The 72,089-nt window shown below is 43.2% G+C and overlaps 2 protein-coding genes across 5 annotated transcripts; one reads left to right on the top strand and one right to left on the bottom strand.

Moving 5' to 3' along the window:
* Positions 1-36,680: 36,680 nt before the first annotated feature.
* Positions 36,681-52,333, bottom strand: LOC108034048 (homeotic protein spalt-major). 3 transcript variants are annotated; one of them, XM_017108798.3, is made up of 7 exons: positions 51,490-52,333; positions 41,387-44,054; positions 40,457-40,617; positions 38,056-38,308; positions 37,753-37,985; positions 37,476-37,673; positions 36,681-37,229 (listed from the first exon to the last, which is right to left on the bottom strand). In XM_017108798.3, exons 2-7 carry the CDS (start codon positions 43,983-43,985, stop codon positions 36,870-36,872), a joined length of 3,804 nt encoding a protein of 1,267 aa, XP_016964287.1. In that variant the 5' UTR covers positions 43,986-44,054; positions 51,490-52,333; the 3' UTR covers positions 36,681-36,869. The 3 variants fall into 3 exon arrangements, with proteins under 3 accessions (XP_016964287.1, XP_016964286.1, XP_016964288.1); XM_017108797.3 differs by lacking the exon at positions 51,490-52,333 and adding an exon at positions 44,909-45,180; XM_017108799.3 differs by lacking the exon at positions 51,490-52,333 and adding an exon at positions 45,103-45,175.
* Positions 52,334-68,929: 16,596 nt separating this feature from the next.
* Positions 68,930-69,875, top strand: LOC108033499 (uncharacterized). 2 transcript variants are annotated; one of them, XM_017107839.3, is made up of 4 exons: positions 68,933-69,109; positions 69,165-69,379; positions 69,438-69,628; positions 69,688-69,875. In XM_017107839.3, exons 1-4 carry the CDS (start codon positions 69,041-69,043, stop codon positions 69,735-69,737), a joined length of 525 nt encoding a protein of 174 aa, XP_016963328.1. In that variant the 5' UTR covers positions 68,933-69,040; the 3' UTR covers positions 69,738-69,875. The 2 variants fall into 2 exon arrangements, with proteins under 2 accessions (XP_016963329.1, XP_016963328.1); XM_017107840.3 differs by lacking the exon at positions 69,688-69,875 and having other exon boundaries at positions 68,930-69,109; positions 69,165-69,374; positions 69,438-69,586.
* Positions 69,876-72,089: the final 2,214 nt, after the last annotated feature.

The raw sequence follows: 72,089 nt of genomic DNA, 5'->3' as shown, positions 1-72,089 counted from the left end.
CTTGAGAATTGTAACAAATCATTGCTCCATGGCTGCTGCCGTTGTCATTGCCGTTGTCATTCGCCATAAATGCGAGCGTTTATGAAACATAATTTGATCGGAGCAAATGCCTCGGTGTCGTCATTGACGTTGACACCGCGCCGACAAGATGTCCGGATAACAGAGCGGGTTCCGAGGACGGGATGGGGATCAAGTGCGTGCGAGGGCTTTGAAAGACCGCCCCGAAAAAGTGCGGAATCAAAACTCCAGGCCGGCTTTCTTCTGGCCGCCCCAAAAAGTCGTGCTGCTCTTGGAGTCTTCAAGCTCGTTTAGCGCTCATTTGCGGCGAATTTGGGGTACAGTAAAGATTCCTTATTTCTTAAGAAAAAGAAATTGTGGTCTACAAAAATTTTGAAATTTTTTATTTTACTTAAGCATAAATATACAATCTTAAAATCCTATCAACTTTATGCTTCGTTATTTGCCTAGTTAGTTGTTTAAAGGCTCAAAAATATAAATTGAGAATTTATATTTGGCTCCCTATTACTTACAAATATTGTAAAGAATAATGAAAATAAACAAATACTTAAAAAATCATTCCGAACAACAGATTTCTCTTCATTTTTTTTATTAATCGAATTAACGTTATTTGTATAGCATTCCCTTCCAATAAATTCCAAAATCTTTGGTAGAATATACTAAAGACATTTTTAAATGGGAAACCCAAGCGAAAAACTGGGCCGAAGTTTATGTTGAGGAAGTGGGACTGTAGTAGCTTCAGCCGATTCTTGTCAAGATGCTGGTGTTGCTGCTGTGACAACAACAGTTGCTGCTGCTGCCGTCGTGTCGGCTCGTGTTGACGACGTCGACGACACATAAATTGCGATTAAAATGATTAATGCTCAACGCACGGCGCAATGTTAATTGCCACCGCTCCAAACTACGCTCAAAGTCCCGATCTCTGGCTATATCTATATGGTCACTCTCCCCGAGTTGCCGTTGTTGTTGCTGCTGTTGCCACTGCCACGCCGCTGCTGCTATTTGCATAAATTTGTTTTGACGCTTGTAATGAGCTGGTTGTGGCATTTTCACTGCCACTATCGAAAAACTTTTATCGGCCTCAGCTCGAAAGCCCGACAATAATTTCCATGTTCGTTTTTTAATGTTTTCTCGCTTCTTTTATTTTAATTTTTCAGTCCCAGCCCCAGCATATTTGGAATTATTATAAAGCATCTTTAGGCCGCGGGTCCGCTAATCGCCGGTCGGCCATCGCTTTCGAACGGAAGTTGCCGCTTTTGGGCAAAACAATTTTGGGATCGGATCCACAGCGGCCACGGATGAATGAAATTCATAAGCGCCAAGTGCTACTTATAAGAAATTTGCTGGTCTTTAGCGATCGGACGATCAGATAGACAAGCCATGTTCTGCAGAAGTTGTTTGCGAATGGGGTTGCGAAAAGTTAAAAGCATGAGTGTACCAAGAAAATAGAAACAAATTTAATTCAAATAAATAGTTAAACTATATTTGATACCAGAATATTTGGCGTGAGACTCTTTGAAAGAAAAATGTCAGTGTTGAGGACAAGTAAGCATTAAACACTTTGACGATAAAATAAATATTTTTTTCAAAAGATTTCACGAACAACAAATATATATTTAAATAAAACCTTTTGTCCTTTTACTAGTAACAATAAAAGTAATTAGGAACTTTTCTGTTGAAATCAATCAACGATTATCATCAAGTGGGACGTTGCTTTTTAGTATTATGATGGGCCTACAAGATCCAATGAATTTACAATTTGTCACTCGACATCAAACATTTAGCCATTCAGTTGGAACACGATAGAGGCCTGGTCCCAAAGCGATCGCTTCATTGATATGTAAATCGCATGTGCCCATATTGTTTATGGCCCTAGATGCCATGGCAAAAGTTGTTCAATTTCTCGCTGTATGTGCCCGCCCCTACAACATCTATCTGTTTGGAATCTATCTGGGATTTGGGTGTGTTCCGGTCGAGGGTCGAGTCGAAATCCATTCTCATTGCTCACTCAATTGATTGCCGAGGGAGCCCAAACAATTGCAACAATGTAAATCAATCAACTCGCTGGCTATTGGTAATTTTTATATTTAATTTAGTATTTCCGTTATTAAAATCAAAATAGGACCATTTAAAACTCACCTGTACAATACTTTACTGGCTGCACCCCAAATTGCCGATGCCATTGTCGTGGCTGTTGTTGCTGTTGCTGCTGCCGTTGTTTACACAAGCAGCACATACGAAATTTATAATCACAATAACAGCAAAATGAACAATAATATTTGTTAACGCTCGAGTAGAGACGCGCCCAATAATTTTATTGAATCCCCAATGCACACACAGACATCCACAAGTTTCATTTGAAAAACAAAACACAGTCGAAAACACCAGTGGAAGCTCACGGATACAAAGATACTTCCAGTTGCGGCACACAGTAGCGGCAGGCCAAGTGTTTTGGACTCGATTCGTTTCGATTCGCGTGAATTTCGATTTTCATAAAATTAATGAATATTTAAATTGTGTTCCATGCAAAACGCCGCCGGAAACGCGCTTTGCTGGAGCCACCTGTAGTCTCTGTATCTGTAAACGTACCTCCATCTGTATCTGTATCTGCGTTTGTTTATCATCGGCTGGCTTGGCCGGATGCCCACCCACACAAGCATATCTCCAGACATATCGATTGGGAGACAACTGCGAGTCGCATTCTGATTTGCGCACAAAAAGCTCTTTTTGTGCTGGCTCCATTCAAAATCTTCGGGATCTCTGTCTCTTTCTTGGTTTTTGGGTGGGTCGGACGTTGATTTGTACAAATCCGTTGGCCGCCGCCACTTGGATCAGCACATGAATGTGCTTCGATCACAATAAACCAACGTTTTCACAGTTAATAATTTGAAATTGTACAGAAACGCACTCGCTAATAGGTCTCCTGGCTGATATTCCCCTTGTCCTCCCATGCCTTGTCTGGTCTGTAAACAGAATTTTTCATTCATTGCTGTGCGACCGGACGGACCTATAGCCGCCCACGTCCGTTCGAGATCTGAGATCCGGAGTCCCGATCGCAGGCCCGCGTCCCCAGATTTGTGACGCCAGTTTCCAGCTCTCCCACCTTGACACCTATACTTTTGGTTAAAGGTCGTCTAAAAATGCACTCCCAAATTTGTATAATAATAAATCCTTATGCTTCTTATTCAGCATACCACCCCTTATGAATGTTAGAGAACTGCGATGAGTGAGAATTTTCGGTTTATTGTTGGATCCATCCAATACTGTATATTTTTATTTAAATAGTATTGTATCCAACAGAACATTTGTATTTCTTTTAGCTTTAATGATTCACACCCAAATAAGTTTGGGACCACTGTGCTCGGATAGAAATGAAACATCACGAATGGGCGGTGCCGGCGATTCTTTTGAGGGTGGGACTTGGGGCATGGGCTTGAGGTGGTATAGATCAATTATTTGTCAGTCGACTGGTCGATTTGTTTGTTTATTTATGGCCGATCTCTTTATGAATGAATGAATAATTGCCGTCGAGGCAGTTGCTTTCCACCTATTTGATGGATTAATGCCCCGGGCTCTCCACCCATAGCTTTTCCCGGTACTAAATGTTGGGCCCCCATTCAGGGATGAGTTAGGCAAACTTAGGATTCCCCGCCAGATGGGCTTGCAACACGATCGCGCGATCGGAACCATTCACCTGAGATCATTACGGAAAATTTGTTATATTCTGTTTACGCCCGGACCCACTCCAAGACCCCAGATGCCTTGTCGACTATAATGAATGGGCTGGATCTTTTGTTTTGCCCTGTCCGTTGATCATTTGTTTGTTCAAACAGTTTTTAGCGATGACAGCGTAGTTATTTGCCCCTTTGATGTTGCTGAATGGAATTTTGCTCATATCGGAGCAATATTAATTGCCAATATCCGATGATGAAAATGTTCTGGGCACTGTGCGATCGCACTGCTTCTTTGAACTGATTGTTTAGTTAAACGGGCAGACTGTTTACGCTCATTCACTGTATTTTTCAATTCAACCTCTAAGGGGTAAAATTTGGTTTCGACTTTTTTGGAACTCAATGGCTTTAGGATTAGGGACTACTAAAAACCGTGCAAGGCATGGCTCTTCATCGTGATTCACCCGTTTTTCCATCATCTCACGCCAGTCCACCTGACGAAAGAGTCGGTGACATTGAAATGAAAATTGCTGCGTAAACTTGTACAAGTTGGCAACATCTTGCCGGCGGCCCGATCGCTGGATGTAGTGACAATAATTGCCGCTAAGCTGAACGATGCAGTTGGCATGATTAAAGACGGCCCCAAGGTGGCCCAATGCTCGATGACCCAGCCGACTGGAGCTGGCGACTTTTTCTGCCTTTGCGGCAATAGAACCTGGATACCTGGATGGGCCCAAATTGTGGCTATTGTTCGTAGTTGCCCGTGTCGCCAATGTCGCCGGAGTTGCCTCTGCCATCGCCTTCGCCTTCGATTGTCTTGTAGACGACGTTGTTCGAATGAAATTCACGGCTTGTATTTTGTTACGATTCGTTTGCCACTGGCGGCTTTTTGCTGCTGCCCTCGGCAACTGTGCCTCCTTCAATTGCCGTGCACATGGAGAATAGCCAGCAGATTCAAATATAAAGTGTTAATTCGTATTCCAATACATTTATACCCTTTTGAACAGATATGTTTTGATTTAACATTTAACGCTTTGAATACATTAATAGTATTTTTAATCTATAGGCATTTTATTAAAATTAAAATGAACTAAAGAAGTTCATAAATACATATATTGTACACGATTTACGATATTAAATAATTTGTTTTGAAGATCGTTTGGACTTTAAGAAACTTTTTATATATTTTCTTTTTGTAAAGATCTATTAATCTATCTATTATTTAGGTCATAACACTAATAATTTGTAAAGTAGTGTCGATTTGTGAACCCACACTTTATATATTTTTTCTGTGTGGCTATTGTTCTTTGGGCTCTCTGGGAAAAGCAGCCGCAACAGTCGCCTGCTAATGACAATCTCATAGACGTTTCCGCAGTTTGTCCAAGCTGTTTGTACTCTGTCCAAACGAACATGATTTGAAACACAATTTTTTTGGTTTATTCCACAGCCGACCAGACGATGGCGCTGTAATAGGAGCCTTCCGACTGGCGACTTTCGGTGGCGCTTGGGCCAACACGCACCACAGACAATGACAATCGATTAGGGGACGGCTGGTCATGTCCTGGAGAACACCACTCGACTCCTGCGATTCCGACTGCAGCCGGAACATGCCCGGGATGCTAGGAATTTCTGCGAGTTGTGTAGCGCTGACAACAGCAGTTGCAACTGCAACTGCAGCACAGCCATGGCAACCTGTTGACCCGCAGCAACACTAGCTGCAGAACTATACTTGGCCGACTTCAAAGTGTCCCGAATTCGGCTGGATCCCGACTACCAAGGCCCAAATCCCGATTCCCGGCCCTTGCCCACGGGGATCAAATCGATTGCCCCACAGTAGCCAAAGATGTTGCATCTGTGTTGCTGTAGTTGTAGCATGCTCAACTTTGATTTGTGCCCATTTAAAAATGTCTTTTTCTCAAATGTTCATTGCCGGCCAGCTCCAAGTTGGCCAATATCGGTGTCTGGGCCCAAGCCACCCATTGCCACTTCATCATAGGCCAGGTTTGGATGTTGCTGCTGCTCGGACGACAGCCGCTCGGCACAAATATTCCGGTGGCAACTTGTGCTTCTGCTGCTACTGCTGCTTCTGATGTTGCATTTGCTCATTGCAGGGACAGCACAACTTCCAGACAATGTTTTTTGTTGTTGTTGGAGTTGCTGATGCTGCAGCTTATGTTGCTGCTGTGTGTGGCACCTTGTTGTTGCTGCCGCGGCCTTGGTTATCGCCTCTGTAAGTGGCGATCCGCAACAAGTGTCGAGTACGCACGATACCAAAAAAATTACTTAAGTCATGAGAATTGTAAGGAGAAATATTAAGAATGCTTAAAATCAAAAAGGAAGGAGTAATGCTGAGAAATGTTTTAATTCTCTTGAATAAATTTTACTTTGGGAAAAAAATATTACAAAATTTTTCTATAACATTTATTAATGACAGAGCTTTTGATAAATAAATAAAATAACAGCACTGAAACCCAATTTGTTAACAAAACTTTTCCTTATAAACATAAAATATTTCTAAAATTTATCTGTTTTTCAAAATTGAATTTTATATTATATTTCTTGCGTTATATTCAACCAATATACATTTTTCCATTGCATTTTAGTCTTAGGAAGGCAAAATATATATGGTTAAACGTAATCAACACAAAATGGGAAGTTTAATCACAGAATTTGCCGTTGGAATAGTTCGTATTTATATGCCTGTATATCCACCATTTCTGGTCTCCACACATACCAAACTCCGACTAGATGACACAGCCGAAGGAGACATCAAGCCATGTGAGAACCGCGTGTACTTTAATCTCGGCCTCAAGTGGAACGCTCATTACCTTCGGATGCCAACCAACTGGGTTGTTCATCTGTCTCCCTCTGGCACTATACCCTCCTCAAGGAATCTCCTCCTCTGGGCCAACTCCATCTCACGTCCGTCTCGGCCAGTTTATGGCAGCCATACTTCGTCCGATGGCCGCTGCTGCCCGATGGCCGATGGCCAATGTAGAATTTCAACCATATTTAAATTATGGAAAACATAAGCGAACATTTCTGAAGCGACGAACATGAACAAAATCAAAAATTCCAACAAGTTACAAAAATAACTCGCTGCAGAGCCCACTTAAAGCCCGCTAAAGGCGAGTGCAACTACAGCCGCAGAATGCCCCGACACAACAACAAATGGGTGAGCAGGGGAGGGGGAGCGGCGAGGGCAGTGGATCTTTGGGCGAAGGGAGGGGGTGGCAGACAGGGACGCAGAAGAATTCACATTCGCGCTCATTGCAACAAAGACAGAACAGGAGACTCCAGCGGAGGCAGTACCACTCTCCTGAGTCCTTCGACCAGGTGCGTAGTCGATCGGGCCCAACAAGGGGCTGCAAAGATATATGTGTACCTATGGATTTCCTAAGAGGTTTTTAGAACTGATACATTTTTAGACATTTCTTGTAATTGAGAATCTGTCATGGTCTATCATGCCTGCAAAATAAATTCTACAAAATTTAAAATGTGAAGACCCGTTTCATATTAAAAAAAGTTTTATTCCTAAAAAACTATGAATATTTAGAATTCAAATCATAGCCTTCTTTTTTGTTCTGATCACCAATAGTAACTAAATATCTAAATTGTTGTTTTAATCTTATGTCTTTTTAAAAATAGGTATATTCTTAGACAAATTAGTTACGAGTATAATTATCAACATTTTCAAATTATTGGCATATATTTGGCAAATAGGAATATTCTTTTACCAAATAAGTTAAGAGTATTTTTATGAAAAAAATCGACTTCATGGTAACTATTACGTCTCCGAAGTTATTTCAATTCTCTTTAAGTTTAGCAAATAATTGACAGTAATAAAAAAAATATTAAATTGAGAACATTTAAAAGTTCCCCTTTTACTCCGAATCCGCTCCTGGTGGCGGTTTCAGACCAACCGAGCTTACACTCGCGGCTACAAATGAAGCTAACAACTCGCACGGCGTCTGGCAGTCGTCGATGTCGCTTGGTCGTCGTATTCTTCTTCTGGGCCGTCTCGTTCTGGAGCTCTTCGGCGGAAATGCCATTGGCTTTGGCTTTAGCTCCGGGCCTTGGCAGTGGCTTTTGGCCATAGCTCTCTGGTAACGACAATTGCGAATAGCAACCGCCGCGGAGACAACGGCTAAACAACAACAGGCACGGCTGAGGAGCTTACAACGACAATTATAAAATGATGACAATAACAACAACAGCCGATGATGCTATAGCCGGCTCAGTGAGCCTGCCTGCGCACTAAACTCTCACGATCTGGACGATTGGCATTGGGAGTTGCCGGAGTTGCTGGAGTTGCAGGAAGGCGGTTGCCATTTTCCGGGGGAAATGCCGGGAATTCGACGAAACAGCCCACGAACTGATCGTCGTCGCTGTTTCGCCAGCGACAAATGTGTTTTCGATTGGTTGGCGGCTCTTCCTTTCCCGTCCTCGGTCCTCGATCCTGGGTCTCTGATCTCGGGATTGTAACTGGGCCCGGTATTCAAGTCGGCGCCACAGGCGGCAATAATGTGCAACACACAGCACTAGACCAGACCCCCGATCCCCCATCCGATCCTCGGCAGGCACCTCCAACTCCGCCCCCGAGGGCAGAGTCAAAAATCGAAAATTAAAATTTTTATCTTCGCTACTCAGTGGAGCGTTGGGTATGTCAATTTACCAATTCCGTAAATCATGAGTATCAACTAACCACTTATATCGTTTCATAAATTATTAATTAACGCATTTTTGTTAGCAAATAAATTTAAGCACATAAGGTCAAAGGCATATAATTTTGTCAAAGTAGTTAGGTGTATAATTATATAAGAAAAATGCATTATGGTAATATGGGCTTGAAAGAATTGCAATTAATCAAACCTAATCTATTTAATATAAGTAAATTAAGTGAGATCTAATGAGTGGGTACTAAATATTTTTATTTATTTATGAAATAAATATCACTTTTCTCAAGAAATTTATAGAATGGATTACCATTTTTCCAAAGTCTAATTCTTTTTTTCGGTACTTTAAACACCCGAACACAGTAATGTTTTTATTTTAATTATATTTTTTTTTTTTATTTCTTCAAGATATATAATATTTTTGAATTTGTCTTCTTTCGTTATTCTTTCCAAAATAATCGGTATCTTCAGACCTAAGCAACTATTTTGTGCCCATTCTGTGCGACGAACTGGATCCTCTCTAAAGATCCCCCGCCTTTTGGACAGCCACTTGTTGCGATTAATCGCTAGATCGACGCTTTAGTTAATTCCTGCCAACCGCAGTCAGCAGGCGCCGAGTGTGTGGGTGGCGATTTGGAAGTGGATGCGCCGGGCTGATCTCGTTTCTGTTAATTGCCACAACTTTTATGAGTCGCAATTGGGCCCAGGTGGTGCAGGCGGTGGTTTGGCCGGTGTTGCACGGCCACAGCGGGCCACAGCGGTGGCGCTCGGCCCATTTGCATATGTCGTTGATGCGATCGGTTGGGAGTTGTCCATTTTATAATTGGATAGTTTGTCACTGCGCCGAAGTATCTGCAGGTGGGGGCAGACGTAGGTGGGCATTTGCTTAAAGCTCAGTGGCCAGTGGCTGCGTTTCGAGATGGTCAACTTAATATGCATATTAGCCATGAAAGCCAACCGGTTTTCAAGCAAACAGCGAAAAAGAAGAAACCAGGTGCCGAAGCTGAAGGATCTTAAATGAATTTTAATCGAAACCATAAATATAAGTCCTTACTTTGTCTGTAAAATGCATTTTTTTGGGGGATTTTATTATACGGTCCCGTATAAATCCCTTCCAATAAATCTGACAATATTTGTGTGCCTCAAGACATTGGCTAAATTCACTTTTTACCTTTTATGTCTCTAGTCTTTCGAAAAGCAGCAACCAAACAACCAAGAAACCATTTTTTAAATATATTCTGTTTTGCATACATTTAATTAAAAGGGACTCATTTGAATCCTTAGGTCTGCATAAATCTCTTCGTATATTTTGTATTCGGCAGAGATAAGGATCCTCGGAGTGTGTTGATAGCCGACCCTCATCGCCACGATTACTTTATCGACATCGTTTGGGAGCCAGCTGAAGTTCATTCATGTTTAGTCCGCCGGGAAGTGGACAATTAAAAAGTTACCTTGGGCATTGAACTGTCACAATCGTTAAAAGAATGCTTATAACATAATATGCCAGCGATCGTTGTCGGGGAATACAGATTCGAGCCAAGTGTATTTAGTTAATAAGCTAAATACGTGGCAGTCGAAGGAAAGGGCCCTTGAAGGTCTCTGCCCACTTTGTTTTCGTGTAATAATTTTATTTTATTTTCAATCCCGACTGCAAAAAGCGAGGAGAAGATCTGGATGGGATGGGGTTTGTATGTAAGTAGGGAGAGTCAGAGTCGCAGACTATCGCAACATACGGCGATGTCCAATGTTATGTTGTCACGATATCAAAGCATTTTAATTGGCCGATTTATAGATTTAATTACATATTCATGCGAAACATCGAATCCGTGATTCGTAAAAACACACACCGCGGCCCCCAATCCGCATCGAGCCCGGCGGAGGAGAGATAAAGATACAGATGCAGAAAGAGACAGGGCGACCGCGAGGGTTTCAGCCCAAGATCAGAGCCTGATTTCTGAGCCGCGGCAGCAACGCAGCAGATCTTTACGATTTTGAATCTTATGGCGCTGGACGAGGGGCTCGGGTTGGGAGGATTCGAGTGGGAGGGAAGGGGCACCAAGATCTTATGGCTCCAAGATCCCCTTTACTCAGATGCATAAAAAATCACTTAGTGTATCACTGAAAAAGCAAAGATGTTTTAATGAGAATAAGGATTCTAATGGTTACATTTACATTTTTTGTTGAGTAAAGTGTTTCATGAAGTCAAAAGATAACTCGACATGAGGACAAGTGTAGCACATTTTGAAACCCCCTTTTAGCCTAACATAAAGACACAAAACAGCCACTATGAAGCCTAACTTAATCGAAATCATTTACGTTAATAATTTAGTAATGGCAGAAAAAAACTATTTAAGGTTTGGAATTATTTAACTTAGATTGACTTACTTTTAATAACTCTCTCATGATAAATTTTTGTATTCAGATATCTTTAGTTACGCATCCTTTTTTACAGTGCATGCCAAGCTGCTCGAGATGCAATCTCCAGTTGAACTGAGCGCCACACGCTGCCGTCTTAAAATGCAGCAACCGAAACTGGTCGAAATGGAAAGGGCCAAATCGACTGCGATTGTGAATGTGAATGCGTATGCTCTTACATATTCATTTGTGGCGATGGCATAAAAACCATCATAACAAATTTGTATTCGTGGCATATGCGGGGAAAGCCCCAGCCCCCGGGGCCCCTCCCCCAGCCCACAGCCGCCCCTTTTCGCGGAGGCGTGCGCAGAGCCATTTATGAAACCATTTCGGGGGCACATTTCATGCGCCGTTTTAATATCTTTATTGGTCATCATCGTCGTTGTCGTTAAAAATGAGAATAATAAAATCATAAAGCCCCGACGCAGACGGCCGACCGAATCGGGTAGGGAACTCCAGTTGGGAACCTGGCCGGGTCGAAAGATCGGGCAATCGTCAATCGACAGCAATTTCTGTGTTGATGATGTTGTGCAAAAAGCGAAATTATTAAATTTTGTGCCTGCCTCGCATTTTAAATGCGTGTGCGCGCATTTTAATTTCCCCGCTCGGCCAACTCACGTATCTGGCCCCAGCTGGGCCTTGTCACTGTGCCTCTTCGGCCCTAAATACACAGAAAAAAACTACTGAAGGCTTTAGGATTTTCTATTGTCTTAAGAACTCATGGTCTGTAGCTTCAGAGGCTTTGAGGTAACAACAGAAAAAGTATAATTTTAGTCGTATGTTCGAGTTTCTCCTAGATCCTAAAGGGCGAACCAATACCTTATACGCTGATTATACACTGAAACTGGTAAAATTAATTTTGTAATTTTACTTGTTTTAGGACTGTCTTATCTTGTAATTTATGTTATCCTACTTTCGTACTTTCATTTAAATAAATTCAAATGTGTCATTTTCCAAGTGTACTTTCGGCAGGGCAGATTGGGTTTAGCTTGGAATCGGACTTGAGACGCGGTCCGAGGTCTGGGCCACTTAATTAGAATGAGTTCACTCGCGAAGAGTGGGCCATAATGTGGCCATAAATTATGCATAGCAAGTGCGGCGATCCCCCGGATTCCCGCACTTACACCGCCCTCCTCCCACCGGCGATTCGGGGCCATAAAGCCACCGAAATTATTCAATATGACAGCCGTACATGACAGTTGATTTAAGAAATTTCATCATAAACGTCAAAACCGAATTGCTCGGCTCGTAGATCTTATCCTCATTTTCTTTGGCTTTACAAAAGAGGGGGCGGAATAAGTCCACACGATTTCGCGGTTTCTGGGACATCTGTCGGTAGCTGCAAATTTCTTGGCCGTCGTGCCAAAATGATAATTTGTTCAGATTTTTATGGATATATTCGTATTTATATACAAGAAGTGTTGGCATGGCTGTAGTCATAATTTGGGAATTTTACTGTGTGAATAAGTGAGTGATTCCGAAAGCCAATCGGCTAATGCGTCAATCTCAAAATGAAAGTGGTCTCTGGCAATTATAGGAATTTATTTCGAAATGTGTAAGAAAGTATTTTGATCAATCAGTAGCCAACAATGTTAGCCTTGGTATTCAAATATTTTACCAGACAATAAAATAATATTACGATCGGGCTTTCAGAAAAGCCCAACTTTAACTTTATCTTGAATTGATAGTCTGAGACTATATAATGATCCTGCAAATTGTTTGGTCTATCCTGTCTTACTCCAACTGGGAAAGATTGAATGTCACGAGAAGCACTGCAAACAAGTTGGCAAATCGCACCACGAGTAATTGTGTTGACTTTAACCCTTTGGCTGGTGAAACCAAAACGCGATACTTCCCGTTTGGAGTCCAGCGAAATCTCTCCATCGAAGCTCTTGCGTGTCATCCGTATCGAATGTCAAGGGGGAAGCACCGGGTTCGAATCACTTTCTGCGTTTTAATAACCACAACGCTGGGAATTTGGACAAATTGTGGCTTCGTGTGTTAGCCGGCGTTTAAGCAAATTGACCGCATATCAATTATGAAATTGAAATGTGTGAAAATTCAGACCGGGCGAGTGAAGCCTCTGTCAGCAGCAACAGCTCATTACGCAATAATTGAGGGGGTTGATGTTTTTGGGGTCGGGCCAGGTGAGGGATCGATTCTCGCCACGGCGATCGATTTCAGGTGCATCCGGCCTAAAGGGGCGGGCCACGCCCTGCCCTGGTCAGCGGTCAGATATATTTACCATATGCGAATGCTATTCAGCTCTGCGCTGCGGATATGAATGCAACTGTTAACCCTTCTTGGCCTTTTGTTGTCAGTGACTTTGTTTGTGTGACGGGTATGGGCTTTTGAGTTTTTGTATCGTTGCACTCGAAAAAACTTAATAGCTCAGTACTGGAAGAAAATTCGTTAGCTTTGTAAAAAAATAATTTCTTTTTGGGTTTTAATAGCACTATAAGTTACAACCTGAGTTTAGTAAATTTAAATATTAACAACAATTTAATTTGTAAAGTTAATAAAAAAAAAGTTGAACTTATAGAAAAAGGAGTATTTCGTTTGCAAAAAAGTTTTGATGTTGTATCAATTAAACTATTATTTTGCACAGTGTGACCGGCTATTTGGCGTTGTTACTGTGAATTAACATATCATACCCACCGGGAGACCTTTTGGGTGCGGTCGATGTAAATCAGAGCGCACATTAATTTCACAACTTTGTCCGACTCTGAGTTCGAGTCGAGTCGAGCAGGAAGTCGCACGCTGAAAGCCCTGTAATTGAATATGACGAGTGCAGTGGAGGGTCAAAAGGAAGCTCCAGTCAGTGGTCACTACCAGAAATCAGAGGTCAACTGGCAATTGTGCCGGGCGAATGGGTTAAGTTGGGAGCGGGAGCGAGAATTCCCAACGGAAATCAACATCTTTGATTTCAGCATATCGGTTTCGAGGGGCGGCAGGGGATCTCGGGTGGCTCCCCGTTCTATGTGTGTCTGTTTAATCAACGTCAACTGTAAACAACGGTCGACATCTAAAGTTTCCACCACTCGGGGGGCGGGAAAGGTGGCAGACTGCTATTTGCACTTGGCCTACAACTCCGTCTCTGTGTTTCGGGGGGTGGACATCTGTATGGACGTTCCAAAGGCATCAAACATCTTGGCTTCTTGCAGTCCTGTGCTGCACAAATATTTGCCTTCAAACACAATTCACAATGCTCAAACAAAACACATACAACTTTTGAAGGTATGTTTACGGACACGACATCTTCATGCACACATAATAATATAATATTTTGTCTTGGCCGAAAGTGGGCAGGCTGACAAGTTTTGGATTTATTGGGGTTATAAAATAAAATATATAAAGCACTAGCATATTTTTTGTAACACCGTACAGTTTTGTTTTATATCTGATACGTGTCTTAATTTGGCTTGTCTGATCTATATCACAAATGATTTATACTTATTAAGTGTTTTTGATTAACCCAACGAAATTGATATTTTGTCAGTAAACTTATAGATCTGCCCAGAATTCAATTCATGCATAGAAAATGTCTCTTGTTTCTGTTATTTTTATTGCACGCAAATACAAATCGAGAGCAAACATACAATCAATATTGTATTTATTCCACCTGCACTTGCAGTTCCAGAGCAGGTGCACTTAAATAGGATCAGGATCAGGGGCGTAATCACTCATAATGGGGGGCCCGAATAAGTTTTGCACTTGTGCCGCAATTGCAACTGCAATTTCAATGGATGCAATTGCTTGGGCTGTTGCTGCTGATTACTGCATTGTGGTCCGTGTGAACAGGCAGGCAATAATAACGCACCACGCCCACAGAGGGGGAGGCCGGGGGCCGAGGATATTATTTGACGGTAATAACCTAGCTGTAAGGTGGGAAACCGAGAACTGAGAACTGGGCAAACACGCATTTAATGATAAACATCACAAAGGGCCAGCCCATCGCACAGTTATCTTATTACCCACAGAGCCACCCATCGAATTTGTCCATTTCGGGGATAATTTGGTGACGTTTGCAGTCGGCCCCGAAACACGGAGAGAGTTGCAGCTAGTTTGCGGCTGGCGATATGCAAATTTTGATATTGATGCATTGATATAACAATCAATATTTAAATTGACTCCCCGAATCCCCGCCCAACGGTGGTTCGACTCTGCTGTGTGCACTTGTGTTTCGGCACTAATGTGTGTCCATAAGGACACATTTCTGATTACGGGCTACATCTGAAAACTCGCAATTAGGCAGTAGCACGGAAGCCAAGTGTAAATGCAGGAGCAGCTATAATTATACCAAGGAATTGTCTTAGATTTAAATAGCAGTTTCATGTAAGGGGATGAATCTCTCAATCTCAATTAATGGACGTTTTGAAACGGGTTAAGTGCTTTCTTTTTATTTAGTTCTATGTATAAAACAGAATTAGAACCTAAATGCTTATTTATTTTTAAAATATACTGTTTTTACTTTTAATTGCCAAAGATTACTAGTTGTATGCTTCTCCTAAATGTAATCCGTCGAACTCCAATTTTCTGATTCCCAATTATGACTCTTCCCCTGAACTGCTTTATGCTCTCACTCAAATGAGCTCAAGTCCAGTAGCCATTTGGCCCAGTCAAACCGCTTGACAGACCTGTCGAAGCCATCGAATCCCCGATTGATATCGATACGCTTACTCTGAAAACTGGTGACAGGCGGCAGGCGAAAACGGCTTAAAGCCGGGCCAAGAGCCAATGCCGGTGGCAAAGTAACAAAGTAATTATGAGAGTTTTGTCTAATAGGCTTAAAAACAGCGGAAAGCCAAGTGGCAGGGCAGCATGAAGAGGGTCATGCTTGAGCAACAGTCGAGACCAGAGGGAAACAGATATACACGGAAACAGAAACCGAGTCGGTCGAAAAATCCCCTAGGCAAGTGGAAAACAACTCGAAGGTGAGACTAAAGAACATTAAGACAGAAGGGTTAATTAGAAGGATAATTAGTGCGTAATCCGATATGTCAACATCGGGAAGGAGGTTGAAGGACGGGTGCGTAATGAAATTTGGCTACGGAGTGGAAACTTATTAAACGAACGGGCTGAAGGAAGAAAAGTCGGGCGAAAGGGAACCCCAGTTCAGAACAAAGTAGCCAGAAAATTATGACGTTAAGTTGCCTTGACATTTTTCCCTCGAGTTCCTTCGATTTTACCTCGGCTGGAACTGAAATTCCATTCTTTGGTTGCTTTTTGGGTCTTCCCGCAGGGTATAACTCTTTTAATATCCAGTTTCTCGCATAAACCTTGATCTGTAATATCTTTAAGTTACATTTAAAGAAATTCTTTGACTCCCTTTTAAGGTAATCATATTTTTGGTTGTTGTTCAGATAGCGTTTGCCTTAAGCATGCGATACAATTACTTTGAAGGGTATACATTTTCCTTTTTCCCAATTCTTTTAGGAGTCTGACGGAATTCTGAAGGCTTTTGTGACGCTTGTTTTAGTGTCGCTTTAACTTATGCAGCAAATGCTTATGAATAACCATTCTCTGCAGGTGGAGCCCGTGAAACCAGCCCAGACCATCGCTTCGCATCCCATCGCATCTCCTACCCAACCCCAGCGATCCCGGGGCGAATCGAACCCGATCCCCTCGTGCTGCTTTATGGCATTGGGCGCCACCCAATTAAAAGGCACTCGCCGACCATTAAAAGCCGGGTCCGATCGGGGGAATCGGGACAGGCATCGTGTGCTGGGCCCAGTGCAACATTTCGCCGTATTTTTTGCAATTAGAGAATTATTAAAGTGTCGTTAAACGGCCGGGGAGCCTGGCATATGAATCATGCGCACTTTTATGACGACTGTCAGGGCTCGTGAGTATTTATGACCTCGCACAATGGCCATAACATCGCGGGCCCAGGAGGTGGAAAGCGAGTGGGAATGTTACTGGATCCCAGCTGCGGGTGGTTCGAGTGTACATGTTTCCAATATACAGAGCTATAAGGCGTTTGGGTAACCAAACTACAGGAAGTGATGGAATACGGTTTATTTTATGCTAATAACTTATCATTTCGTATCGGTTTTTAGGTCTTGCAAGTAAATTACTTTATACTGCAAATCGTATATATTTAATTTCCACCGTAAGAAATCCACAAACGTACTGCCCCAAACTTATAAAACTCTTCCAACCTATGTATCTGAAATTTATTTCCTCTTTTTTATTTGCCTCGTTGATTGTCAGCAAAAAACTCGCTGGAAATCAAGCCAGCCGTCACAAAAGTATTCGGACAAATCGTGATTTACGTTGGAGCCGAAAGAAAGTTGCACAAATATTGAAATATTATATCCATATTTATTGGAGCTGTCTCTGCGCTGGCAAAGCCAGCGAGGAAATTGAATCAATGAATTTAGTGCGACCATCAGCAGAAATTACTTTTATGATAAAAAAGATACTAAAGCCGGACCCAAAGTCCATCCATCCAACCACCCTCGAGAGCAGCCGGAAAGACAGGAAGCGAGGGCAGGACAAAGGAGCTGGCTATCTCATATCATAATAAGCGCTCATCAATTTCCATTAAGTTTAATATGTCACTTGGCCGAGGGACAATGTCCGGGAAAGGACTCCGTCCTTTTCCGCTCGTCATCATCATAAAAAGCGACCGGACCATAAAAAAGCTTTTTCATAATTTCCCTCGAAGTGTGCGAGAGCTGAAATAAAATATGATATGAGCTTGTAATAGATTTTTATCACTATTCGAGTGGGGGATATTGGGGCTATGGGGCGGGGTGCGGTCATTGAAACAAATGAGCGTGCTAAGTGAAAGTTTTGATTTATGCCGAAATAATATACGCCAGGGACTGACCAGACACTCCGCACGATGGATAAGCATTAGCCGCAATAAAGCCAAGAAACGACACCACGAGGAAAATCGCAAAAAAATTTGAGAAAGACATGCAAACCCAGAGAAGACTTTTGTACCATCCTGTGGGACAGAGCAGGACAACGGGGACTTTGACAGGTCATCGAATGGCAAATGTGTTGCAGGAATGACAACTGGCCATAACTCAACCAGATCCGTGGGGCAAGTAAAAGCGAGGTGACTATTTGGCCAGCAAGTGCAGTGCTTGGTAAGTACTCAACACTAAAAGGGGATTCGATTGTTTTCACAAACCAATGGTTTATAATGTTTTAAAGGTCTTTCAAGACAAGGTATGCTTTGGTAAACTTTTTTTTTGAGTTGTTCTTGGGGGTTTATAACTCAATGGTTATCAAGCGTTCCCACCGTGTTTTGGACACCAGTGAGTCAGACCCCAGATAGATTTAGGCCTTCTGGGTGGCTGACCACCTGGCGGATCAAAATTAATTAGCTGCACTCGAATGCAAAGCGGCGACATTTTATCAGTGTATCCAGCTGCGTTAGCCTTTTGTTAACCTTACGGATTTTGCATTTCTCATACTTCAATAGTTGGGAAATATGCAGGTGGGAATGGGACGGGATTGTGGTGCATATTCCATCGGGAGCGGCAGCCAATAAAACTTTAACGAGCATTACACACCGTATGGTTGGCACATAAAAGTTCTACCCGTTTCCAAGAATCATCGTCATCGATGGATGTTGGTTGGATGAGGACGAAAGGATTGGATGTTACGCGACTGTGTTTTCCATAATTGATTAATTAATTATTTGTCAGCACATTGCGAAACGTTGGCTATATTTCGCAGAGTTGTCCAAACAAAGTCATTCAAATTGATTTTATGGCCAATTGACAAGACATAAAAAGACTTAGCATAGACTCTCAAGTCTTCATCACGTGTTTCGCTTGATTGGCCAGATATGGATAGTAATATCTAGTTTATAGTCCACAGGCCAAGTTTTTAATATATTTAAATGAAAGTCCGTTGACATGCTATTGGATCAGATCATATTACCTCTGACAATCTGCAATGCAAGCTATTAGAAATTCCTTCTTCGAACCTGCTGAATAACTTGCATGTCTTCCACGACCGACGATTAAGATAAAACTCAGTCCGACTGATAGGGGGATTCCAATCTTACTATCGTCGTGCAATTTTAAAAGGTAACCAACTGAGATTTCTCCAGAGTCCAACCGAAATAATTGCTCAGCGAATGCATCCATCAATACGCGAGTGAAACAAATATGGATATGCAAATATCTCAGGGAGAGGCCTCCAGTCTTCGGTCTTCGAGGGGAATGGGAATCGCACATAACTAACTGGATTTCTCTGGGCTGTCGGATCAAAAAGGAAATGCTGTTCGGTTCTATTGCCGAGTGTGGGACAAAGATGAATCCGCGAGCGCAGAAATTGTGGCACTTGATATCCATAAATACGTCACAATGTGAAAGTCTCGCGGCGGCATGCAAACGAGTCGCAAGTTTGTTTCTATTTATGCAAGTTGCACTGCTGCTGTCGATGTTGCTGCTGTCGGTGTTGCTGCTGCTACTGCTTCTGGTACTGCTACTGCAGTTGCAAGTGTTCGCCAGCAGATGCGACTGTCAGCGGCACGGCATTCACTCTCTTATGAAATGGTTTTTGTCATTTATTTATCGCTTTTCGTCGCTCGAATGAAAACTGATTGAAATGTGTCGCCTGCCCGAGCGAGAACTTCGTGGAGAGCTTTGGGGAATGTTCCTGGAAGGCTCTGCCTAATTTGGGCCCCAAGGCATCAGCACCACCAGCGGCAGCATCAATTTGGCCAATTATATTGACACTTTCGCTTGACCAGCAATCGGCATCAATCGAGGCGACTCCAATCGCCGCCGCTGCATGCAACACTCGGCATTCGGCACCCAGCATTCAAGATTCAGCACTCAACACTCATAGCCAGAACAATGTCCGACAAGCTGTGAGCTGCCAGGAACCGACTGAGAAATTGGCATATCTCCGCTTGACAATCAAATCTTGGCCTTAAATAGACGCAGTCCGACCCCCAACTCAACTCCAGCAACACTTCCATGCAGATGGGGTTTTCTCCTTGGGTAAAGTCTGCACTCTTCAAAAATTGTGCAACATATCAGCTAATGATATGTAATACATACATACATACATGTACGACTGTTTTTTATTCCTGAGTGAACCTTTTTATTCTGAATTTATTTGTATTACTAAAAAATTCATCAGATTAAAGATTAAAGGAATAACTTACACATTCCTTTCCTGAAATTGCTGGCCCTAAGAGAATATATTAATGGGTTAATGTATGGTAATTAGTTCGAAGGTATAATTAAGAACCTGATAAATATATACACAATTTTATAATTTACTGACACACACATAAACGTTTCCATATTTAAGTTCAGTTACCTTATTAAAATGTACCTTTGATAAAGTGGATGTTCTAAGAAAACTTTAAATAAATCAAATTACTTAAAAAATAAAAAGCATTGTAAACTGACATTTTAATGAAAAACTTACCCATTAAAAGAAAAAAATGCTGTTAAAATTCCTAGAAATCTTTGCCCGAAATTCATCTATAATATGGCTACATTTCATTAAAAAGACAGAACCTTTTCTTAAAGTGTAGCCAGGAACCGGGACTCTGGGGCGTTCATCAATTCTCTGCCTGGGCGCGATGATGTCGCGATGACCAGCCCAAAAAGTGCCGCGCAGGCGCAATCTCTGTGAGATCAGCCGCGGCCAAGATGCAACAATGGATGTGTGGCTATGGCTGCGACTGAAAGGTGATCGTGACACAAGTGTGAGGCTTCCCGGGTGTGAAAAGGGGGTTTCGGGGACCAGAGGAGACGGCAATTTTTCAACACCCTGCCGCACGAGGCAATACACGAAAAAAACTTACTTTTATAAAATCGTTCCAAATTTCTAGGTGTCCTAGTTCTGACCGAGCAATAATATCATTCTTGCTTTGTTTAACAACGTTTCAAGCCATTTCCAAGCTTGGACAACTTTAAGAAAGGATTGACATCTACAATATTATCGAATTTAAATAAATTATATTAGACAAGCTTATCAATAGGCTTTGTTTATCATTTTTAACACAATTATTTTTATTACAGTAAATGTTTTCCTAATTTTTTTCCGGTGGATAAGCCTTGCCCACATATTGCAGATCGGTTAAAAAATTCTAACTGGAGCACTTGCATAGAAAATGCTTCGCTGCGATTCACCAGGTGGGTTACAAATTTGTTGGCAGTGACATTTACTCTGCTAGCGCTCCGCCTCGGCAGCCTCTTCATTTAGCCGCCAAATGGCGCACTCCAATTCCGAGTCCCAGATAATGATCGTGAGAGAATTCATGGGTGCAGATTGTTCCGACTGGAATTTTAATGCCGTCCCCAAGTGCTAATTTGTGTTTGCTGTTAATTATTATTGCTAGAAAGGGGCTTACTTAAGGTAAAACTTTTTTCTTAAGTAAATGCTCCACTGCTTAAGTTTATTTTTAACAATATTAGTTAAAATAAATCTATAAATGTTAATTAATGAAACAAGTAAGCAGCCGTTTACAGAAATATAAAAGAAATTCAACGTTAATCGGAATGATAATAATCCATCTTTACTATATTCAACGAATTATATCCCGTTTTCAACCTCGTCCTTTTCAGTGGGTTGCATTTTGCTAAGAAGAAGCGGGCGAACTGCTCACAAAGTGTGCATAATAAAATTTTGAAGTCGCTAAATTGGGTGATAAAGTTGATCCGGGCACGATAAGCCCATTATAAATGCATTTAATGGGTAAATATTAAATGTATATTCGTGCTGTGCGACGCGATCTTGTCGGATCCTCGCACCACGTCGTCGTGCTCCGTCGAGTTCAGCCACTCTGCACAGAGAGAAAAACGGTGTAAGTATGTCAGAAATCGCTGTGAAATTATTTGCCTTATAGCAAATAATATAGGACATTCCTTGATTTTACTCAGCAATATTGAAAAAAAATTATAAAATTGTGTGTTGATGTGTTTCCTTACTTTAGCAGGCTGTTTGATCGCGGTGCAGTGCCGGCGTCTTGGTCTTGCACTTGGTGGTGTCAGGTGACGGGCAGCGATCTCTGGGCCTGAATTTATGAAGTTGTTTGCGCTTATTAAATTTTAAGCTGCGCATGCAACGCAGCACTTGCCACCAGACACTTGCCAACTTAGCAGCCAACCACTCGCCACTTGGAAGTTGGCAGTTGGCGACAACCTGGCGTTGCCTCGAGATGCACAGATAAGATTCGGTGACTCCGAATTGCGACTTGTGACTGGTTCCCAAACACGCCCTGGGTTCCTTTCCACTGCGGCAATTAGCGCAGGCGCTTGAAATGTGTTGAAAGATATTTGATGAATGGCTACTTAGCGTGTCGAGCTGTTCAAGTAATGCCAAGGGGATGTGAAGGCTATGTCAGGTGATAAGCGGTGTTCTGGTTACTTATAAAAACAATTCAGGTAAGTTAGTAATGGCAAACATTTTAATAAATCACGATTAGGATTACTCGGCAGCAAACACCGAATTTATCCATCGAATTCATCCATGGATGAAAACTCATTACAATGTGAGTTATTTTATCAAATTACATACGATTTATTTGTTTCAAATCTTTGAACAAAGAGGAATTTGCGAAAGGACATTCGGAATATGATTGTTTTCAATGTACAAAGACAGTTTTAAGTTACATTTATAAATATGATTTTAAAATATGTTCTATTTAATTTCCTCTTCTGACACCAGTGCTGACCCTTTCCTTGGCCGCTCAAGCTGTTGCCAATTTATTTGCATAGAATGCACACACGCTCGGCAATATTTCACGCCCGCGACCGACTCTATTAGATGCCTTGTGCGACATTCAAATAAAGATGTCGCGGCGAATGAATTATGAATTATATCACGCGGCCAAGACCAAATTTGGTGGGGCCCCGGAAAAAGGCAGTACAAGATGCAAAAGACTACACGAGTCGAGACAATGCCCGAGGAATCGCCGGAGGAATAACAAATCCGCCGCCGATGGCGATGGCCAAAAGACAATGACAATGGCCGCAAGTACAAGAAATGTGCGGAGACAACACCACAATGGGCGGTGTGGGGGTGGTGGACCCTGGTGCCGGTGGTGCACCGTGGACCAAGTGGCGACGATATGCCAACGGCAACTGCCGCATTGTGTCGTTGTTTTGGATATCTTCATATGGCCATGGCGAGCTCTCCATCGGGTCCCATCGCATCCCTTTCCCAACCGATCCGACCCGAGTCGCGCTGAGCATTTAGTTGCATTTATTTGTTGCTATTAACTGGCGCGCTGACGCTTATCGGCCGACTTCAGTGCCCAGGCCTGGCCGCTCCAAGTCCAAGTCCAGCTTCAAATCCAGCCGTGGCCCAAGTCCAAGTCCAATGCTAGACACGGAAAAGGAAAAGCGCACGCGGCGAGAACAATTGCCAGAGCAAACGAGTCCGGCACTGAACCAAAGTCGCCCCCGCCATCCAGAAAGCAGGGAGTAGGAGTAAGATGGCACAGTGGTTGCAAAGTATCTGATTATTACAAATACCTGGCACCTAAAAATTAAAATATAAAGAACAGATTCAGAAGGTACACAAAGGATCTGGGCCATAGAAATCCAGTAAATTAATTATGTAAACAGCCTTATTTATTATTATTTCGTTTTAATGTTTTGAGTAACTTGAACTTTGGAAATATTTTATTTATTTATTAATAAATAAAAGTTAAACATTTTTTTTTTAATTTAATTCACATATTAAATATGAAATTCTGAATATAATAACGACAATAAATGCGGACAATCTAATCAACTACGTTACTCGTAAAGCAGTAATAATAATAATAGTATTTAGTATTTAGACTATAGTGTTCTCATATGTTTTTACTTAGCACTTTTCAAAACGTAAGGTTTCGGCTAATGTTTTACTCTTTTGGTCCCATAATATATATAATATACTGTACAACCTGGTGTTATTTAAATGTAATTACTATCCTTTTATACTATCAATTTAAAACCTCGTTTGTATAAACTCTGATTTTTTTTTATTATCCATCACTTAATTAATATTAAAAATGGTCACCACTGTCCAGTGAATTTGGCTGCTTGGTCGTGGCGCATGTATTGTTATCGCCTGCGCGAGATGCGCGCCGGCTCAACTGGAAGCCGAGACCTGGACCAAGTCCCTGGGCCCAGAACCCAGTGCCCACCGGTATCCAGTACCCACTTCCCAGTGCATTCTTATGCTATATTCCGCATCCGATTTGCGATGCTGGCCGGCTTCTGCGGCTGCCGCCGTGGGTCTTTTCATATGGCTCTCAAAAAACGCCATGTTCATATCTCAGAATTGGTCTGCGGTTCTGCCGGCTGCCGGCTGGCGGCTACCGTTGCCCATGCCCATTGTGACCTCGGGAGGGGTCGAAAGGGGTGGTGTTTGGGGAATCCGCTGTGGGACCTTTTAATGTGCCTGGTAATGCTCATCGTAATTTTTCCACATTGACGCTGGTAGCTTTTTGCTGCTACTGCCGCTGCATCTGGCTCCTTTAATCTGCATATCTTCATTTGACTCTGCCGCTTTTAAATGCTCCATGAGAGTCGCAGTTGGAGCTTAGAGAAGCGGAAAGGGACGAGGGTTGGGACTTTCGGTTGGTGGATAGGTGGGAGTCAGCGTTAGCCGTTTGGCGTTTTTAGCAAAATAATGAGAATCATGATTTCTGCTCTCTGCGGTTCGCCTTGCTTTCTGCGGTCCAACGAGATTTTCAGTTTTTACGCCATTTTATTTAGTTCTTTTTTAAGCTGGTTTGTGTGTACAAATTGATATGCAAATTTTTGAGGAGCTGAGAACGGGCCAAGTCTGGACCCCATGTCTTCTAAGGGGCTTGCACTAGTACTTATCGAGGCTAAAAAAAGGAAATGGTACGGGTAACCAAGGTTAATTAGTCGCCAAGTGTTGGCAGTGTTGGCAACTACGGCTGAAAGTTGTGATGTCATCGAAACCAGTTGCACACGTCTAAGGAAACAACTAAGAGGTGATTATATTTAGTGAGCTCTGTGCTTTTAAACGCAAAATAATAACACGTTTTAAACAAAGCTTTTCTAACAAAACATGACTTACTTAGAAAATTTGCTGTTCATTTAAAACCATTTTTGGTTTAGATTACTTAAGTTTGACAACATTTTTACGGCACATGTCAATCTGTAATTTTAATATTTAAAATAAACTTGCTAGTATTCATTACAAATAATTATTGTAAAATATTGCGTGTTTCAAGTGTCTATAGCCACGTCAATATCTATCATCTTGTCGAATCATTTCCAGGTCATTAAAAGTAAAGTATCAGTGTAAAAATGTGTATCTATAACAATTTTTATATCTTGGCATAAAACGACTTTGAAAACTCTTAGAAAGATAATTTATTCAATTTATGACGCCGTATTAGATTGAGATTGTAATAAATGAATATTGCATCGATGGAGATCTCTCAGGAAACAAGGACTTGCTTCGCCTGACATCTGGCTCCCCTTCCGCTCTTCAGCATGCACAGGCAGACAGGGATACTCACCCGTACACCCACACATAATCCCATTAGGGATTTGCCAAAATCATTCCAGACCATCCTCAACTTGCGGCATCGTCTCCATTTTGATAAGTCCACTTTACATATTCCCCGGTGCTGCCTGTTCTGCCCAGTTCAGTTCGATTCGGTTCTGCAACATGGCCACAATAATCTTGGCCTGCTCCCCAACTCCACCTTGTCCCGCCTAACCCCCGAGTGGCTGTGGCAAACAAGTTTCTGCACTCGCATAATCTGCATGAACCATAATTTTATTGAGAGCACGCCTGCCAATAAATAACTCTGCCCCGGTTCCCGGTCCCCGCTTCTGGAATGGGATGTTGCAACGGCAGCCGTGGCCATTTATTAATATGGAAATCTACAGAGGAGCCGCAGTGGCAGAGCTTCTGTTCCCGATACCCCCGGTCCCCGGTCCCCATTCCCATCCCCAGCCGCCTCAGTCGCACCGCTAAACACATTACACGATAGCAGCAAATGGGAGCCAACGTCATCTCCGTATACCTATATCCATTCCCACTCCCGTTCCCACACCCGTCCTCGTCCCCCGGCTCGTCGTCATCCTCATTGTTATCGGAATGCTGGGCCATAAGCAACGACCCGGCCACTGGCGAGTTAACAGGCCGCCATCGTCATCCGAGTTGCGTCGAGTTGAGTCGAGTCGCAGGCAATTTCAATTTCATGTTATCCGCAAAATATTCATTTTAATATCTCTTCAATCCACACACGAACGGGGGCTCTCCAGCCGGTGCAGAGAGAAAAAAACTTTAAAGTTTGAAGTAAGAGCATTTCGAGGTGTTTCCAAAACTTAACCTAAGGAACAGAGTTGATTTGCCTTAGCAAAAAATAATTAGCATGTAATGATCTTTAGATTTCAGAGCATGGCCTACAAAGGTTAATATAAACCCTTTTCTAAATTTGAGTTTTGTTACTTGTAGTAGACTAGGTTTCTTCAGTCGATAAGTCTATCTCAACTCCCTGCAGTTCATTTTCATTTATTTACTTGACGAAAAATAATAAAAATGGATTTAAAATTAAAAGTCATACTTTAGTCCCCAGGTGTATTCCAAGTTAACAATGGGGTTGCAGGGTGGACGATAAGCTTCGGCTTCGTGTTTTGATTTCGTTTTTGGGGGTCTGGGGCTCCTGCGCCAGACAGGCGCGAATATGATGTCCATAAATCTCGCTAATAACCAATCCTGGCCCGGGCTCCGAATGCAAATTGCTCATGCTCGGACGGCAGCCCCCAACATGTCCGGGCGCAGTGGTTGGCCATGTTGGTGGTTGGCTTTGGGTGGACAATTCTCTCAGACAGCCACCACCCGGCTTTGCATATGAAATGATGTTGGGTACTCTTCCTCGCCAGGCGTAATCCCCTTTCCGGAGGAGCCGTGCTTCCATTTGACCCACTCGGGCATATTCATAATGCATTCAAACCATGCAAAAAACCGCTCGCTTGCCGGCGTTGCAGTAATTTTGGGGCATGAAAAACCCTCCCTGTGTCCATTTAGCTGACAACTGGCGTGGAAAGTTACCTCTGCGGTGCTGGCGGTTTCCATTTTATTCGAACCAAGTGGGGGAGAACGATTATGGGTGCTAGTCGCAACCTCGGTGACAGCGACATAATCACCTATCCTTTTAAACGGGCTCACTTTAAGCGTACTTAGATATTATACTCTTGTTTTTTAGGTCTTTAAAAATCCAAATACCTTTTCCTAATTTACCATAAATATATTTATATTTACATATAATTTCAAAAGGAGTCTCGTTAAGTCTGTTGATCAATTTGAGAGTACACTCCTTTAAAATGACTCATTTTAAATGTGATAATTTGGCATTATACAGTACTAAAATTTGTAATAAAATGTCCTATTTTAAATATTATTTTACCAGCCTATTTTTTCGTTTTGTTGTTTATTTGTCATGATACTATCCTCTTAGGTTGCTGTTCCCTAAGATTCTTTAGTTCCAATGCAGCTGTGTCTTACAACCAAGTTCTCACCTTAGTCGGGGCAATAACTCTTGTTTCATCTCCTCGGTGCCGTGTTCAAATTCTGTATTGCAAGACCTGAAAGTAGCTGTAATGGCCCAACCTCGATGGCCTTTTCGAACCTCGGCCCTTGGATGGTTGTTCGAGATTAATGCAACTACCGCTGGCCAACTAACAATTTTAATAAATTACCGTTTGCTTTGTCAAATTAGAATATTATTTATTTAGAATGTAAATATGAACAGTTGACCACAGACACAGGTATTTTAGCCATTTTATCCTAACTTTGCCGCAGAGCCAACAATTTCCCAACCGTCTGAGTTTTCGTTTGTGCGGGAGTGAGTGTGGGTTTGGGAAATGCAAACATTTATCGACACGCACATTTGCAGTGGAAATCCCCTTCCATTTGGGAGCCACGTTTCTCTTCGTCGTCATTAATATTTATGCCATTCGGGGGGCTGGGCGCACTTTTTCGCAAACACAAATTGCAGCTACATTAGAAATGTAATTATTATTTTAATTGGACTGCGATGCTCATTTGTTTAGTGGCCGGTGCGAAAGGCGGTTCCATTCCGTGTTTGTCCGCGCGACGGCCACAAATAATAAATGGACGAAACACTCTCTGCCATTCGGTTTGTCGGTTAACCGAGACACTGTAAATATGAATAATTTCGGACGATGCCGGTTCCGTTTTTACCCTATCAAATTAGTCAACCCATTCCCACACCCACCGCTTTAAACTGCAGTCGCATCATAAAAACTCATTTATCGGAATGCGGACAATGGCAGGATACTTAACCCACGTCAGGATGACAGCTATGCTTTTGACCGTCGCAGGTTATAACAAATATCGACAAAAAAGTTAGCTATCTTCAATCTTGGCAAAAATAATAAATAACCATTTTTTGAATTAATGAATGAGAATGTGATCACAAAATAAAAAGCTTTAATTACTTTCCTATGATGCTTCATATTATATTGCTTTGGTGGCATCTATATGATACATATATATATTTATTTATATTCTAAACAATTATACAATTTAAGTTTTAAGAGCAGAAGAATATATATGCTTATAGCAGATATATAATAGAGTGGTCCGATTTTCCGATTTTTATTCAAAATTATGAAATATTAAGATAATAATAATCCATCGGCTTGAGGGGGTCGTTAACGTTTCCTTGACTACGTTTCAAACTTCTGACTGAAATCATTATCTGCTCGGGTATACAAATGGGATATTAACTTACTTTTAAATTAAATTTCTAGTTATCCGACACAGAAATATAATAAAGTTGGTAAAGGCTAAAAAACCAATATTAATTTAAGTTCGATATTTGAGCCGAAGTTCCTTCTAAGTACTGATCAGTATTGAAAATAAATTAATGAAATGAAAAATAATGAAATTTCTACAAACAAAATCCTGTAAGTTTATTAAGGTTAAAAATGTTCTTTTCAGTTTTAAAGATTTCCCCAACATCATTGCCCCGCCCCTGGTTTCAATTTTATAATTCTGCTGCACTCAGAGACCCTCTCCTTTCAGAATTCTTCCAATCAACGCAAAGTGCAAAACGCGTTCCGTCACAGCTCCCCGACCCTCAGCCCCTCCGCCACCCCCTGGCCCTGCAAAAATGCATCGCATCAGTGCAGATGCCTCAAGATGCGAATGGCAGCTGCCGGATTCAAATTCAATAATTTTTTGCCGCGCTCACGGCGCCGGCTTGGAAATAATGATGATGTTCGCTTCATCTTTCCTGTTTTCGCCTCTTCCATTTTTGTTTCGATGCTGCACTGTAATACTCCTATCCCCGCCATTTCGCGGCGAGAAGCTGAAATCTTGAAATCCACGAATGGTGGAGTTTGGCTAAAATGACGACACGAAATTGGATGATAACTCTCAGGCATGTCTTATTGTAAGGGAGTATGCCAGCATTTTGATAGTAATATTGTCAGTGCTCAACAAAAGCAAATTTTGGTAAAGATTTTGCAGAAAATTGAAAAAATAGTTTTGAAATTAGTTATAAATATACGTTAAGGATTTTTGTGGTTATTTTGAACTGAATGTTAGTTAAAATATATATCAACAGTTTTAAAGGCTTTCGACAAAAATGGTGTAGTTTAAGTTTAATCAAATAAAGTTTATAAGTTATACTTAAAGAAGAAAAAACATATTAAGTCATGAAACAAAACTTTTCATTAAGCTGAAGAAAGTTTCTGCGACGTTTTATAGTTACCCGCCCGCATATTAAAAAACTTTCTGCAGTCTTTAAAGGAATCTGCATGCTTATAACCATATATCCGATCAATGCTGCCTTTCAGCGGTTAATCGGCCATTCAGCTGCCAGCTTTCCCGCTGGCCTCCTTCGAAGCCGCGACCCCTCCGCGGGCCTTCGACTTTGGCAATGCTGCCTACAAGGCCGCCAACAAAATGATTTGTTTGAAGTTTGATAAGCGGATGGGACTGTCGACGGCGTCATCGAGGCATCGCGGTAGATGTATCTGTATCTGAGCCTGGGCATTGGCTTTGGCTGGGGATAAATCGGGGGATATCGCTGGCATCTGAGCCTCGGCAGCGGCAACAATAACTAAATGACTTTTGTTCCATGCGGAGGATGTATGATTGCAGACGGCTCTGCTGCATGTTGGATGTTGCTGCCGTGCTGTTCCTGCTGCTGCTGTTGTTGTTGTTGCTGTTGCTGTTGCCATCGCAGGAGTTGGATGACAATCCATGTCGCTGTCGACGACTGTCGGCGACATCGACGACGAGTGATCCACATCCACTTGCAATCGGCGCAATCAATACTTTGTTAGTTTTGAGCAACATGTTGCTGCGGTGCAGCAACTGCCGATGCTGCTGCTGCTGCTGCTGCTGCTGCTGCTGCTGCTGCTGTTGTCGCTGGCGATGTTTGGTATGCAAAAAGGCAACTTTTGTTATCTTCATGACAATCATTGGCCCGGCTCATCCGTGTGCCACAATTGCTCGTTCGCTTTTTGCGCTTGATTGTCTTCTGTCTGCTGCCTCCTCCCCTTCATGTTGCTGCTGCGATGCTGCCGCTGTTGCTACTGCTGCTACTTCGATGTTGCTGCTGCTTCGGCGGATGATGATGATGGGGAGAGAAATGGCGGCTGATATGGCCGTTCCACCGATTCCCAATCCGATTGCGATGCCGATGATGATTATTGTAGTTCAATATTTGCCTTATGGCCATTTCGCAACCGGCTCCTTCGTTTTTGTCGTTCGTCGATGGTTTTTTCTGCTTCTGCTGCTGCTACTGCTGCCAGTTGTCAGTTGCATTCACATCAAATTAAATTGTATTTTGCAAAATAAATGAAATTAAAAGGAATGACAACGGCAGCAGCGACAAGTGGAGCGCAGCCGGAAAAGGCGAAGGAGCTGGGAGAAGCCAAGAAACATGGAGCAGGAGTCGCAGAACGAGATGGAGTGCAGCCAACTGCGACTTGGCTGCAGGTTCATATGCAATTTATGTTCCTTTCATTGTTTTTGTTCTTGCCATCCGCCTTTCCGCTCATCCATCTCCAGCGTCCCTTTCCGCAGTTGGGAGATCTCCTTTTGCGGCGGGAAAACTTCTGGAGCTGACCATGTCGCACCCCATGGCTTTTCTCCTGGTCAGAGGCATCGATTGAGTTGTTGAAAGTAGTGCAGTCGCTGAATTTTCGTATTTTTCTCAGGGGCTATAGGTACACTATAAACCCCAAATAACATTCGTACAGCTGAGCACTAACAAAATCATAATTAATTTTTAAAGAAAATAACACCATCAAAAATTGAGAATTGAGTTTCAAATAGTTTTACTGATTTATAGTTGAAAAAAGACTCATTTAGCATTCATAAATTCCTAGAAATTGTTTTGCCAATGTTTGCGGTTCTTGGCTGACACAAAAAAAAAATATTTTTGTAATCTAGTGTATATGTTCAAATATGAATACATTTAAGAATAATTTGATTGTAGGCTAAATGGGTATTCTCTGTCCTGAAAAAGGAAAAAGGAAAAGTGCAATTATTGTTCGGAATCGGGATTTGTAATGCTTGGCGCAGTTTTGACACAGAAAATGTTTGATTCACTATATATTACATATACTGCCCGACATTTTTAATAACTGTAGTCACTTAGCCAAAAATTAAGCATGCTTTATAAGGACTTCAAGGAGAAATAGATTGTCCAACTTGAAGATAGGAACCTCAGCAAGTAAAGGATTATTTTTTCATTGTACTTGGTATTTGTTCCAAGCATTAAGTTTGCTTGGCCAGCCATGACTGATATTTTATAATAGTTTGCTCTTAATTAATATGTACTAACTTGCTACTGTGTATCCCTCAGTTAAAAACGAAAGCCAGCATTACACATTTACATAGATATACACCCGTTCGTACATCCGTGTTCCCATCGATATCAATGTTTTCCTGCCGCTCGCCAAGGCCACGCAGGTATCGATAAGGCGGCTGCTCCGATCGGACATGCGAATATGTTTCGCTTATTGCACGCTGCACGTGACCGTGGTCCTGCCCCTCCCCGTTCCAGCCCCTTCCCCAGCCCCTGAGAAGGCCAAAACTAGTTGCTGCAGTTGCAGTTGCCACTGGCAAATGCATTTTGCTGCACTCGCGGCAGTTGGCTTAAGCGGAAGCGATAACGTCTAACAAATTAAGCCATGTCCCGCAGAAGAAGAAGACGCGGCGGCACGAGAGGACTTCATTAGTTGAACTTGCCAGGATGTCGAGTACGCGGGGCAGTGCGCAGGGGCGGACCGTGAGATGCGTCCCGGGAGAGTTGAGAGGTCGAAACTTGGCTTGTAAATAAATAAAGGCTGAGCCGCCATAAAACCCGGTTCCGATATCATATTCCAATCAGTCCGGCACATTAAGGTAAGTGGCCAGGGCCGGGGGATGGACTGGCATTCGGGAGCAGGAAAGCCCCTTGCACTTAGAAAAATAGTAACTGTTTGTATAAAAATATTACAAAATACGTCTCTTCCCTTAACTATAGGTGGGTAATAGGTTTTAAAATGGTAATTTATTAATTAAACAGTTGTCAGTACCTATTAATAGTTAAAATTATTTCTTTCATTTATGACTAAGAATGTTCATTCATCAAATGTAACCTCAGATTTTATGATTTTCCAGTACTGAACTTTTGCCTTCATTACGACGAGTAACAGTCTTTAGCTAGTTTTTCCGAGTGTCCGTGACTTCTTCTTTTGCTCTTTTGTGCGAATCAATATCCGCTGACCGGCCAATAATTTTGGCGAATATTACAACAATATTTCGGGCTTCGGACCTTCGGGGAATAACCTCATGGGGGAGGCGAAATGTTCGATTTTTGATCAGCACGCAAGGGAGGGAGTGGAGCGGGCGGTTTTATGGCATTGCCTGACAAGTTTATGCCACCAAAGTTGCATATGCAACCACCCAGCTGGGTCGTAAAGCCAACTGGCAAGGCCGAGAGCCCGAAAGGGCGGCACTCACTTAATGGCAATAATAAAGTGGCACAGGCATTCAACACTTTGTCAGTGGCTTTCGCGCTGTCTGGCCGCATTTATCATGCCACTCGAGCTCCAGACTGTTTTGACAAGTTATCAAAATGAAATGCAGCCAACAAGTTGCCTGTGTCGGAGGACCGAAGACAGCCAGACCGAGAGGCTCCCCTTTTGGCCCTGTCATAATCTTCTCGGGGAGGGGAAGGCGCAGTGAAAGAGCCCTCGACAGACGACAAGTGTATTTATGTTATGATTTGAATACCGCTAATGACAGCCAGACTCGGCAGCATCTTTCGGGTGGCACTGCAGACATGTAGACAGACGGAGGGAGGGGATGCCCATACCCATTACAGTCCCGGAATCCACATTTTCAGCGCCCCCATCAATCCGACTGCCGTGTGGTATTTTCACACCTTAACGCTTCAAAATTAGAATCGATCTGGGAATGCTTTGCGCGGTGCGCTGCAATTGAACATCATCATTATGACGCCCATAACGTTTCTTATAAAGATAGCATTCCCCTCCCCGCTCTGTGCGTGTGGCATCGTTTCCTTCAAATGCAAATGATGCCACCGCCTCATCCGCTCTATCTGGAACTGGATCTCGAACTCTATCGGTGGGATGGGGAGACTGAGTTACGATACGATGCCGCGATAATATCAGGCTTTATAAATTTATTAGGGCCAGCTATGTGCATCCTCAGAGAGACCGATATATTTAGCCAGGGGATAAACGCACATGAGGCCACTGATACGCTCACTCGAGTGCATAGGAAAAATTATTTACAGATCAGGAGGACTCTTGTGGGATGGAAGTACTAAGTACTGGACTTAGATACGTAATAATTTTCATTGTAGGTATATACAAAAGCTCTTTGTCATGCCCGCACTTTGACACCCCCCAATCGGCGACTCCATCTTGAGGAGAACTCAACCAGTCTCCGATTTTCAACTGGAACTTCGGAAACAATGACAACGGCAACTGAGAGATCGGGAACAAGAGCAACTTGCAACATCAACAACTTCGGCTGCAGCACGGGCAAAAGGCAGAGCAAAAGCCGCCGAATGCCTGGCAAGGACAACATGAATAATCCATTTTTCGAAACACTTGTCCAGGGCAGCAGCCTCGTTCTCCTCGCCTGCCACGATCGTAGATACAGAGACGGGCTCTGTCCTCCCGCCATCGCCATCTCCATCGTAGGTGTTGTCTAGATCTTGGCCACGCATGAGAGCGGCAGCAGGAGCAGGAGCCAGCAAGTCAAGGAGTCAAGGCTGGCAGCGACACCAGCGCCGAGATTAAAGATTCCTCCATAAACAAACAAGCGAAATAATTGAGGCAAAATTGAAGCAAACTACTCGGGGGAGGAGGCTGCAGTGCCAGCGAAGGCTGGGACCTGGAAACCAGTTCGGATTCGCGGTGCAACAATTAGCCCGGAATTTGTGGGTGCCATAAAACGCGCTACACGATGGCCGCTTGTTCTCTGGAGACGAGAAACCATTCCCATTTCCATTTTCATATCAATAAAACTGCAGTGTCGATTGCCGCGACTTTTCCCGGGACTAACGGTGGATCCACCGCGCAACTATCAACTTTCCTTCCGAGGCGCCCAATTAGGCACATTCATACTCATAGGCTGCAAATTAGTTAAATACTTTATTTGATGAATACTAGTGATTTGGAGTTGTGCCAACAAATACATCTTTCTTCCTATATATGAACGACTGACCTATAAAAAATAGACATATTTCATAAAGAACATACAAATAAGAAACCAAAGCTATATAAAACGTAATGTGTGGCTATCTTGATATCATACCGTCTATATCATTTCATCTGTGAATCGATGTGGGCCCACGGACACTCAGGACTCGTTTAACTGGCGCCCAATTAGACACACTTCAAAGTGCGCCACGGTATGCCATCCTCGCTCCCTCGGTGGCCATCAAACGAAAAATCATAATTCCTATATATTCCTCCCTGGGAGTTGGGCCTGCGTTATTATTCATAGACCGTTTTCGGACGACGCGTTGCATGCAGACAGAGTTAATTACGCGCACAGATCAAACAAATTGCACGCAAAATAAATATAATGCAGCCCGAAGATAGAGCCCGGGAGCAGATCTAGAAGTGAAATGAGGTTATTAAGATGCCCGACGGCTGGCAGCCGGCGGGCGAATTATGATCATGAAAATTATGTCTGCGCACCGGCGTGATCTTGAATTTAGCCGGGGATCCCGGCCAGACGTGGCACAATTTCTCATCGCCCATTTCGATGCAGGAGGCCGCGTTCGTTGGGCACCACCTTCTGCTCCTCGGCCCGGAGTTAATGGCTCCAGCAGTGGGGGCTGTTAATAGTCCCGATCTTCGCCAGCTCCAACCCTCTCATTTTTCCCATTCGAGACACTTTACGGCCGCATATGAAATATGTGCGCCCATGAAATGAGCTAAATTTCTCGGGAAATGTGCAACATTGTGGAAAATGGAATTGCCAACAAAGCAACACTCGTGCTGCAATGCCAAAGCAGAGGGTTGCAATGCTCGGAGGTGCTTATGTGCAAGTTGATGGCCGGAATTCGCAGACTGCCTGGTGGAAATGGCCAAGAATTTGCCCTTTCAAAACTTTACCAGACAACTTTAACCAGATGGAGCCTGCTGCGTCAAATTTATTAATTATTCTTAATTAATAACTTCAATGGGTCGTCCTTAAAGTCGAATAAATCTGGCGGAGGTTTTTCGGTCTTTTAAATTGTTTCACACTCTAAATACTCGTAAAAAACTATTTTTTGTTTAACCTTCACCAAACGAACATGATATTATGTACTTAAAATAACAGCTGCAGCCTAAAAATGATAAAAATGCAATTATAAAAATACAATCAACGATACTTAGAATGTTATAAAGACCTCGTTTGACTTCATTGTAGTTCAATTGATTTTTGCTTAGCCCTTGCACAGCAATAAGTTCTTACTTTAAAGGCAAATGCCTTTAATATTATATATCCTAAAATTATGTGAAACATCTTAGTACGGAAGCGTAAGGCCGCATTTCACAATAAATCATTTTGATTTTCAAATCTTCCCCCAATTGAAGTTCACCCCTCAGGCAAATATTTCGCGGGGTATTTATTTTTCACCCCGTGCCCCACGTGTGCCCCACTTTCCTGGGGACCGGACCGATGCATCGGGTCGTGTCTATTGTTTTGGCAGACAACGCCTGTCATATTTGGCGAACATTTATAATTCGCGGCGACATCAAGTTGTTGCGCTCTAGAAATTATTATTTGTTGCATTGTCGTCGCGGGAAGAGCCGCTGCCAAGATGACAAGGGAATAATTAAAAGTTCTGCGACTACGCGATCTGCGAGCCACAAAGACCACTTCGACCAAAATTGTCTGGGCAAATGAATCAAAAAGAAAACATCTGTTGGGAGTGGGAAGTGTCCCAAGGCGAGGGCGTCTTCCCGAAGGAAATGGGGATGGGATGATGAATGGGCTGCGCGTGGCATGCGGCGCGATCGAAAGAGGCGCACTTACCAAAGCTGCCAATTTGCATGAATTTATTGAATCCATCGAAAACGCGATCCTCGATAGCTACATCCTCGAGCACAAGCGGAATGCTTCCCACTTCCCGGAAAAGAAACGTCACAATATTTTTCCTTGCAATTTCGCACGCCGGCTTTATTTTTGATCATTCTTGTCGCGATTTTTTCGGTTTTCGATTTCAATTTTTTATATGCAACTACCACAGTTTACATTACGTTTATTTATCGGTATATGTATTTAAATATATCTAGGTATAGCCATAAAATTAGTTAAGTTCTGACCTTGCAGCCTGTCTGATCCGGTTGAAGAGACTCCCCCGGCCAAGTTCGTTCCTCGGCCCGCTATTTTTACAACTTACCGGCTAAACTTAATGCATTTAAATGCCTTGAAGATCGCTATCAATTATCCGTACTATATATATGTATAGACACAAAGGATATATTCGTATATATGTGTGTGGGGGTGTTTGAGTTTGTGTCAGTGCTAGTTGAAGCTTAGCGTAGGGTAATGCTCAAGATATGTACTCCACAAAAACCATGTGTGTTCCAAGACTAAGATCTCATCATCATCGCCTCCTCAGTTACTTCTCCGCATCTCGGGACTCGGACTCCTCGTTGTCCCCTCCAGTAGCCTCCGCCTCCGCTTCCTGCTGATCCTCCTGCTCGCTGAAGCCGCCCATGACCTCATTCTGATTGTTCTCCACCTTGATGCGACTCAGTGGATGCCATAAGTTGCCGGACCCTTCATCCTCCCGCAGGGAAGGACTCTGAGCCGGCTCTGGTGTGGGTGACTTGCTGCTGCTCCTCCGCTCCAGCCCATACGGGTGCTGGGCCAGGAAGCCCGGGAATCCCAGGAGACCGGGCGGATAAGGATACTTACCGCCGTTAGCAAAAGGCGGAGGGGGTATGTTGGGAAAGGAGCCGGGACTCAGTTCACCAGGCTAAAAAATATTCAGATAAGCGAAAAAATAAAGGAATGGAGGGGTTACCATACAAATATTTCTAGTTTAACATAACATAATTACAAATAAAAAAGGTACTAGTGCCCGTTACCCTAAAAACCTTTTAAAGTGAGCCATATGACACTTTCAAAAGTGTTAGAAAACTTCGGATGCAATGGCATTAGGCGTTCAAACATGTTCTCTTCTAAATAAGTTTTTGAATCCCGTAAGAAATTCCAATATTACCTTTGGCGGCAGTCCGTTAAAAAAGGGCGGCAGGTAGGGAAAGAAGAGCTCCGGTCTTCGCTGCATGAACTCCTGTTCGGCACTCGAGCCAGGATGACCTTGTCCCGAGTTCGGACCGGGACGCATGGGAAGCTCCAAGGACATTCGACGACCTCGGCGGGAAGTCGGATTCGTCCACATGTGAGTGCCCATATGCACCTGAAAGCGGGTTAGATCCGAGAGCAACTCAGGTGAGTAACAAGGAAGGAAGTATGATGGTGGCAATCCCCTGAAGTACCTTAAGATTCCCCTTGGTGGTGAACGCCTTCTGGCACACATTGCACTGAAAGGGCTTATCGCCCGTGTGGGTGCGCATGTGGATCTGGAGAGCGGAACTCGAGCTGAAGTTCCTGCGGCAGACGTGGCAGAAGTGCTTGTTATTCACCGGCGGATCCAAACTAGAGGTCGGAGGCCCTGCGGACATCAAAGCCTGCTGAAAGTCCAGGGGACTGGCAGGAAAACGATGGGCATCTGATGGGAAGACACTCTTAGGATTCCAGCATCCAGCATCAAGCTTACAAGGTACAAGAAAATCACTTACGGAGCTGCATCTTCATCAGGGACTGCTCTGCGTCGGCGGATTCCTGCGGATAACTCGAGCCAGCTCCATTGCCAGATCCTTCTCCAGCCGGAGCACCCTCCTCCACCATCGACTGCTCCTGGTCGGGATCTTCTTTGATGGGCGTCGCTGGGGGATGCTCAGAGGGAAAGGGCAGGGAGGCAGGCTCCGGCAACTTGTCACCCACTGACGACGACGGCGGCTTCTTTGCAAACAGATTTGGATTGAGAGTGAGCTGAAATGCGATGAGATGCAAAGTTACAGGGCGAGATACTTTCGCGACGGGCGCTAATTTCTGCGCATTTTCAGTTAAATGTGCCGTTAATCCCGCTGCGGCAGACCCGCGCCTCTTAATAATCTTATTTTCGCCAACCGAGATAGAGCCAAAAACATAATTTACAATTCTCTTTGCCGCGTGTATCGCGTGTAATAATGCCAACTAATTATCTCGCGCAGACGATGCCGCCGGGTCTCATATTTTTATGGCAAAACAATTGGTCGCCGAAGGGGGATTCTGGGCGAGGGGTGAGGATGGTGGATGGTGTCCCCAGCAGACGCGACAAACAAAAGATTAAATAATTTTGCATAAAGCGTAGCATAATTTATTTGCATTGAATGCATCGCACACGCCGCCACCGATCCGGCACAGGCTCCTCTACATGCATCTCCCCAGCCCCGATCCAGAGCGAAAACATACCAGACGGAGTCGTAAATTTCGCATCATCATAATGCATTCTCGTAATTACTTAAGATTTTTGAATCATTTAGAAATTTCAAGCCCAAAAGATGAGGCCGATCCCCAGGCCCACCTCCCATCTGCACCCCCACTCCTCCCAGGCCATCCCCGTCCCCATCCGATCCGATGTGCGTCTGCTCTAGATCATCAACAATGAGCTAAGCGAGCAAATCGGAACGTGGCCGGTCCTCAACCCAAGATGTACGAATTCAGTCTGTCGCTCCTCCGGAGTTGTCAAAAAGGGGCAAGGGGATTCGGCAGCGGCTTGCTGATTACCGACTGAAAACGTTATGACATTTACACTGCACTCGCATTGAAACCTAAATAAAGAAGGCAAAAGGGGCGGATCTAGGATGTCAGGGGACGGCAAAATATAAGTTCTACATCCGAATAATACCTCCAAGCCAGCAAAAAAGCAGACAAAAATCAATAAATAAATACTAAAACAAATATTGAAAGCCTATAAAAAAATAGATTTAAGAATTCTATTGAAATAAAAATGAAGTTAAGTTACTAAATATTTCATTAAAAATGGTATTTTAGACAAATTAAGCCAAAGACTTGTTATCAAAGAATTGGTAATTTCAATATTAAACTCAATTTTAGCACTGAAGTCCCGCCACTGACTCAAGTTGACTGCCGCCCCTCAAATTCCGTCCCTGTGCCGAGACACTCGCTTTCAGTTTTGGAAATACTCCAAGAGTGTAAGCCATAATGAACGATGTCATTAGTCATAGAGAGACAATGCCGCACTGCGTGCCCCGGCCAGAAATAAATATTAATACTCGCATTTGTACTTAAATTATGGGCAGCCTCCGCAGAACCACTCCATCTGAGTAGCTGGGCAGCGACGCACTTTAATAAATAAATGGCATTGTTGGGCAATGTAATCCGGGCACTTAAACCTCTCTCCCCTTAGATGAACCCGGGAGCCTGGGGTCTGGGACTGGGCCTCCATTTCCAGGCCCAACTTGGCCGAGTGGAGGCCGCAAAGCGGAACGCCGACAATTAAGGCGAAGCTATGCAAGTTGGCCACAATTTCTTCATAATCAGGCCCGGCCAGTGACGAGCCGAACACGCCGGCAATTAATAATGTGCTCATAATTTGTATGGTCGCGGCCAAAACGGGCCGTGCTCCATCCATATTTGGCCACATCAAGCCAGCCCCAGGAGCGAGCTGAACCCGTGAACATTTTAATTAATCATGCCCAAGGCAGCCCCGAAGAATCGATTCGGACTCTCCCGCCGCCAGATGGCACTGGTTCTCAAAGCGAGACTTGAGGCGGGATTAGGCTGGCTGGATGTGGTGTAAGTGCTCCCATATTGGGGCAGGGAATGCTGCTCAATGGTCAACTATGGAAGTGATTAGTGGATTGCCTTGGAAAGGGAAACTGAATGCGCAACATAGGAAAAGCTGGAGTACGCAACAACGCGAATTCTTCAGCACTTTCGGTATTTTTAATTATTTGGGGGCTCATTTTATTTTAATTAAGGGGAAGGAACCTTAGGGACGCAAATTCTTCAGGGTTTATTACGAACTACATTTACTTAGTACCCAAATAAAAAAGTTTCTATCAGCATTAACCCGAATTTGTAAGGATTCCTTCGGGGCTAACAGTATATTGTGACAGAGATTTTACCACTTACCTTGGCACCGTACGGCGATCCAGCTTCACTGCTATGGGGGCGGAGGGCGTGGCCCGTCGCCGGTTCTTTGGCATGTTCGCTCTGCAGATGGCTCTCCAGGGCGGCCAGGCTGGGCAGCATCTTGAAGCAGAGATTGCACACATTGGGGGGCGGGTGCAGACCTGCGGATGGGGGCGGGATGCAGACAAAGAGTTACTCGCGAGGTCAGTGGGGGACACATAATTCCCGCCACGTGCTGCCGAGCGGCGCTCGCCGCGATCGCAGATATAATAAATATCCATCCGCGTAAAAGGTTGTGACATAATGAGGCGACAGATCGCTGCTCGATCGCCTTCTCCTCTGGGCCTCGGCTCGGGAATGCGCCAATGTTTATAAATAAATTGCGGAATTTGGCATAGGCATATCAGACATGGATTGGGATGGAGCTGGGTGGAGTGGTGCGAAGTGCTCTGCGGATGCTTTGTCTCGGTCCAATTGAGTTATGTCGCGCCCAGATCGCAGATTTATCGCACTTACACTCCGCGCTGCTTGGCAAACGCTGACGGGGTCAAAGGTGGCAGACAAAGAGGCTTTGTCATCTCGCACCCGAAGGCGGACGGAGAAGAAAGTTAATGTCAAGTGTGGCGACGAACAGATACGCAGTTTGCCGGATTTATTTATACATCTTTGCACTTGAGTGTATAAAACTATAAGGCAATGCGATTCGGAAGGCCAGAGAAAAGTGAATCTATTTTAATTGCCGGAAGAAAGCTCATTGCCATTCGTTCTGAATGAGTTAATCGAGTCTTACATTAGATTATAAATACATTTAAATAGGCAAACGCTTATGAGAAACAATACTTTTAGCTATTTAAGTACCAAAAAAATATTTAAGGGGACACTCTTAGAACCGTTCTTAAATAAGGAGTGTAAGGATAATGAGGAACTTACCCATGAACCCAAGTGGACCGAAGGGCAGCAGGGGAAATTTGGCGTGAGCGTGACCTAGAGCGTGCATTTCCTCGCGGGCAGCGGCCATGAGCAGCAGATTGGGGGGCATAGGCATTCCGAGCATGGGAAGACCACCACCACCCGATCCTCCCACAGCGCCATTCGCAAGGCCAGTGCCGAAGATGCGACCGGCGGCGGAGGAGGGCGAGGAGAGGTCCATGGCAGGCATCTCCCCACTCTCGCTGCGTCCTCCGGCCAGATCGGGATTGGAATGGGATCTCTCATCGGAGCCATCGTTGGGAACCCTCCGCTCCCGTTCCCGTTCCTTCTCCCTATCTTTCTCCCTTTCCAGAGGATGGGGCGTGGCTGTGGCTGCACTCGAGTTGTCCCTGGAGTCGTCAGTGCTGTCCATGGTCATGAACTCATCAAAATCACCGCCCTGCGAGGACTCAGATCTCTGACCCGAGTGGTCCGAAATGGTGGTGGAGAAGTCCAGGGTGTCCGAGGTGCCCAGCGACTTGTTTGAGTTCTGATCTTCGATGCCCAGCCGTTCGGCCTCGCCAGGATTTGACGGAGGAACTCCCTGGCCACCGCTGCCGTCGTCCATGGTGTGGATGCGAATGTGCTGCTGCAGGATGATGCCGTTGGAGAACTTCTGGTGGCACACGGGGCACTTGAATTGGCTTCTCATCGGCGGCTTGATCTTGTGTATGCTCATGTGGGCCTTCAGGTTGCCCTTCGTGGCGAAGGCCCTGCCGCAGATCTTGCAGCGGAAGGGACGCTCGCCAGTGTGGGTGCGAATGTGCATCTGCAGGGAACTGCGGCAAGACATGACTTTCTGGCAGAAGATGCACTGGTTCGGGTCGGTCAGCTTGTTCTCGATGTTGTCCACCAGCTGTTGCAGCTTCGAGGTCTCCGAGGTCTTGTCGATCTCAATGAGGTCCTCCCACGACTTGTCGATGATCCGTTCCATTTGGGCGAGGGAGTACTCCGCCGGCTGGGACTCTCGGCTGGAGGAGGAGCGTCTCAGCTTGGCAATGTGCAAGTGCTCGGCGAGATCTCGTTCCTTTTCCTCCTGAGGAGGACTGCCAGCACTGCTGGTCTGTCGCTTTCGCACAGAACCATTTCGTCGCGATGGAGTCACCACCGGTTTTGGAACCTCCTTTTCAGGCTTTTCCGGTGGCGGATGTTGAACCTCTGGCTTGACCTCTTTGGGGGTTTTGACTCGCACCACAGGAGAGTGGGACTTTTCCTTTTCCCTCTCTACAGGTTTGCTGAGATCTTCCGCCTGCTGAAGTAGAGTCGGAGCCTCCTGCCTGACATCCTCCGGCTCCTCCATCTGCTGCTGAACCTGCTCCTGATTCGACGGACCCCCCGGGGGCACAAAAGGCAAGCGAATGGGATACTGTTCGGCCTGTGCTTGACCCTGACCCGAGTGCCCCACGTTGGGCGCCACTCCTGGTGGGAGCAGCATGGGTGGAAAGATCTGCGTGTGCCGCTGGTAGTGCACCTTCAGGTTGCCTTTCGTGGTGAACTTACTGCCGCAGACGTTGCAAACGAACGGCCGCTCGCCGGTATGCGACCTCAGATGGATCTGCAGGGCCGAGTAGCTGCCGAAGATCTTACCGCAGTACTTGCAGCGGTGCTTGAAGATCTCGCCGCGACTCTGGGCCTCCTTGGAGGCGTACTCCGAGTACTCCTCCTGCATCTGGGCGGCGTGAAGACTCTGGGAAGCAGAGTCCAGGACCTCCTCCGTTCGCCGCTGCAGCATTTCCAGGCAGTTGGGCTCGTTGGGCGCTGGCGGGGGATCGTGGTTCGTGATGATGCTCGAGGCCAGACTCGAGCTGATGTCGCACATCATGGATTGGTAGCCCTCCGGCTCCGTCTTCCTCTCCTCAGTCGCCCTCTTGTCAGTCTTTGAACTCTCCCCCCGTCGCGGCTCCACCTCCTGATCCTGCTCTTGCTCCTGCTCTTGCTCCTGCTCTTGCTCCTCTTCCTCCTCCTTCAGACCATTGGCTGGCTGCTTCTTGGGCTCCGGATCGTCCTCCTCCTCGTCGCTGTGGGATTGCCTGCCCAAAGCGACTGCCTCGGCCCTTTTCAATTGACTCTGCAGGTGTTGGATGAGCTGCAGCTGCATCAGATGCTGCCGCTGCACATTGAAGATGGTGGACTGCACCATGGCCAAGTCGGCGGACTGGTGATTACCCGCCATCGCAGAGGCCGCGAACTGGGCCACCGCCACTTTGGTATGTTGTAGGGCCTCCAGCGAGACGTGACCGCTGCCCGGCAGGGATTCCCGACCGCTGGAGGAGATCAGCGAGAGGTCCAGGGCCTCGTTGCTGTTCTCCAAGTCCCCGTGATCCTCGCCGTGCTCCGCGGCCACTTCCCTTTCCGTGTCGGATTCCGGAACCGCTTCCGTTTCAGTTTGCGGCTCGGTGCCATTGTTGTTGCTGTCCGCATCCAGTTCCTTGGCCAGCAGGGCGTCCCTGTCCCTCTCCCGCTCTCGATCCCTGTCTCGGTCCCTTTCCCGCTCTCCGCTGCCGCTTCTGGTGCCGCCGGTCCCTCGGTAATTGATGCGGTTGCGAAATATTGAACACATTATCCTCTCGATCGGAAGCGCTCACCTCCTGATCCCAATTGCCGCTGAAGTCTGCTCATGGACTGCACCCTGGCAACGAAAGGGGAGAAGATATAGGGAAAATCTAGTGAGAAACGCACATTTTCCGATTTTCCCGCCAGTAACACTGGTCAGCAAATACAAAGGTTTGGGTATTTCGGTTGGAGAAAAATAAATGTATTGGTATGTAATCTCTATCTTTAGAGAAGTATTTATTAAATAGTATTTGACTTCGTTAAAGTACTTCAAAATCCAGTTAGAGAGTAAGATGTGCAATAGTTGTAATTACTCTTTAATTTGATACACATTCCTTAGCAAATGTTGAATTCAGAATCAGGAAAAAATTACCCACATCGAACTCAAGTTGCGCAGTGTTATTTACCAAGATATTATATATGCATATAGACGGATCGTCACGTAAGGGGTGCCCGGTCAGACTTTATGATAAATTTTTGAATATATGAATAGCGGCGTGTCGCAATTTTGGACGTTGAATAAATGAACAGGGCGCATATGGTTAGTCGCGTATAACTTAATAGCAGCCTACGATCTGGACTCGCGGCTGGAGCGAGAATTTGGATAGTACGGAGTTGGCGTGGACTCTTGACCGGGTTGGAGGAACCCAAAAGAGTTTTGCATGAGCCATTCGCGTAAGAGTGGGTAATTTATTGATTTATTACACGGAATCACTCAGCATAACTTTCAGCCTACCCAGATGATTGAGCTTGCGCGTCGAATCTGTCGAATTATTCCACCTAATTTACCTGACGCCGGCAGATATCGGCTTTCGAGATATAAACATGGTAAAAATAATCCGTTCAGCGACTTCAAAAGAGGGTCATGAAGTGCTAGGAAGACTCAAGCCGAAGCTTTTGTATTCGATTTATTCTGCAATAGGAGCGTACCAGAACGAGGCACATGGATGTCCCATCGTTTCATGTAACCCTAGTGTATCCCCCTGCATGGACTTAATAAATCTCTCGTATTTTGTAATCTCGTGCTGAAACTGGAAAAGTCCAGAGCTATCCTGGTATTGGATTGTTGTCTTGCGAAGAACCGCCTCCCTGCGAGGAGGATTCCACAGCGAACTCCCAAATACCACCAGTTATTCATGAACCTCCCGGTGGTCGGCATTTTGAAACAAACTTGACTATGAATTTGAACACTTTCTATCGGACTTTAGATGGTATATGAATGGCCAACTCGGGGGAGTTTCCGACGTGCGTTGCCCAATCCCAGCTAAAGTGTTCGATGTACGCGCCGCATAAATTTCGGAGCAAATCGATTTCAACATAATTCCACGCCGTTTCTGAGTTACACTTTCAACAGGGCCACAAATTCTCGATTCCCTCGAATCTCCGGATCCCCGAACCCCCGAAAATAGGGCTTGCACGGGTATCCCATCCGCATTACGGCCGATTGCTTTATGATTATTTCCCGGCAATTAACAGAATTTATTGGCGAAGGTAAACACTCGCCAGATACAGACACATGAAGGCTCAGCTACAATAGTGTCCGTATTCGGATGCGTGGCCATATCGATTCGACGCACTCGAAATCATCGGCGCACACACATCGACTCCACTATTTCTATCAATGCCGATGGGCTCATCGGAAATCAATTTGTTTAATGCAGGGGGGAGAGGGTGGATATTGGCGAGGCGGAGTTGGCCCCAAAGAACCAGAGTCTGGGCCTGGGCGAAAGTGTTAACCGAAGCTAAAGTGAGCCGGGCCACAACTTATTCCACTTGAGCTGATTTCTTGAGCGATTTACGCACAGCCAAAAACATAAAACTTCCGCAATTGCCTCGGCAACCTCCGTAACCTCCGTGGAGCTTTAAGAAGTTCCAAAAGTCTGCGGTGGGATTCCATCAAAAAAGTTTCAAGCCTTCATTTCCTTTGTCACTCCACGGAAAAGCCCAGGGAAAAGTGGAATAGCCAAGTTTCCTGTCAGCAGGTGGTCCCAGCCCCTCGAAAGGAACTCTAAATCTTTCGGATCTCTCGGGAACGGTCTTTCAAGTAAATCCGGAATCAACACGGCGTCAATCATTTGGCCGAATCGTGAATTATGGTTGAGTACATATGCTGCTTAGCCCCTCGAAACGTCTTCAGCGGATATTGATCAAAATTCATTGCAATTCGCTTGATTGATTGATGGCACAGTACATATATCCGGGCCAATTGGCTGCTCTGTTTTAGGAGCCATCGAATGAATGAACCCGAATCCAACGTAAACAGACACTTTGGAAGTCTAGCAGCGGGGGTGAAAGGGGAATGGAATGCGAGATCTTGATTGAAGTCTGTTGTTTCAACCGTCGATCGAGCACGAACGACTGCCAGTCCATCGGCGGACATCACTTTATGGGATCGGAGATTTCGGGGCAGCTAGCGCCAATTCTGACGGACTGAGGGAAATTACAGAAGAAATAAATATCCACAAATTATTGGATATTTATATAGCTTACATAATACTGAGCTCTCTTTGTCAGCATTAAAATTGAGTTTAAATGTAATATTCAACTATACAAAATGCATAGATACGGTTTATTGACTTGTCGGTAATTATAATGAAGAAAGCTTACACGTTTAAGAAGGCAATAACCCAAGGGTAATGCATGCTCCTTAATAAAACCTATCTTACAATTGTAAGCACAATTTTATATTGTTTAGGACAATGGAAACGGTTCCATAGTCATCTTCAACAAAAATTAATAACATTGTTCTATTCTATTCGCTCTATTCAACAACCAAATATCACAATCGATAAGAAGCAATGAGAGATATTTTCATTTTGAAATAAATATATATTTAAATTGGTAGATTACATATACAAAACAAAATCAGGTTTTCCCACATTCGGCGAATTGTGTGATAAATAGCGACTCCAGTTTCACCTGACATACGCCGGGCTTATAGAAAAACTCCAGCAAGGTGAACCCGAACCCCACGCTTTTTCCTCCCACTGAACGGACTTTCCAAAAGAGCCAAGAAAATATGGGAAATAAAAACGGTGGAAGAGCAGGGCAAAAAAGTGGGAATTGTTTGAGGCGAATTTATGAGCTTCGCTTAAGCGAGGCAACTGCGTCTGGTTAGCGCTCCCCCGACGTACGCGTACTTGTGTGGTACAGTGGGAAGCCGGGGACTTAAGGCCACTTCAGCATTGACCATTTTGCATGAAAGCCTCTCGCTTCCCAACCAAAATATGTCTGAGCCACAGGGGCAGCCAATAACAACAACGAACCCGGGGCGATCCGAGTTCCAGTCACCAGTTACCAGCCCAGAATTCCCATTTCCAGGGGGCCCTTACAAAATGTCTGCAAATTTATTAAGCTGAAAAAATTTTATGAGTTGAATTGGTATAATTTTCATATAATTTTTGAGAAAGAAGCGAAACGGAACGCTGCCAGACGGCGACGGTCAGTTCAACCAGTTGAGCCCAGCGGGGGGTTAAGCGCCACACACACCTCTGCCTGGAGCTGTGTGTGTGCGTATCTGTGAGGGGGAATGCAAATGTGTGTGTGGCGGAGGAGAGGGGCAGAAAGAAGGGCAGGGTCTGGAAGTGAATTAATGGCCTGGGAAGAAGGCAAGTTCAGATACCCAAGCGCACACAGGGACAGGACCACTCACACACCGAGGCCCCAGCCCACACAGATACGCACACAGACAGGGGAGTCCGATTAAAAAAGCCTTGTAGATGAATTTGTATTGTTTTGCATTTGCTTTTGGGCCGCTACTTTGTTTTTGCCTCCGCTTTCGCCACTCGATTCTTCTGCTCCTTGCCATTTCGTTTTTGTTTGAAGGGAATAATACGGGGTTGTTGGTGGAGTTGTTAAGCTGCCATTGCAAACAATTAAAATCATAAGAGACGCACATAAATTATTCATGGCTTAATCTAAAGTGGACAATCTATGCAAAGTACCAGGGCACTCACACAGGCCCACGTGTGTGTGTGTTGGACACTAGTTTATCCCCTGCCACGCCCCCGCACCGCCCACACACGACTGGCCGTTTTTGATATTTTGCCAGTCTCGTCCCGCTCTCTTTTCGTTTTAATTACTCATAAACGAGGGAAATAATTGCGTTCAAATAGCCACATTCTGTTTCTACCTTTCTGTGTTGGTCCGCTCTGCTTCCATTTTTGGCAATTAAAAAGGCCAGCGAAGCGGGGGAGACTTGGTTTCCACATTCTTGAACTACGGTTTTATTTTTGCAGGAAATGTCAGCAAGGCGAGGCCATTGTCTGGTGGCTTCATTACTAAGGGTTTCAGGGATTTAACCAGCAAATCCTTAATTTAAAAAGTACTTAGAAGAGAAGAGATTAAATACTTTAAAAATTTATGAGAATGACCTAAGTTAAATGTTACTTAAATAAAAAACACAACATTGGTATTCCTTAAAAAACGGTTAAAAGTAAAAAAGCAACTTTATTGAAATTTTTTTTAGCGTTTTACGTTATTTTTGAACATTGTTTGAGTTTGGTTGTACGCCTAAGATGTTGCGCATCATAGCAATATTTTCTCTGTGTACGAATGCTTTTTCGTTTGAAATTTACCTAAATGTTATTTTTCGTATACAAAATATTAATACAAGATGATCAAGTTTTTTTTTAGAATTTTTCTTTGCTATTCGTATATTAGCTTCAATTAAAATTATAATTTAAGTATTTATTAAGATTATTTATTTTTCTTCAATAATTGGTAATTCCGCCGCCACTCATGCGGATCCGGGCTAAAATCAAATTTAGTAAATGGGATTTGATATTAATTCAGTCAAATTTCGTTATTCATTTCCGTAGTTCAGCACAAGCTGATGAATATGAATCGAATTTGGTTTATTACCCAGACAAAAAACATTAAAAAATGCAAATCGGCTAAAATGGAATCCAACTAATAAACTTGCGCAGCGAATAAGCCATAAAAATTCAATTTATGCGGTTTATTGAATTAGCGAGCGGAATTAAATTGAAAATTCACAAATGCAAAAATGCATGATATAGCCGCATAGTTGAAGACCCGCTGATCTAAAAACCGGGGAGGTCGGGGTGCAGATGGATTGATATATAGACAGATAGATTCGCATGCGAGGATGGGCTGCGTCGGATTCAATGGCCCACATTACAGAATCACGCTGCGAATAATAAAAACATTTTCGCCAAATATTCGCATTCAAAAGCTACAAAATATGCCGCAAGCCACGGTCGAGGGGCTGGGGAAGGGTCTGTCCGATAGATACATTTTTATATAGCGTCTATGGCCGCACATTTCTGTCATAACACAAAATAAATATTTCATTCGTCCCGCGTCCGCTTGGCCCGCTCGTTTTTAGTATTCCTCGCTGCCGTCGTATTTATTATTAAAATGAAAATAAATTTTATATCAAAAATACAATCTAAAGGGGTAAGGGGTGTGTGGAAAGCCAAGTGGTAGGCGAGAAAAATGAGAGATAGACTCTGACTAAAGCGCTTCGAATTTTTACAAATGAATTTATCGCCAGGCAAACGAGGAAGGAACAAAAAATAGACTATGAAACGAAATCGCGCGACTCATAAATTAATTAAGACAATAAAACAATAAATGCACGAGGGCTATTCGAGGAGAATTTCCCCAGTCCGTAGTCTACATGTATCTTTGTATCTGGTTTGCAGCAGAGTACATGATTGTGAGATATTTATTGCACCAATTTGGACTGGATTGAAACTGTTCTAGCGTCTTTGCACAAGACTGCATTTCCCCCATGAATCGATGCATCTGTGACACACTGACTTGACACCTGTCATCTTTTCGTTTAACCCTAGATGGCCAATGTCTCCGAGAATCTTTCTCCCCCAACGAAAGCCATGTTGCCCTATTCCAATGTTAATTTTCTTCTTGACATGTTCTTGATGCTGTTCCATTGGCTTGGGATATTGTTCGACTTGCTCATGTTGTTGTCATTGCATAACAAGCACACACCCGAGCACACATCCCATGTCATATCCTTGGGCACGGACTCCGCACCGAAGAGCGAGGTCCAGCGACCTTACGCCCATGTCGCAGCCACACCCCCTTGACCCCGCCCATCGGCCACCTTTGGGGCACAAAGATGTTGTATTTATGTTAGCTTTGACATAAGCCCAACATGCAACTTTCGAGCTGCTCCGTTGCAGTTCCATGTCCTCGCATAAAGTGTCAAAGTTAAATAATCTAGGCAAGAGAGTCAAGGGAGGGGTCAGGGGCGGAGTCAGGGGCGCAGTATGGAAAAGTAGCCCCAAGCTCTATTTCGATCTAGTGCAGCATGTATTCTCCAATTTGTAGGTTACTCAGGTGCCAAGTGTGTTTGTGCACACACATATTTCAAAGTCACAGCACTCGTGTGCGTCAAGAGGAGTCAACATCCATCAGGACAATATATTTGATTTATATGAAGATACACATAAGTTGCTTTTGATTTGTTCCGAGCGAGCGACACAAAAACTATCCAACCCACCAGTGCAGTTGTGTGATATACCGATATGTATGCTATACTAGTTATTTCTACTTGTTAACCTATGGGTGTAATAGAACAATCGAAAGATCGATTCTTATATGATCGAGCATGTGTTTTGCATGTATCATACAAACTCTCTAACATATTCGGGTTTTTACACACTCTTTTTGAACTTTAAGTTAAGCGCGTAGTTCTGGCTTACCATTAAAAAGTTAAGAGTACTTACTAAGATTTATGGTAACTGGAATGGAAAATGCAGAGCAATTTAAGACACTAAAAACAGTGTTTAGGCTTCCAAATACTATAACGAAATTTACCATTTCGTTGATATATTTTTCTTCACAAAAACCTATCTCACACTTCTTTCAAATTAACGTTTCCTTACGCTCAGTTGCACATTAAGCAAATCGAAGGGAAAGCAGATCCAAGTCGGATTTCTCTCAACTGAAGGGGTTGAAACCTGCCACAGTTCTTTCCCAAAATCACCAGAATTATTCAAGACCTTATGCGCACTATTTCCCTTAAATTTTATTACTTCAGTTTCTTTTTCCTGACACTACACAATAAATATAATACATTCCTTGGGGACATGTGATAGTTTCCTATGAACTGAATTTTGGTTTTAATTTATTAAAGTTGTTGTGTGACAAGTTTTTTTCATTGTTCTCCAAGCACTTCCACTTGTTTAATACTATAACATAAGCCGAACGATATGTATTCATATTTCCACTTGTCTTAAAAGTTTCTATAAACGTGGCTCTAACTTTGAGATACTGCACTTTTTGTGATTGTTAGTTGTTTCAGAAGAATAAGTTTTGAGTTTTAAGTACTAAAATGTTAAACCCTCTCTAAATATCTTAAGTTACTAAATGTAGTTTTCAGATACTGGAAACTTTGAGATATTTTATCACTTACTCACTTAATTTAACTTGGGAGCTTACCAATGCCGACTTATAAATTTGGAAAATTAAATATAGTTTAATTACAACTTAATATAGTTAGAAAGAAATTAAAAACTCACCTGATTTTGGCGCGGTGGCTCTTTTTCCTCCTTTCGCACTTAGTATCCTTTGGTAAGCATTATTTTACGATGTTTAGTATCTCGCGGATGCCGTCGGAAAAGCAGAGTTATTTTTTGCACAGAACATAGTTGGTTCCAAGATCGCGTTTATTGCACATTACCCCCCTTTCGCCGTCCCCCTCCCACTCCTCAGCCCCTCCTTCCTCCTTCTCCTGACCGTGTTTGTTTTTATATCTGATTTGCTGTTTTTGGCGAGTTACTTTTACTTTTGCGGCTTGTGACGGATATTTTATGATTAATTAAACACGCGCGACCGCTCAGCCCACACACACACTCGCACGCATGCCCCCGCCCCCCGCACGCACACCACGGCGCGTCCGTGTGCGCACATGTACAAGAGTATGTGTATATGTATGCGTAGCAGCGGAGGCGGCGGTAGTAAAAACGCACTGCGGTACCGTTAGACCCCAAGTGGCGCTTGCAATCCTTGGGATTCAGTTCTGGATGGTGCTGCTAGCAGGTTAACTGGGGTTCTGGGTTCTGAGTTCTGAGTTCTGGGAAAGGCGCTCTCGACTGGCAGGCTGCTTTTTGGCTCGCCGACTGAAACTATGGCCAGAATCGAAATCGGGAATCGAATCGAATTCTCGGCTGGAAACGAGTGCGAAACGAGAATCTCGAAACCGAGGCGAGGCGAGGCGAGTCGAGTCGAGCTGAGTGGCGGAGGAGACGAGTGTCCTTTTTGGCGACTGCGTTTGCGAGTGGCGCCCCCGCGCGGCCGGAGAGCAAGTGGCGGAGCGGCAGTGGCGATGGCGATGGCGACTGAGGCAGCGACGTCCTGCGAGCCGGAGCGTCGACGGCGCTCTATGGAAGCGCAGTCGGGAAAAAAACAGGAGTTGCCCGCCGTGGCCGCCAAAATTCGCAGCAGCGAAAGCTGCCGCCGCTCTCGCTCGCTGGCTGGCTCTCCTCTCTCCGCCGCTGTTAGCGGCTAACAGCTGGGGAAGTGGCGTATAAGACTGCAGTTCGAATGTTAGGCCGGCCGTAACAGGGCTGTTGGTGTGGAACCCCTATAGCTGTGCTGCTCTAACCCGCTCTCCCCCTCCGGGAGAGAGAAGAGAGAAACACACATAAAAGCAATCCGACGGAACGTCTTCGTTTTTTATGAACGTGCGCAGCGGATCGGCAAATAAATAAAAACGCATATATAGCAAGTTATGACAACTTTAGGCGGAGCAACGTCGACGCAGGACCTTATTCTTTGTTCTGCTTTTTTCTCCTTTTGAGACTTCCCCCGTTGGCTGGGCATCCCAATCATATTTTCCTTTATGTGCTCGCCGCTCTTTTATTTATCCATATTTCCCTTATGGCAGCTGCCGCCGCTCCTCCGTTCCTACGCTCCTGCTCCTTCTTCCTCGAGGGCGTCTTGGCCGCCGATTGTCCTTTTTCCCAGCACGGATTTCGGATTGGCCGACGATTTGCCGACGGGAATTTCCCGTTGGAGCGGTTTCATTGACTTTCGTTGTTTTTGGGAGATGTCAGAGGTTAGAACACGATTTAAGCCCTATCTACAAAATGAGTGTTATATTATGTTATACATTTGTATTGATTTCAGCGTAAAATTAATTGCATTTTGGGTTGAGATTGTCGGAAGATATTTTGAAAAAGTTAGATACATTTTAAGGGCCATATGATTTCTATATTCATATAGAACTAAGGCTTAATATGAATAATATCACAAAATCATACAAAATTACTAGATAAAAAATATCAAAACCTTGTTTTTACATTTTGATAAATATTTTCTCCGAACTTTTACGAGTATCAAACCAAACTAAGGTAATTCAGCATTACATAATAAGCGCATTTTTACGGTTAAGTAATTGTATTAGGCAATAAAATAATTTAGGGTTTTATTGTTTAATTTCAGTTCCTTATCGAGCTGGTATTAAAAAAAGGTTTTCAAGACATTAGCCTAAATCGATTATGCAGAATTTCCATCCGATGATCCCAAACCCTCCAAAAATATTCCCTAAAATGCCATGAATTATGCATTTGTGCTTGTCACACGAATGCTGTACATTAATTTCGATTCGATTGGATTTGATTTGATTTCAGTTCGCTTCATTTCGATTGAGTGCATCACGTACTGCTTGCACATACTACAGTATATGTATCTACAAATCTGCATAGTAGCTACAAGGCACCCTGAAAACTAACCGTGGAAGGGGTAGCAGCTGCCACTTATGATTTACTAAAACCATCCCACTGGCAACAACAATTTCAAAATGGCTGTTATAAAAATTGAATTGAAAAATGGAAACGAAATGAAACCGAGTGAATTGATCAAACAAAGAGCACACGCATCGCAAACAAAGATGCGTCCTGTTTTCCCAACCCCCATGACCATCCCTACTTCAAAATTCAGATCCTGCTTACCCATACATACGCGTATGATGATATCAAATAATAACTAACCCTCTCCCTTGATCCCGCTTAAAGCAAACCGTACAGGGAATTTCAAATTAATAGCCAACTTAACTACATTATTCCTATATAAAAATGAATAAATGATAGGATGATATTGGGAAAATATGGCAGCATCTATCTACAGACACATAGTCTAAGAAATCGCCCCACACAAAGTCGTCTATCCCAAAAGAATACCCCCAGAAAAACGAAATCAAACACGAAACCCATTTGGAACTCGGTTGAAGATCTTTTCTATAATCATGGCGGTTTTGCCCTTTCCCTCTCACTCCGGCAACGGCAACAGAGCGGGACAACAAGTGGCATTTCTATGCAAATCATTCCAAAACTCGTTTTCCGTCCAACAATTTTTGATGACGCCGATTTGTCTCCACAATCATAAAAATCGTTAACGAACACAGAAAAGTTTACGAGAAAATTCATAGGAAGATACATATAGAGAGGGAGAGGAAAACAAATCAAAGCATTTTCCCGACCAGAACATAATTACATTTTGGAATAAATTATTACCACACATTTTGAGCAGCGAACGCGACAAATCTCCGCTTGACCCTAGCCTCAAGACCGAAACCTCAAGGAACCTGTGGAACATCTTTTATAATTTTCGGTTTCCCCATTTTTCCTCCCATTTGCGATAAGAGAACGTGAGAAGGTTGGGAAAGGTTATGGGAGATGTCGGTGGGATCTGAGAAGAAAGCAGGTTTCGTTCCTGCTTACTAAAATATTTATATTTCTTGTGGGAAATAATATTTTATTTGAGACCAAACAAATGGGAATTTGGCAACACTAGGTGTGTTTTAATACTATATTTTTTTATCCGTAAAATGTGTCATTTAAAGCGTTTTTTTCTCATACTAAAAGAAAGATACTTTTTTCGGTCACGTCTGATTGCCCGACTCATTAGGCACTCGGCCACAAGTTCAGTTCTAATTCCCAGCTCTTACCCATCCGACCATCAATAAAATGTAAAATTCACGTCTCTCGCTTGATCGAGATCGTTTGCTGGGTCTCCAGTATATTATATCTCACGTGTGGCGGGAAATGAAATAAAATAAATTGAAATTGAAATTAAAGCTGGAAAAGTTCTCTATTTTTATTTTTCCCATTTGCCGTAAAATTAAGTACTTACCAGTACCAAAGGTTCTTTCTGTCCGCGTGTGGGTTAAATGGTTTTTTGATATGTTTCCAGTGATTTATGTTAACGATGACACTTTTAGGGGAACCGATATATACGAAGGGTTTGGGTTTTCAAAGGCCTTGCCTTGAATTAGAATTCTTTTTTCTGCTCAATCGGGTTTAGTACTTCCAAATATTTTCGGTGTTTAGTTTGGTCTCCCCTTGTTTATTTCCTTTCAGAGATTGATTTCAGTCTTGTAATTAATTTAAACTAAAGATACTATCTTTGTGATTTTAAATGTTCCAATGTTTGTTATGTTTATCTATGCTCTGCCAGTTATTTTTATCCCTGGCATAAATATTGATAATTTTGCTAAGCTTGTATAAATACAAGATATGTTTCAGGTTTACTTTAAATTAGGATTCTTCTTTCTGGTCAGTTGGTGTTTGCATTCCTTGCCTTTGCAGTTGTTACACTTAAAGTTCTTACTTTTCTTGAGTTTTGTTTATTTTCAGTAGCCTTGATTAAAAATACATAACCTTTCTACTGGCTCTTCTCTTAAACGTCCGGTTAGAACAAAATTAAATTTTCCCGAAAAGCACAGAGACAAGCCCCAAAGCTGGCAAGGCATTTAAGAGTTGACCTTGTCTCGGGCCGATTGTGGGCGGGGCGGGCTCTTGGCTCCGGCTCTTTGGGCCATTTACCCGATTGCGTTTAATCGATTTCTTTGTAAACTGGAAACCAATGTCAACAGCCTCGCACAGATAAACTCACACAAATAAACAAATTCCCTGGCAAATTCTGGCGAAAAAGGAGCCGACGAAATTTGCTCCTTCCGAGCGAGAAAACATTTACACACTTAAACGAAGCAAAAGAATTCCTTGTGGGGCGGCATAAAATCTATATCGCAAGGAAAACTAAGAGATAGTTGTGCAAAGAGAGAGGGAGAGCGAAGGGATGCGGACCCAGGACAGGACTTCCTCCTCCCCGCCCCGGGCGACTTTTCGCTTAGGTAAATACTCGAAAGCAGTTTGTTAGTGCGAGGGAGAGCGCCAAAATGTATCTGCTGGATACATATCGACTGCTAGACTGCCAGTGTTGTCCTTGTTTGGTTTGGCGCCCATTTTAAAGTGCCTCCATCGATTTTTTCACTCAACTCGGCCACTTCGAGTCATAACTCAACTTTTGCGGCTGCCGCTGGCAATTAACACGCCCACTCCGCCGCCCCGCTAACCATCTTCGCCTCGAATACTTAATGGCAAATTTATGTGGCGCTGCATTCTCTCCTAATGAAAATGGAATTCATAAAATAAAGCAGCATAAAGCATTTTAGGGGACAAACTCACTTGGCTCGTGGCAGCCACATGTTCAATCGGAGCAGATCGGTAAAGTCCCGCCCCGAATGGGGAGTCGCAAACCAAGTGGCCAGCAGATGTCGGGGAACTACTTGAATTGGCTGAGGAATTTCCAGCCCACATAAATTATATGAATAATATTTTAAAAGCCGTTGAGCAAATATGTTGAGATGATCGAGGGACTCACTGAATTCTTGGGCAATAGCTGTGGCAATGGGGGATAAACTAATATTTCTTTAAGGCATTTTATCTATTTCAATTAATTATTCCGTAATTATTGCGTTTAATAAATTATAGGTTTCACATATTTTACACCATTTTTGTTTTAGTCATTAAAAAACTAGGAATCGTCCCTTATTTATTTCATTATTTTTTGTATTTAACTTAAAATAAATTTTTACCTTATCTATTAAATTAGTTAAGAGGTTTTGTTTTATTTTAATTAAGTGATACCTAACGTAAATATTTGTTGGATTACCCAGAAAAAATAGCATAAATGAATGTCGAACTTAAGTATTTTATTAAAATTTCTAATTTAAATATATAAAAACACAAGAAAGTAAAATAAGTAGATACTATTTAGGTCCGTTAAATGAGCTTCTTTCAGTAATAATGTAATGTCTGGACCTTGATCTAGCAGCTGTATCTTAAAGTTGCTTTAAATGTATCATTACACGAACCCTTCGCCTGCGTCCGATGAAAATTTAATGACAATTGTTGCATTTAAATGTTGGCCCATTTAGCCGGGCTTCTTCGGGGCCTTCGCAGCACCCAGACCCTCCGGCCACGCCCCGCATCCCACCGCCCCCAGAACCGGCAGAGTCAGGGCCCCGACAAAATCGATAAGGTCCAAAATAGACATGTCTGTTCTGCTTCGGCTCTGGGTTTTGGGTCCTGGCTTTCTGGTGGCGCTTCCTTCTTTTTGTTGCCATTGCTGGCGACGTCAACAAGATATATTAGCTGGTTTCATTATGAGGGGGATTCCCCTTCGTTTCAGGATGCGTCGAAGAGTGACGAAAGAGACTGGGCCCCATCTTTCCCCCTCCTTCATCCTTTCGCAAGGGATGTCCTTGCCTTTGCAAATGCTGTTGCTGCTGGGGACTGTGGTCCTGCACTGAAGAAAAACTTCATAGTGGGCCCCTGAGTAAAATTTAGACACATTTATACCTACGTCTGTAAGGTTTCAAAAGTAAAAATATTTTAAATAATGTAATACCCAAGCAAGCCAGAATATCAAAACTTATTGGTAATATTCGTCCGATCGAATGGATTTTTGAAAGGTGGAAAAATAGAAAGTTAAAGTATATATCCGTGTGTATTTCGTGTTCATCTAGGCCATGCACATGTGTGTGTTTCTGCCCTTCTCTGTCGCACTCCTGACAGTCATCTCTGTCTGTCTGGGACCATTTCCGGCGGCTTCTAAGCGAGAGTCCTTGCCAATTGCTCTGCCCTCAGTGGCAACTCCCGCCGAAAAAACTTTGTCCGTCCACGCCCCCATGTCTGTCCGCCGCCCCTTCCCCTGCACTACCCCAAACCCCTCCCCTTAACCCCTGGCACCCCCTTAACTCTGTCTGGGTCTGGCGTTTTTGTCGCCATCGTCTCGCAGTTTCACTTTTTGCCAGCTGCTGTTTCCCCAACGCCCGTTCAAATTTCCATTGCGTATGGGTGTAAATGTCTTATATAGTGGCGAGTATACATATATCTGGATACATGTGTATTCGAGGGTGAAAGAGATGGGCAGACAACTGAAACCGAGAGCAGCAAATTGAAAAACCCACCGAAAAAAGGAAAAACTGCGGGCATTTTTATGTTAATCAGGTCAATGGCACGTTGGAGTCCCCACACCCCTCCAAAGCGAAATTGGGCCACTAGTAGCGTCCTCTATTCCACAAAACAACAACACCAACCAGCTTTGTTTTTGGTTGCGATGTCACACGAGTCTAACAAATTGTTTAGCTTTTGTTCAGCATTTGTTGCTTTTCTATAAGCTAGTCTTTTCTCAACTGTGACAAATTTAAAAAAGAGTTGAAATCAAGGGGTTCCTAAACTGAGGGGTGAATGGGTTGAGTTCTAAATGGAGTAGAGAGCCCAACTCTTTCCTGTGGAACTGATCCCGACATTTTGTTGTGCTCTCGAGCGAGATATTTGTTTAGGCGGAATGAACATATACAAACATACAGATACACGGGCCATCCCCAGATCCATTGTTACCGGTGATCCTGTTATGATTCCATTTCATATCCATCCACCAGGAACTTCCCTCCTCGTCATTTCCGTCTCTCATCCGATGCTGTGACAATTTCGAAATAAACTCCACGCTATAGGTTGGTTTTTCATTTCGGATTATAAGAAGATTATGAATGTTTCCGCAAAAGAAATAATTCCTTGCATAACTCTCTGTCACGTGAAGGGGGAACTATTGTGAGCGTCAAGTAAGAAACATTGGGAATTAGGGGTCCATTTGATTGTGAGAAACTCAATTTAGTTTTTCTTAAAATATTTATAGTTTTTTCATTATCTTTCTTTATGTGATGTTATTTCTACTTTTAACTGAATGTCTTAAATTCCTTTAAATTAAGCTTGAGCAAACTGTATTTTCCGTGCAAAACGCAGATGTGCCGAATTAAATTTATGGTAAATATACAGATTCCCTTAAAGGATTTCAATTTGCCTGAACCACTAGCGGATTTAATGATCCATTCAGTGCCGAAATCGAGCCAAAACTTTTCATCCCCAACGCATCAAAATCTTCGACTGACAAGGACTAGTGTCTTCCATTCCTTCCTCCTTCCAGTTTCTGGTTTTCAAAGCGTAAAAGCTTTTTTCTGCCAGGCATGCAAATTTTATTGCGCACGCACTCACTCGTACGTACATACGTATATTGCCACACCGTCGGGGAAGTCCATAATTATGTATTTATGCAAATTTCCGGTGGAGCGGGGCCCAGAAGTGACGCCGCCATATTGTCGCATCATTTACCATTTACGAAATTGTTTAATTCAATTAAATAATTATGCATATGTTTTGCCGACACGCATGACACCCTGCAGCCTGCACCCTCCGCGCTAAAAAAGCCACCCACCCCTGTGGCACCCCCAGAAAACCCTCGAATTACCAGCGACAATAAGCTTTGCATGGGCGTTGCGACAATGGGGAGAAAGCGGGTGAGTGGGTGAGTGGGTGGTGGGAGGGTGGTAGGCCAGGGGGCGGGGTGGAGTGTGCCAAAGTCTTAAGCCTGCTTCAAGGAACGTGGCCCGTGAGCTAATTCATAAGCAGTTGGAGGAAACTCAAATAAGCACGGAAATAATACTCTACTGCACAAAAAAATGTTCTTTTGATTTGAAATTTAAGGATTAAATTAAGGGAAGATTAAGCTAGCTATAAGATTTTATTTTCTTCAGCGAACGAAAACATAAATAAAAACAATTCGCATTAAACAAGAAAAGCAGATGACTGTATTTTTCTTCAGTGCATCATAAAGAGCGCAACTCATTTGCTTAATGCAGGGGCTCAAGGGAACGTATACCCATCCATTCATACGAATCCTTATGAGCGGATTTAGCCTAAAACTTTTATTGAGTCAATGCTATAAGCATAAGCGAAATTACCTATACCATATACGCAAAGCGGGAAAAAATAAATTTCTGACATAAAAATGTCTAAAGGAACGCGTCTAAATTAAATAAAAAGAAAAAAAATTGAAACAAATTTAAAGGGATTTTTACTGCTCAAAAGACTTTAGTTTTAAATGAGGAAACAACATTTATTTATTTGTACTTCATGTATTAACGATGTGCTCCTCATGCAACAGGAAAATACCTGAAATCACATTTCTTTGATCCATCTCACCTCGGCCGAATCAAAATTCACAACGTGAATGGGCTAGGAGAATTACTACCTTAAAATTGATTTCCCGCCATATCTATAAGCCGAGCATGAAAGAAAGCCGGCGGCCGACAAAGAGATGTGAAATAGTTTATGTCCCGCTTCACACAAAATAAACCCAAAATTGCCTCCACCCTCGCACCTGTGGAGAAGACTCCTCTCACCGTCCTGATTAGAATGCGAGCAAGTGCCTCCATTTTTCCAGATTTTTATTGGATTTTCATATAATTTGGATTTTGATTAAAATTAAATTCGGACACACGCTTTGCATGGCTAATGAACGGTGGGAGAAAAGCTCATGAATCTTTCCTTCGATGAATTTCCATTCCATTCCCAGGGGTCTTTGAAGTCGTGGGTGTCTGCGATGTGGGAGGAGGTTAAAGACAGACGAGTTTTGACGCATTTCTGATATCTTTTTAATGTTCTCATTAAACGAGTCAAAGACGTCACCTGCATTCGGTATTCGACTAACTAGAATGCCATTTATCCATTTCCATTCATTGGCTGCGGGAATATTCAGCAGGTAATTGAATTAAGAGGGCGAGAGAACTGAAAGCAAATTTACATGTTAAACAAATGATTGTAGTAATGCATAAGAAAATTCCTAAATGGGGACATTTAGGGAACTGAACGTTTAGAATTATCGTCTGACTTCGCTTGAATCTTTAAAATACAGTGACATAAATCTAGACAAAAACAGGACTACCTGATCCAGACATCCATTAGTTGGGCACCCTCCCAAGCTAAATGACATATCGTCTATTGTAAACCAATTATTTGAAAACCGAAATCGATATGCGACGATCACAATCTGCGCTTGCGCTTTTCCTCCTCCATCTGCGACAAATGTGGAAAACAAGTTTCCCGTATATCAACCATAAATTCAGTACGGAAACGTATCACATTTCCCTGTGAGTCACAGGGTCCCCATAATTATGTGAAAATCTGGGGTTTCTTCGAGATTTTCGGCATGCAATTTTCCAAATTGTCATTGGCGAACAATCGGAGGAACAAAAAGCAACCGAATGCGGGAACAATGAAATAATTGATATGTAAAATAATATTTGATCGCTGACAAAACTAAATCTCTATCAGCGATACCCAGGTACAGGTCCCCGTTCATTCACTCATTGTTCGCGGGACGGCCTGCTGTGCCCTTAATATAATAATCATAATAAGTCCCTAATAATTTCCGAGCCATCAAAGAGCGGCGACGACAGATTGGAATTTAATGGTCTGGGGCCGGGATCCGGGATCCGAGATCCGAGATGCGAGGACCGGCTTAATGAACTCGGTTGACAAATTTCTTGCCGGCAGCCAAGGTCTCCTGGCTGATCCTCCAGACAAAGCGGGTTTCATTAGGTTGCACAAACAACTCATCCGTCATGTGTCGTCTTTGGCCTTTGTTTGGGAAATTGCGGTTGATTGCACACGATCCGAGATTCGGGTCCGAGATCGAGCACCGGCGTCGAGGATCCTTCAGGGGCACTTTTAACTAACTTTCCTCGAGTGCCGGGTAATTGTCTTTGGCCCTGAGGCTACTGTAGCCGTAGCCTCCATTGTTCGACCGGATTCCTTCTTTCTTTGGGAAATTTGTCAACACCGATTCCAGCGATCGATCGAAGCTGAGAAGTTGCTCGGCTAAGGAGCAAATCAATTTCGGGTTGCCCTCAGATCATTGCCGGGAAAACCGAACCAGCTGCGGCGAGAAGAGGGGTGCGGGCGGGCCCTTTATTGATATTTAATTTATGTTCTATTTGAGAGCAGTGGCTGCATTGACGACACAAATTACATATTGACACGCTGATGGTTTTTTAATATGCGCACTCGGCCACGTCATCTGGTTCTGGGCTCGCGGGCTCGGTACTCGGGCTCGGTGCTCTTTTGTCTCCGCCTGAAACAATAAAATCGAAATTCATTTAATGAATTTATACATTTAATTTATTGGCGCGGCCTTTTATCAAAATTTGATAAAGAGAGGGAATGAAACGGCGTCACGGAGCTCGGCTGCTCCGGATTCCCTCCATCGCACACGGCCTACGCGGCGCTCCCTTTCCGCGGACATTAACAGATGCGGTTATGTTGGTTAACAAACATTTTATTGGCAGTTCAATTTCGATTTTTAATTAAAGCGTGAAATATTTTTGGACGTCATTTATCCGGCAATGCGCTCAACGAGCACTCGCGAGTCCGGAATTCATTTTAATTCGGGGGAGGGCCAACTTAACCGTGTGGGGCAAATTACTGTCATTATAAGTGGTGTAAGGGAGAAGGTCGCTTAAAACGACATATTCCATTAGCTATAGTAGGAGGGAATTTTTGAAAATACTGAAGGAAATGCTAAAGTTATATTCAACAAACAATTAATTTTATTTAGCCTCACCATTTGTATCGAAATAAACCCGAAAGAAGTTAATAAGGTAATATAATATTACATTTATAAAAGGTATTTCTTTGTATTTGTTATGTATTTCTCGTAGTGTATTTGTTTAAATGGTACTTTCAGTATTTCAATTATTTTCCATATTCTTTTGTCTTTTCCACCAGAAATCACACGGACCTTGTTCTTCTGCTTACTGTATTTAAAAAATATCTTAAAAATTTAATTTCTGTTTCATCATAAAAAAGCCACTACTTTAATGGTATTCCAATTGTTCCCAATATGTTTTCCCTTATACTCATGTAGAGCGCTGCGCGTCTTATCCGCCGCAAATCCAATTATGCCTCGAAAAGTCCCAGAAAAGGTTTTTATTCGATATTTAAAGCGCCAGGCGGTAATTACACCAGGGCAAGCAGGGGGAAAAGACCGAGGCAAACAATATGGATAACGAATGAAAATGCTAACTTAGTTCTTCTGTAGGGCTTCCCTCCGGTTCGATCCGGAGGCCCCATATAAACGCTTGCTTATGTATATCATTTTGTGCCGCATGTGTATTTGCGCGACTATTTTTCCACGCCTTGAATTCAATTCGAATCGAAACTGAAACAGCAGAAAAATAGTTGCTAAATTGCAAAGAGACAATGGCAACGGCAAAACAAAAAGCATCGACACAAATGCGATTAAATTACGGGCCCTAACTATTACGTGCGGGAAAAGCTGGGGGAAGAGGTCCGGGTGGTCACCCTGTAATTCACATTAAAACCATGGAACACGAAAAATGCTCCAAGTCTGCGAGTAAGCAAAAAGTTCGAATAGGAAAATTAAAAATCGATAACGTTAAATTGAGCCGACACCGCTTGGAGGGGCGAAAGGTGGGTGAAAGTGGGTGCCATCTGCTTTTGCATGTGGCTTTCTTTATTTCTCATACAAGAGCAGGAGGCAAAACAAAAAGTAAGAACTTAAGCGTATTAAATTGGATTTGATGGAAAAGCTGCAACCAAACATGCGACAAATTCCGCACACACACTGCTGCACACAGGATAAGTAATACGTGTGTGGATGCAAGTAAAAATGGCATCTAGTATGCATTATAGACGTATGATGGTTACATTTTAAATACCTCATTTGTTATTCTACAAACTCACAAGAATAAATTAAGAGGAATACATTTGGCTGATTGCCATTTTGCATCCTTTCTTGATCTATGCATTGTTGTATTCTCAGTGCCTTACAAGCTCCAAATCAGTGGTATAGTTATAGAAAATTCCTGAAGTTTTTTTTCAATTTCATTTATCCACTAACTAATTGGATAAGAACTCCTGGCTTTCTTATTCCCTGCACATCCTTAATGTTTATAGTCACGCGGCAAGGCAAATTCCAGTTCCTTTCGATAAACATTTCCGCGTGGGCATAACTGTCGCCTCATCAATTTAGTGTTGACATTCGCCCAGGCCACCGAATGGAAATGGAAATGCATTAAAAATTGATTTACGCCGGCTATCTACGCTCATAAATTTGTAGCTATTTAGCGGTTCTCCAAAACAACCAACAAATTGTCAACACACATTCACGTTCCCAAACGACGGGGCAGGCAGCTCAAAAGGGAGGGCACACAAAAAACTGAAATATTACACTCGAATATTAAAAAGCAAAAGGTCAGGGGCGGGGGTGGTGAAAGGAGGGCACATCCAAAAAAAAGACAACCGCTTGAGGAGCCAAATGAAGCGCAGCGGAAGCCACGCAAAACGAGCCCAGAACAACTGAGGAAACATAAATGAAAACGAAAACAAAACGAGAAAACATAAAACATAAAAATAGAATTGACAGTGCGGTGACAGTTGGCGCGGTGTTGGTGGAGCGGAGGAAGAGGGGGAGGAGCCAGGGGTCAGGGTTCAGGCTTCAGGAGGCAGCCAGGAGCCGATGGCCCGCAGGACTCCTGCAGTTACTCAGATGTTACTTTCTTTTACCACATATTCTACATAAGTTTTAGATATGATGAGACAAACTCTATTTTTCTCGACCTCAACACGGGACGACCCCCTTAAATGATTTTTGATCTTAAGGCGAATTAAGTATATACATCCAATTCGTAAACAAACATAAAAATAAAATTTTTTTATTTAAAATAAAAAAAATGAACGCACACATTAAGCTGTATTGATCGGAATAAAGTTTTAATTTTTTTGCTGCTGCCTCTGCCTTCACACGTACGGCGTACCAAATGGGCCTTAACATTCAACATTCATCATCCCCATCCAAATGAGTAGACGATGCTAATGAACGTGCTCCCAAAAATGTACTTTACGTACTGTGGAAGGGCCAATAATTATATATCTAATACAAAAGATAGTAATCCATATCTTTACAGAATGAAATGCTTATCTCACAGCTTTAATTTAATACGGAGAGAAATTAAATGCATTGCATTTAGCACATTTTTTTGGACTGCGGAAGGGGACTCATTTTGGAATTGAAAAGTGGCATCATTAGGATCACATTTATGGGGATCGGAAGTGACAGAACCCACTCATTGAAGCGTCATATATGGCACATTAATTTTCGCTGGAAATTGGTTTGAGTTAATGTCCTGCCAACGAAGAGAAAGGGCAGAAGGACGTTCGGGTCATCTGTCAGAATGGCAAAAGGTCGCCAAAGGTTCCGATATTGATTTCACAGTTATTGCTGCTGACAAAGCGGCGCTTTCGAATGAAAAGTGTAATATTTCAATTTTGAGCCTGCCACAATAGAGAAAGGGCCGAGAGTAGAGGGAGATGTGTCCCAAATGCGAACATGACACAATTTAAACTGCCTGACCCCTGGTCACCGGGTCCACCCCCTTTCATTGGACCTGACCGCCGCTGGTCACCACCTCCATTGTCCTGCATGTCCCGCGTCGGGTTTATTGTTATTGTTATTATGCCAAAGTGTTCCTCCTGCAACTGCCGAGCGGAAGAACTCCGGCCCTTTGTCGCTGCACTTCTACGGCCTTGGCGGGATCTGTTCGGGGAGGGGACGGGAAGGCGGATGGGGACGCAGACCCCTAGGAAAACCCCGGGCACGCGCCATGCGGGGACTAATGACGAGGCCCGAACTGCGGAAGCCCGCTCAAGTGCTCCTTCAATGTGCACTGTACAAAAAACTAAAATGTCAAAATTTTCCCAAATCTTTTAAAAAACCAACAATTGCTAGTATAATTTTTTAAAGTCATCCAAACTTTTACTTCAGGGACAGACATAAGACATATATTATAAAAGTATAAGTAGTCCCAACACTCGACTTTCTTAAAAAAGGTGTAAATACATTTATGATTTAATTGTAATACATTTTAAAATAAATATCAAAGCACTATATTTTAAAGTTATATTTCTTTTTTTAATTTTGTTCAGTGTATTGCGTCAGCATTGCATACCCAACCCCATTTGCCAAAGGAGTCAACTATCTGTCCATCTGTGGGTGGATGTATCTATATCTGTTCCTTTCGGTCCGTGCGACTCATAAGCCGGGGTAAATGATGCAAGCAATGCCCCTTCGGTTGTTGCTGCTGTTTTTGGCACATGACAGCCAGCCAAAAACCAATAAATGTTCTCAAATTTATTGCTTTTCATTCAAAAATTACTTTTGTTTGTTTCGGTTTTCACAATCAAATCACACAGAGATCCATCCCATCCATCCCGGCCATCCCCCGAGGGTATTTGCCGGACAGGACATCAGTTTTTATATCGCAAATTGTCAACAACAACCAACGACAACAAAGAACTACTATGAGAGGCATGCATATATAAAATTGCATGTGGGGAAATATCAATCTTTAAAAGGAAAACAGGATTTGAGATAGATTTATTGCTTTCTTAACATACACTTAGAGAAATCAAATGGAAATAGCTGTTGTTTCTGATAAAAACATGGTACAAGAAACGAGCTATAACCCTAAAAAGATTGATTTGTTGATGTGCTATACGAAACACTATTTGTTTCTATTTTATTAGTTTCGCTTATTTTTAAATTTCCCCTTTGCTAGCCCCACCCCCAGAACCACATCTTCACACATCTTCATCGGTGGGCTTTGATCGAAGACGATTTATTCCAGTGATCAAGCGAAAGGCCTTTCATATTTTAGCCAATTAGGAGAACGATCGCAACAGCAGATCCAACAAGCATCACTAATTGGCAGACGTTTAACACTCCCCCTCCTTAGAAGATCTCAAGATGGGACCATAAAACGATTTCCAAATGAAAATTGGAGGCACTCAGCCAGCTACTGCAGATGGAGAGATGGAGATGATCATCATTATCGTGAGCAGCCCCAGTTGAAGGGGTTACGGAGGATGGGTGCTATAAGACTGCTATATGGCTGCAGTTCCCCACGCGCCGACGATGCCGATGATTAATTGCCCCGAAAACGTTTGTTTTCATAAACAATTTTTTTAATAGACCCTCGCATGTGTTGCCTGTCGACTCCCATCACGGGAAACCTGGATCTTTCGGGGTCGACGAGTGGGCGGGGTCAAAGAGTTAAATCGATTCGAGTGTTGTCGTTGTCGGATCTTAATGCAGATGACTCCGATGACTCCAGTTCCAAGCAGCTATTTTCGTGTCCTCCGCCTCTGATCGATGCTCTCGTGTTGGGATTGTAAAAAGAGTTGATAAATCAAAATGTTTTCTCCCGGGCCACAAGGCATTTGAACGCCCCCGTGGCCCTGACAAATGAGCGCTTGGTATTCGGGCTTATTGAAGGTGTTAATTGGCAGCAATTAGGACGGACCTTAGCGGTCGAAATTCATATTTCCCAGAGACTAAATATAGACAGACGCTCCGTGAAAAAATAGACGGAGCTACAAACGAAAGAAAAACATTTCCCCTGGGCGAGGGCGACCAACAAATTTATGAAATTTTTGTGTGCGTTGTGGAGCTCGAGGCATTTCGTAAAAGACTTTTTCAATTAAAAATAAAAAATGTTTTCAACAGGTGACAAAACAATTTTACGGCCCAAGACCGCACGAATGCCATAAAATGGGATTAGCCATCAGGGAGATGATCAAGGGAGGGAGTTCTTGTTTCCTGATGCCTTGTTTTGAGTTAAAGGGACCATCAAATTTTTTATGCATTTTAAATTGCTGCTAAAAAAGCAGAGCTAACGTGCCTTCAGCCCTAGCCATTCCAGCCATAAATCTTAGGGCTCTGGAGATGCCTTTCTGGACCGACAGGTAGATATTGTGCTATTGCTGGTCCAAGGACATGCCGACACTTGGGCTCAAGTGCGTTATGAATATGAAGCAATAATATGTTTATGAACCTCATAACGATGCAATTTATGAGGTCATCTGCCATTGTCTGCCGCTCCTTTGTAGGTCATACTATGGCCTTTGTTCCCCGATCGGCAAAGCACATAAATAATACTCACATCGATAGGGAACTGGTTTGCCAGAGGCAGCAAAGAAAGATACAGCTGGGCGGCCTGCGGTGAGTACAGGTGGAAGTCGCTGCAGGGACAGGCGGAACGTGGAGTATAAGGTTCCCTATCTGCCAAAGTGTGGTTCAACATAGGCTTTACACTTATTATCTTAAAAATAATTCGTTTTTAGCAATACTTGGTGTTCCCCGATTGACATTGTTCTAATATTAGTAAATATGTTTCAAGATTAAAAGATCACATGACAGATTTTACCTGGCTTATAACTCCGCTTTGTATGGTCAACCGTTTATTAAAAATCAAACAAAGTATTCTTCCCACTTGCTCAAAAATAAGCCAAGACTATTGTCATAATTAATTGTTTATTACGCCATGTTTATTCAAACATGTATTTATTAATCTACCAGCATCTCGATACCGCTTCCATAAATCAGCTACCCAGACACTTAAATGACTAATTCAATAAATTTAGACGTTTTTAAATGCCATTAATAGGCTAATGGCTTATTGTCCATAACTTGAGGTGGCGATAAAACATGTATATTATGACTTTCTGTTTGCTAACAGTTTGAATTTTATTAAGACTGAGATTGTGTGGGAAATAATAGCAAAGATTCCTCTAAAAACAGACTTGTTCTTGCTAATGAAATTCATAATACGACAATGGATTGTGAGAATAAATTATTTGTTGGTATTATTATGCAATAAAATATTAAATATCAATTTTAACTCAGTTTATTTTGTTCACCAATTTGAAATCATGTAGGCATAGGATGAAATGTCTTTCCTACTTTAACAGACTCGCTTCCAATTCATTCATTTCTACTCCGGCATTCGGTTAGGTAACAGATCGGTATTACAACAACCGGCCAACAAAATTTTTCCAAAAATCATTTGAAAATTTTCCAAGTTTTCTTAAGATGGAGAGTGGTCCGGAATTCAGTTGGGAGTACAGTCATGGTGGTCAGGGCAGTCCCAACTACTCTCAGGTGAGTTACTTTATCCCTTTAGTGGGTTTATGGTTACCGCCATCCTTTCTTTTAGGTGGGAATGAGGGCATCTCCTCCTGGCGGCGGTGGCCGTCAGTGGTTGCACTCGAATCAGGCAAGCACCCAGAACTATATGCAGGGTTCGAGTCCCCACGGGTCGGGATTACACCCACATCACGCTTCGCCAGGCGATCCTTTCGCCTCTTACAACCAAAACATGCTGAACATGTATACCAACTTTAAGCCCAGCTACGGACATTCTCAAGTAGGGTAAGTATAGTTTTGGGTACTTGGGTTCTTCTAAAATGAATTCAAAATATTATTATAGCCCAGCCATGGTCCAGGGAGTAGGTCAGGAGCCCGGTCAGGAGATGGGTCGTGGAATGGGCAATGGAATGTCTGAATCTATGGGATTTAATGAAGGCATGAGCCAAGGAATGAGTCTCGGCGGAGGCATGGGAGTTGGCGCCAGGCGCGGAGGTCAGAGGCTAGCAGGAGGCTACGCTGGCCGCTCGAATGGTACAGAAAAGCTAGTGATTCTGTCCTTACAAACCAATATGTGTCTACTTATATTTCAGGTCTATACGATCCAAATCCTTCGCAGGCCCACCGAGGTAGTTGGTTCTAGACGTCCCTTGCCTCGATCATTTGCTCCAGCAATCGTTTTAGTTCCCATCTAGAAATTTCCGGAGCACGGTTCTCGGGATCTATCCGGACAATCTATTAACTGTAACGAATAAATCGAAATTTTCCGTTTGATCAAATATTGGTACATCTATCAATCTATAATAGCGGGTCCGCTCTTCATCTATGACCGTTTAATTGTAATCAATATTCAAATACGGCCGAGGGTCAAACGGAGCCCTTAAAGCTGCGTGGCCTTTTGCCTTTTGGGTGCTGTGACCTCTGTCAAGAGGGATCTGCATGGAAATCACGGGGACGACTACATTCGGGAGGGTGGACAGGGGTGGCGTTAGGGCATAAATAACAAATGCAATGTATTTGTATGTATAAATTATGATGACACTATTAGTTAGCATGTCGTTTGGGAGCGGGTCTATAAATTACGGACAGGCAACAACTGCACCACACCCTCCCTGCCGTTTTCGGACCGATGTGCATCCGTTTTTTCGGGGGTTTTTATTAATAAATTTACATATACTCACGATATGTAAGGGGGCCCTAGCATCGGCACTCGCCTGTCGCATGTCCCCACTTGAGGAACTCCTCCCGCTTCGGGGCCCCGCGCGTGTGTAATGATCTGTCGCCCTGGATCAAGGCACCGGATTAATGGTAAACCGAACGCATTTTTCATCGAACATCCCGCTGCATTTTCTTTGCTTTTCCGCTGCGCTTTTTACAAGCGCATTTTTCGGAAGAACTTATTTTTTGTTGGCAGCAGGCAGAGAGTTCAGTAAACTATCTGGAATTGCTCCGGTTATGAGACCGTTCGGTGTGCTCCACATACGCGGGGACAGTTGGTTCCGTTCCCCTCCACGAAACCCTGTGGGCTTGGTGGGATCCCTTGGTGGCATGCCAGTCACGTCGTGGACAGATAGGCCAAAGAATAGAGCCAACCGACAATCACTCCGCTCTTTTCTGCCTTCATTTCAATTCAGTTTTTTGTTTTTTCGGCTTATATATGTATATATAACATTAACTTAGTCCGTGACGGGTTGGCGGGTGGCGAAGGGGTCACAAATAAATTAAAACAATTGAAATTTACATTAACATTTCTCGAGCCGGCGGGGTCTTGTCTTAACACCTCTTTTGTCAGCTGCGCTCAAAAGAGAAAATTCCTAAGTGGGGTATGATGGACTTAACGTTAAGTATGCTTAAATGACTAGTTTGGGATTTCCAAATGGAACTTTTTATAAGTCATAATATGTAATGTGTAAAAATGCTGACTTCAATTAAAGCCATTGATTGAAATATATAACTACATTTTAGGTTTCTTTCAACTTTTTCTTAAACTCAAATCTTAATTTGTAGGGTGTAAAGGAAGGGAAGCTATTATTGCCTTTGGCCTTTCACATCGAGTAGTTGAAATATGTTGGTGTTATTTAAATTCGTGCGCTCTTTTATTTCTATTTTCTGTTTTTGTGTCCCCCTTTTGTTGTGTCGGTTGTTTTTTGTTTTTGAATTTGTTTTCTATGCACTTATTTAATTGTGTTTTTATATTTATTATGTGCTTTCCTCAAGTCGCCTTTTAATGCGCCACATTTACGTAAAAATGTATTTTTAATTTATTTTCTAGACCGCTTTTGTCGCTTTATCGAGCTCATCGGGTTCAGGTTTAATTTGAGATTCGGGTTGAGGCTTAGGTTGAAGTAGGGGTCCACAGGAAAGGCAAGGCGATAAGCACGCACCATTTTGGTGGTTTTTGAATTCAAATTGAGTTTTTATTTTCGGGTTTAGTTGCTGTAGTTGCTTTTATTGCCGCGGCTTTAGAGCCGTGTAATGAAGGGTTTATGGGGCACTATACAAAGTTATATTAAGTACGGACAAAAGTATCGTATTGTATTGTGCTGTTTTATGGAGCCCTATGTCAAGGCGATAGTTTCTGTTAGATGGCTTCGAAGTAATCAATCTTACTCAGAGGATTTAATGGATATCCGTGAACAAGGCGTATTTTGAAGCTAAAAAAGATATATACCAAAAAACTTTCCAAATCCAAACAAAATGTGATTTTTTAGATAATTTCATGAATAAATGGCGTGCAAAGAGTAACACTCTGATGAACCAGGATTTTATATTTAAAAAAAAAAGAGTATAACCCCAACAAATAGCTGACCCTCCCACGCTATTAACTCTAGTGTTCCAAGAGGACAATATTGCAAATTGCCGAGATTGAAATCATATATACGCTGCACATATCTGTTAGAAGTTAACTGGCTGATTCAGTAGCTCCGATTTCGCGTTGTTGAGGGCTGGCAAAAAAGCGGACTGGTGGTCGGCCATAAAATCAACACTTTGGTTA

This window comes from Drosophila biarmipes, chromosome 2L (genome assembly GCF_025231255.1).
Source record: "Drosophila biarmipes strain raj3 chromosome 2L, RU_DBia_V1.1, whole genome shotgun sequence".
Classification (NCBI taxonomy): Eukaryota; Metazoa; Arthropoda; class Insecta; order Diptera; family Drosophilidae; genus Drosophila; species Drosophila biarmipes.
This window is presented reverse-complemented; position numbering and strand designations above follow the sequence as displayed.

Coding starts and splice junctions, on each gene's coding strand:
- LOC108034048 (XM_017108798.3), bottom strand. CDS start 43,985: ATGTGTTCAATATTTCGCAACCGCATCAATTACCGAGGGACCGGCGGC. Junction 40,618..41,386: donor CGGTCCACTTGGGTTCATGG/GTAAGTTCCTCA, acceptor CCCCATCCGCAG/GTCTGCACCCGCCCCCCAAT. Junction 38,309..40,456: donor GATCGCCGTACGGTGCCAAG/GTAAGTGGTAAA, acceptor ATCGCATTTCAG/CTCACTCTCAATCCAAATCT.
- LOC108033499 (XM_017107839.3), top strand. CDS start 69,041: ATGGAGAGTGGTCCGGAATTCAGTTGGGAGTACAGTCATGGTGGTCAG. Junction 69,380..69,437: donor TACGGACATTCTCAAGTAGG/GTAAGTATAGTT, acceptor ATATTATTATAG/CCCAGCCATGGTCCAGGGAG. Junction 69,629..69,687: donor CTACGCTGGCCGCTCGAATG/GTACAGAAAAGC, acceptor CTTATATTTCAG/GTCTATACGATCCAAATCCT.